The 67789-nt window shown below is 43.3% G+C and overlaps 1 protein-coding gene across 3 annotated transcripts; it reads left to right on the forward strand.

Moving 5' to 3' along the window:
* The first annotated feature begins 4187 nt into the window (after positions 1 to 4187).
* Positions 4188 to 42143, forward strand: UBQLN1 (ubiquilin 1). 3 transcript variants are annotated; one of them, XM_063455001.1, is made up of 12 exons: positions 4188 to 4406; positions 5360 to 5504; positions 17929 to 18080; positions 18176 to 18291; positions 18671 to 18933; positions 19694 to 19852; positions 29237 to 29474; positions 29948 to 30090; positions 36789 to 36872; positions 38149 to 38264; positions 38896 to 39064; positions 40925 to 42143. In XM_063455001.1, the coding sequence occupies exons 2-12, from the start codon at positions 5379 to 5381 to the stop codon at positions 41075 to 41077; spliced, it is 1719 nt and encodes a 572-aa protein (XP_063311071.1). In that variant the 5' UTR covers positions 4188 to 4406; positions 5360 to 5378; the 3' UTR covers positions 41078 to 42143. The 3 variants fall into 3 exon arrangements, with proteins under 3 accessions (XP_063311071.1, XP_063311072.1, XP_063311074.1); XM_063455002.1 differs by having other exon boundaries at positions 4188 to 4348; XM_063455004.1 differs by lacking the exon at positions 4188 to 4406 and adding an exon at positions 4421 to 5023.
* Positions 42144 to 67789: the final 25646 nt, after the last annotated feature.

A 67789-nucleotide genomic window follows, 5' to 3' on the forward strand; every position in this document is an offset into this window, starting at 1 on the left:
TTTCCTGTCACTATAGTGGTCCTTTAACAAATAATATATATATTTTTTAAAAAGACACTATAGTCACTAAAACAACTTTAGCTTTATTAAGTAGGTTTGGTGTACAGATCATGCCCCTGCAGTCTCACAGCTCAATTCTCTACCAATTGGAAGTTGAATCACTCTTATTATTATTATAATTATTGACATTTATATAGCACCAACAGATTCCGTAGCTCTTTACAACATTATAAAAATGGGAGATTTAACAATAAATAAGACAATTACAAAAAACTTACAGGAATGGTAGGTTGAAGACGACACTGCTCAAACAAGCTTACAGTCTATAGGAACCATAGTTTATGCAACCCTAGTCACACCTCCCTGCATGTGACTTACACAGCCTTCCTAAACACATCCTGTAACTATAATCTTCTAATGTTTACACTACCTTTATTGCACCCTGCAGGCGGCTCCTTTGTGTGATTAAAGTTCAATGACAGAGCAGGAGATAAAAACTTGTAAAGTAAGTTAACATCAGATTGAAAATGAAACCATTTTTTTTCCATGCAGGCTGTTTGAGTTACAGCTAGGGATATGTGTGGGTAGGGCTGTATAACCAGAAACAAAAGCAGTTAAACTCCTAAATGGCAGTGAATGGAACGGTGCAACTTTCAAAGCATGATCTATATATCAAAACTGCTTCATTAAATGATCACTATAGTGTCAGAAAAACAAACTAGTTTTCCTGACACTATAGCATCCTTAGGACCCCCCCACCCTTGGCGCTGAAGCAGTTAAAACCCCTTCAGCCACTTACCTTTATCAAGCACCAGGCTCCCTCGGCGCTGGTGACCTCTCCTCCCCCTCTGACGTCAGCTCCCGAGTGGAGCGGAATGCGCATACACGCGCATTCAAACAGTCCATAGAAAAGCATTTCTCAATGCTTTCCTATGGACGTTCTGCGCGCTAGATGCGAATTTCGTATTCCAGCGTCGGGGAAGCGCCTCTAGCAGCTGTCAGGAAGACAGCCACTAGAGGTTGGATTAACCCTGCAATGTAAACATAACAGTTTCAGAGCATCTGAAGGGTTAAAACCTGGGGGACCTGGCACCCAGACCACTTCATGGAGCTGAAGTGGTCTGGGTGACTATAGTGTCCCTTTAGGTTAAAGTTGTGTCCCTTCAAATATTTGAGGAAATGATTATTATATTAAAAAATATAGTTTTGGGGGGGCGGAGCCAACTGAGCAACAGAGCGGACGCATCTTCTCGGAGCTCCGTCTCTGACTTACAGAAAATCGATAATATATGGTGGAAATCGAGCTTAAAACCATCCCACATACCACCCTAACACGGGCTAATAGAACATGGGCAGGAAATCCAAAAAGGCAAAAGCCGAAAAAAGCCCCCACGGGAGGGACATTGGGGAGATGCTTCGGCTCTCGCAACAGGCCGCGTGGCCCAAAATGGCGCAGCACGACGACCTTTCCTCATACTCATCGGAGGATTTTACCTCCGACATCCTAGAAGGGGCATCCTACAGACCCCCGCCAGAGGCCAGACAGGTACCCCCAAAACCCGGAGACCCGGTCACCGCAGAGCAAATCAAAATTATGCTGGCGGAACTCCACAAAGACTTGGCGGCCGATATGGCCCATTATAGGAAGGACGTCGAAGGCGCCACGGAAAAAATTATCCAGTTGGAGGCCAGCTCAAGCTCCCAGGACGCGAGGCTACAGGCACTCGAACAGACAACCACAGGCCTAGTCAAATGGCAAACCGCCACTAACAACAGGCTTGACACCATGGAGGACCAAAGAAGGCGGTGCAATCTGAAGCTGAGGGGGATACCGGAGTCTGTAGGCCTGGATGACTTACCTCACTACATTCGGCGCCTACTCGAAGCACTGCATGTTTCGGCTGCGAAATCACCTCGAGTTCCGACAGCGGCATCGGCAGACCTCATACTGCGGTTCCAAACTCTGGCTGACAAGACCACGCTTGCGACTGCACTGCGGGGCAAAACCCCTCTTAAGTTTGAAGGGACAATGTTGACGGCGTTCCCAGATCTGACCAGAAACACAATTGCCTGGCGAAAAGACCCACAACCCCTCTTGCACCTTCTTCGTGCTAAGGACATCCCATATAAGTGGGGCACTCCTCGTGCTGTATCTTTCACTCTCAACAGGAACATATACAAGGCGCAAGACAAGCTGGAGCTGGAAACCCACCTACGAGCAACAGGTATTTTTCAAGAAGCACCGGAGCCCAGACGGAGTATGGCCCACCTGAACCCAGACACCATCCGGGACTTTACCCCACGGAACCCCGCCAGGGCCTCCCCAGGCGGATCCCCCACCTGAGGTACCTCCGACAAGCCACCCAACAGGGACTTTTCTTCCCTTTCCATTCCACCATTTACACAGATGGACCACCTCATACAGTCAGAGACTAAACACCCAGGAGAACTACCAACTTCATTTAATGGTTTTTATATTGTTTATTCTAAGTTTATCTCGACTGGTTCCTCTTATTATTTTCTTTAATGTTTCGTTTCTTTTGTGCTATCACAAGGAGACCCAACAATGCTACTACTGTATAACCCGCAGCGCCTAGTGTCTAACAAACATAGAATAGACAAACCGTCATGAACACACCAAGAATATCCAAACAGGGCTGCAGCAGCCTACCCAGCAGCACCATCATTTAACCCGCATTACACTAGACATCCCTACCCCCCCCACCCCCCCGCCGACACACTGCGGACCACTAAGAGAACGAACCCCTTGAATAAAGGCAAGGGGGATGCCCTACAGGGCAGACACATAGAGAGCAACATCGTGCACACCTCACCCTCATTAAGGGCATTAATGTTACCTACATAGGCCTTCTCCTAGATAGAGTTAACTCTACATTATAAAAATTGTGCTATGATATGTAAGCCATACAAGTTTTCAATGTTGACATGTTGAATATGTGCCGTCGTGGCCAAGAATGCATCACTGTTACTTTATTGCACGCAAAAATAAAGAATTAAAAAAAAAAAAAATATATAGTTTTTTAGTGACCGTTACCTTTAATTCTGCATTTTTCTTTTTTTGTATATATAAAAACAGCTTTCAAAAACCACGAAACCTGCCATTTGCAGCTTTTGCAAAATCTCCCCTTTTTCCCCAGCACAGACTTTGAGTCTTTGCAGAGGAATACTCCAATCACAGGCTTCTCATTGCATGGGCTGGGACTTTCCTGTGACTTTCAATGAACTGTAGTACATGTGTTGAGATGGCAGATGCGCTTACATTTTAAAAAAAAAACATACTTGTTTTTAACTTAAAGGAACACCCAGGCATAATCAGAATGAAGTTGCTATGGTACCAGGAGGTTTAACGCAAAAAAAAAGTCTACTGTGCAGAATTTTCAGTTCAACCTCCGCCATATCTGTTTCAGTCCCAGGCTTGAAAAGGAAAGCCTCAACATGGGCGCCCGCTGATCAGAGCTACTGATCAGTTGACGCTTTCAGCGGCGTAAAGTCTGAGGCTTACGGTTTCAAGCCCCAGACTTAAACGCATGTGGAGGGGACAAAGCTGAATGAACCCTGACACCAGACTTTGTGGTAACATTTAAAAAAAAAAAAAAAAAAAGGTTTAATCCCTGCAGGAAAGTTGCTGCCAAGAACTTCTTGACACCATAAGAACATTCCAATTAAGTTGTTATGGTTCCTGGAGTGTTTAAGACCACACAAAAAATAACAATTGCTGTCCAGAGAACTTAACATAAGGGAGACTTCATTGTTTTAGTTTCAAGTTATACTGTATATTATATTATTTCCTGCTGAACTGATCTGTGTTTTACTTCCTGGTTGCTAGAATATCCTTATATCTAAAAGATTTATATTCACTGAATTCTGCATTTAGGTTATCTTGACAAAAAAATCTTCAAGCTGTCACTTTCACTTTCTTCAGACAGAGCTTCATGTCACTTTGTTGTATATCTCTGACCCAATGAAAACTGTGTTTTGTTTTATTTCGGGTGGGGGGTGTCTAGCTACCATCAGACAATGCTCTGTCATCCTGGCAGCTCCCAACCACAAACATGGCGGCCGAGCCCTGCTATGGCGACATTTATGGTCAGGCGCTCTCTGCTGGCAAGGCGCAGCTCGGCGCTCATAGAACTTTGTCCATCGTTCTAGCAGGTTCTATGACACGTTCTCACGTCATCAGAAGGCGCCATTGTCGGGGCAATCATCCCAGGGCTCGGCACGCAGAAGACGTTCCTTTGACCTCACGTTGTGATACCGAGTCCAGTGAACCCCGCTCAGCCCGCTGTGACTGAGAGCGCGAGGCAGCCGAGACCGCCCGGAGCGTCAGGTTAGCTGTCCCAGGGAGCTGCACGGCGGCCGGTACCTGTGACGTCAGAGACGCTGCGGTATGAGGAAGCGCCGTTAGTGCGGCCCGAGCTGCGCCAGCACCGCCCGATAACATAGAGCATTACACCCCGCTATAGAGCATTACACCCCATTATACAGAGACCCTGCCAATAACACAGCATTATACAGAGACCTGTAATGACAGCCCAGCATTAGACCTGTTATAGAGATCCAGACCACTATCACAGCATTACACCCATTATACAGAGACCCTGACTGGCATTATATCCAGAGATTCTGACTTAGTGGCTGATAGCCTAGCATTATATGGAAACTCTGACAATAGCACAGCATTACACCATTATATAGCAACCACTGCCAATATCACAGCAGAACACCCATTATACAGAAACTCATAACAACAACCAAGCATTTTATCAAGAGATTCTAGCTGACAGGGTGGTATTATACAGGGATCCGGACAAGACAGCCTAGCATTAGACATATACAGGGTCCCTGACCAATATCCCAGACTTTACAGCATTACGTGTTTTATATAGACTTTGGCTGGCCAATAGCACTGCATTACACCAGTTACAAAGAATCTGACCAACATTCAGAGACCCTAACCAACCTTTATTACCGTTCTTTTACAGAGACCCTGATCGACAGCCAGGTATTACACCCATGACCAACCATGACAAACAGTCCTGCGTAGCATCCATCATGTGGTGGTCCTGCCTAGCATCCATCGTGAAGTGGCCCTGACCAACAGACCAGCATCACATCTATCATACAGAGACACTGACAGGCAACTTTGTATTATACAAAGACCCTAATAGACAGCCCTGCATTATACAAAGACGCTGCCAGACAGCCCTGCATTATACAGACAAATTGGTTGACTCTTGGCACCCATTAAACTGTCCTACTCACTGATGGCGCTGTAAGAGAGCGCAGCCTCACACACCGGGTATCTGTATACAACTTGCTCTCTTTTCTCCCGCTCTAGAGATCCTATCACTGAAGCCATGTCGGATCCCCCCTCTTCCACCTCAGCTAGCACATCAGATCAAGCTGGGATCATCAAAGTCACAGTGAAAACCCCAAAGGAGAAAGAAGAGTTTGCTGTGCCTGAAAATAGCAGCATCAGAGAGGTGAGTCGAGAAAGAGAGGCCTTTGAAGCTTACTCACATCTAGAGCACTAGAGATGCATTGGCTAACTGATCTAACGTCCATGATACTGGTGGACTAAGGCGGATCGCCAGCTGTTGTAGAACTACACCTCCTTTGATGATTTTCCCCTCATAATGGGAGGTGTAGTTCCAAAAAATCTGGAACTTGCCTTTCCCTGTTCTGTGGCATTCCAGTTAAGCCATCACGGCTCAAGGGAACTGTGTCCCTACAGTTTGCAGGCTGACCATCATGGGGAATGTGATCCAGAACATATGGAAATCCAAAAGTTGGCTGTTTTTGCATTGGTGTCTCTATAGGCACCCAGACCACTTCAGCTCATTGAAGTGGCCTCGGTACAGTGCCCCTGTTAGTTTAACCCTCCAATTCGAAATATTGCAGCTATTAATAAACTGCAATAATTGCAGGATTAACTCTACCACTAGAGGTGCTTCTGGATCGTTGTGTGAACTTTGGTTGCCTAACTGACACTGGATGTCCACACACTTTGCATGAGGACATCCAGCATTAGCTAATTCTCCACAGGACAGCATTGATTCAATGCTTTCCTATGGGGTAGTCCTAATGCGATAGTGGTGCTCGCTGTGCATGCGCATTAGGTCCCACAATGTCTGGGTAGGAGGAGCAAAGGCAGTGCCTGACCCAGCGCCAAGGGTCATTGGTACTGGGATCAGGTAAGGGACAAAAGGGTTTTTAACCCTTTCTTTGCTGCAGGGGGTGGGGAGAGCAGAGGGTATTATAGTTCTAGAAAAACAACTTTGTATTCCTAGCACTATTGTCTCCCTTTAAAGTGAAGGCCACAAATGTGGTTGTTATAGGAGTAATAGTAGTCCACAACACCAAGCGGGAGCAAAGCTCCTGAAGCTAACCTGCATATACAGCATTGACATGTATTTTATGGCAGGACACCAGTAGATCCCTAGCGCAATGTATTTGTGAATATAAAAAAAACAAAAAACTGTTGGTCTAACAAGTCACAAATGAGGTATATCTTTATTTAATGTTTTGGTTGGGATATTGACAGATGAGTGCAATTTGTGTAAACCTTAAAATTTTATATTCTTAAAATGTTATATGATTAATTTAACTGAGCTCAGACTCGAATATATCATCCTTTACATGATGAGTTGTTTACTTTTCACTGTCTAAAAATTTCTGGAGAACTTCTTCTTATAGTTTTTTAGTGATTTTAGATTGCAAGACTTATAGGTAGGACTAACAGAATCTTTTGTATTGAGAAGTTTTTTTTGTCATTATATAAATGGTAGAGTTGATTATAATGGTTTTGTAACATTTACACCAAATGGATTGATATTCAAGGGGCTGTAATCAACCCCTCAGCTACGTTTATATGTTTTTACCAGTGGACTCACCTGGGCATAAATGAGTATTTATTTAAAAACAAACAAACCTGTTTCTGCTATGATGGTGTTTTTTTTTTTTTTTTAAAGCGTTAAATTAATTCCCTTGTTTGGTGTGGATGAACAAAACTACACATCCCCAATTCTAAAGGGATAATATAGGCACCAAACAACTTTAGCTTAATTAAGTAGTTTTAGTGTATTAATTATGTCTATAAGGTCTCACTGCTCAATTATCTGCCATTTTATGAGTTAAATCACTTTTGTTTCTGTTTATACAGTCCTAGCCACACCACCCTTGGCTGTGACTAGCACAGCTTGCATGGAAAAATAATGGTTTCATTTTCATTTAGGTATTAAGTTGGTTTAAAATGTTTTTTTTTTTTTGTGTGCAGATAGATACATTTTAGCTTCAAACGCCACAACAACGTACCTATATGTAAACAGGATTTACAGTGGCATGAGAGGTTGTACATTTTTTTTTTATAATTATGTCTACAAGCTTAACGTTACTTTTGATGCTCCGAGATGAAGTTTTATATTTTAGAGATAACAGACTGGAAACATAGGCATACATCTTAGGACCTGCTTGATAATAGTAAGTTAGATCTATGATTAAGGAGGTCATAGGCAAAATAATAATAATAATAATAATGGTCGTATGAGAAATAAGACAAAACAGTAGACTGGTCTCATCATTAACGTGAAAATGAAAAACTAGAATAACCCAAGTACTGTTATGTGAGTAGCATAAGAAAAATAATAAAGATTGACATGTTTAATGCAAACTTGTGTAGTGTAGCTAATCCCTAGGAGGCCTCCCAGGCAAGGCAAACATGAGTTCCAATGGGAGAACTTCAAAGTCATCCAGTGCCCCTCTGGGGGATAGCAGTAGTTCCGTGTTCAGGCTCTTGAACTTGTCTGGTACAAGACAAGTGGTCACCGCTAAGTGCAAGGGCTGGTTCCGTGCCTTTGTCAGGGATCGCCATACAGATTTCCGAGCCACAGATGATTCACAGCATATGCTTCCGTGTAGCTGCAATTCCAGCCTCTGCAAGTGAGTGAAGTCAGAGCGGGACAGTAGTTGCCGGTGCTGGTGCTTGGTGCCATCCGGCCCAAGCCGTGTGGACTTGCATTCAGGCTTGAGTCATCGCTTCGGGCGCCGCCATTTTTGGGCCCTGCACTTTTTGGGCCCTGAAGAAGTCCAACATTTGACCGGACGAAACGCGTTGGATTAACCCCTTGTGGACATTCTTTTATTTATATGTGTTTATTTTACATTTTGCTGTAATTTACTGCTGCTCCTAACTCCTACTGTGGTGACTTTGAAGGAAACATCCATCCAGGAGTGTACATCAACTTGGAGATACGCTGTTTTTATACTTCTTAAGTGTAAGTGCGACCAATAAATTTGTTATACATTATTTTATACGTACTTCACTATATTTAATCTTCTTATTTTATATATCTGGTTGGAAGACATTACATCTCATCTCATACTCATCAAATACCCCTGAGTGGGTGAAAGGCCTGATTACCTCATCCGTTTGTGAGTGCATTCATATCACATTTATTTCACATCCTTATTATATACTATTTTACGCTATGTTAGCTATTTGATTTATCCACACAGAGCATATGCCTGGAGAGTCTACCTAAATACAGGTCATTCCATTATATATTGTATCTATACGTATTCTGGGTGATTTCCACTGATTAGCTTATGGCTGATGGAGGTGCTGTACTGTACTAAGTGAAAATATGTGACACAGCATGACTCGTCTCTGGTGACCAATATCATGATGCCACTAGTTGCCATTATAGAACTCGCAAAAGATATCGCTGGTTGCCAATGTAAGACATTTGCAATATATCACTAGTTGTCAACCTAGCACATAGAAAGGGTGTCACTAGATGCTATTATAAACATATGAAATACTTAGTTGGTTGCCAATATAAAACACACGGAGAGATGTCCTGAGAAAGAGGGGCACCAAAGCAAGTGAGAATAGTAGGCTTTACATTGGTGGCAGTAGGGTGGCCTCGGCTCGGGAGTCCAGTCCCAGCCTGTCCCCTTACATGGGGCTGCGTGTGTGATCTGGGTGAGTCTGCCTATCCAATGCCCCTACGTGAGGCCGAGTCCAGCGGGTCCGTCGATGGTGCCGATGGGAACTGCTTCCAGGCTTCCTGAGGATGCAGCATACGGGAGGCACGTGCGGGCGATTGTGTGCAGGTATAGAGCGTCTGTGATACTGTCCCTGTGGTGGGTAAGTGGCTCAGCTGCGGCATTGTAGTGGCATCTGTCGGTTCAGGCTCGACAGTTCTCCATCTTCTCCTTCTGTCTGACTGGGCTTTACCCTGCTTGAGTCTGCGTTGGGTCGCTGCGCCACAAGGATCCTCTTGGGTTTTTGAGCTTTGTGTAGGCTGTGTCCAGTGGTAGCATTGCGCCGTTTGGGCGTTGTTGGGTTGGACCCTTTCTTGTGAGTGTCCGTAGTAAGAGTGGGGTTTGTCCCGCTTGTCGCCTTGCTCTTGCGCTGCCGACCTTGCAGCACACCGCCGGGTGAGGATCCGGCTTTCTGGGGGCATCAGTAGTGCCTTTAGCTTCTCCCAGATTGCCTGGAATATGCGGTCGTACCTGAGCTTTGTTTCCCTCTGGATCGTAAGCGCAGCATTGGAGAACTGGCCGCCCGCCATTTTGTGGGCTCCGTCCCCCGTCTCTCTGGACTTCGTGGTTTTGTCGCTTGGGCCTTGCGTGGCCGGTTAGTCTCATGTGGCAGGACCGGGATATCCCCCGCCGGTCCAGAGGGGGGGGAACGGGGGCTCCGAGTCTGCGTTCCCTTCGTTCTCGGCGGCAGGAGGGCAGCTGCCTCTCCCGCGCCTGCCATGCCAGTAGGCCTCACCGGCTCGTGGGGCATATGTCGGGTCGGTCGTCGCTTGTAAGGTATCATATTGTGTCCCGATTTCCCCTCACGCTTGGTGGCCCTAGTCTGGCTCTCAGGTGCCGTTTCAGTAGGGTTTTCACGCTTTTTTAGGCGCTGGTCACAGGAGCTGACAAGGATAGCTGCTGTTCAGCTCTGCGGTTCAGCCCCGCCCCACTTTAATTACTTTTTATTGCAGGGCTTGACAAAATTGCTTTGAATCTTGGAGCCAGCTAAAAAAGTTAGGTGGCAGGATTTTTTTTGTAAACTGACAAAGCTTTATTTTCAACAACAAAACTAACATCTTAAAGGAACTCTATAGTCACCAGAACCACTTCAGCTTGATATAGTTGTCCTGGTGTCTATAGCCTGTCTTTGGAAAGGCAGTGTTTACATTGCTTCCTAGTAACACCTCTAGTGAAAGTCACTCAAAGGGCCACTAGAGGTGCTACTTTATCCAATGCTGCATAGTGTGTGGTACCTACATTCATAAGGCTTCAATGCATCTCTATGAGGAGATGCTGATTGGTGTAGGGTGGCTTATTGGCACAGCACAATGTTTTGCCCCACATATGCAATAGCCTCCAAATGTTTTCCTATAGGATAGCATTGTATTGCCTGAGATCATCAAGATTGATGATCTCAGCCCTGGAGGCAAGGCCAGCTGGGGTGAGACCGGCATGGCATGGGAATAAACATGAGTAAAAACAGCTTTCCAATGTGATCAGAGGGGGCAGTCACCTAAATAGTTAAACTATAGTGTCACTATAGTGTTCCTTTAAATTTGCACATAAAGAAAACTAGAACCAAACTTCATGGGCATTTAACTTCTGTATATAATGAATGTAGTTTGGAATTAAAGTACCTATACTCACACTTACTGACACACACACACATTGCCACCCAAACCCTTACCTTTGGGATAGCTAAAATTAATCATTTTTCTGGGGTCCAGTGCAGCTGCCATGATCCTGTTATCTTCTTGCTCTGCTTACTCGTACGCTGTTTAGTGATGCCGGGGCAAGCGTGACGTCATATCCTGACATCACAGAAGGGGCCAATAGAGAAGAGCAGGGAGATTGCAGCTCCGTCGCCACCCGCCTCATTGCTCACAAGGGGCTCTATGGTGGCTGTTGCAGAACAGACTGACAAACAACCAGGTGCCAGTACAAAATTCCTAGTCGCCATGGCGACCGGGTTCCTGTGATTTGTGGAGCCCTGCTTTACTCTATAAATGTAATTGTTTCTAGATGATGTTCAAAGAGATCTATTTAAAAAGGAAGTTTTAACTGTGCCATTTGATTAATAAAAATGTTTAAATATTTTGCACTAATGCAGTCTTGTGACGTGTAAATAAGTCATGCTATGTAGTGTAGAATATATTATTGATATTCAAGACAATATCAATAATTTTATCAGTATGAGAAATCTTCCAGTAGCAAATTTTAAACCTCATTTCTCCTTTAAACTTCTGGCACTAAATAAATATTGTTAATTGAACGTACAGTGCAACATTCAATTTTTTTCAGTTCAATACTACAGTTGAGGTACTATTCATCCTTGTATAAAGCTGATCACACTGGTTACAGTAAACTTGGTTAACCACTAGTTTTCTAGATTCCCATGGTGCTCAGCCAACTTATTCTAGACCATGTGTCAGTTAAGGATAATTACAGATGTAGTTCTGCAACATCTAGAGAGCTTCCTGTTCGTAACATATGGGTTACAGGGCTCCTGCCAGCGGAAAGAAGGTATGAGGCTCGATCCTCATTTTCCTACAGGGCACCGCAATTATGGAATAACATCAGGAACACAGTCAAATCTTCATTCAATCTAAAATCTTTTAAGAGATCTACGGCAATATTCCTCCGTACAAAATGCACCTGTCATAGTTGACTATATTACCCATTGCTGGGGAATAGCAGGGGTTAAGAAAAAAAAAAAAAGGCTGCAAACAAATGATCTGCAGGTTTGGTGAGCATTATTTTTAGATATACCCACAAATAAAAAATGCTTAATTAAATGCATGATTTCATTTTGGGTATATATACTAAATAGTGGTTTTGTTTTCACAAGAATACAAATGAATAACAGTGTGATTACTTGACAAAATATCCTGTTGCAGGTGAAGGTATGTATTTACTGCCACTGTGTGATTAAAGAACAATGCTGTCTTGTTGTCTGCATGTTCACTGGGGTTTGCCTTTCTATACCCTGCAGTTAGTTTTAATTGTAAATATTAACATCTAGAATTGTATAGATTACTACTCCAAACAGAATGTTGTCACCTTTACTTTAACAACTGAAGGGGTGTCATTAGTCACTCCATTCCTATATCCCTTTCAGCCCTCACAGGTAGCGTGGGCTAGGGGGTAATTTTGGTTGCTGTGCCAAAGAGCTAAAGAATAACCTACAGGGAAGGCGTATGGCAAATGTCTGCCAAAAATGTGTTTTTGACAGTAGAGGGAGGGACCTATTTTGTAATGGGTTTTCTTCCAATCTATACCTGCGTTAAGAATTACAATGTATTCATGGAATCTAATGGACTATTACAATGAAAGGAAAAAAGAAATGTGTGTACCGTGAGAGGTACACTTTAAGAGTTATTCACTGACCAGAAAGTATAGTTGTTGAAAAATAAGTAAAATTAATGAAAGTATGTATGAAAGTTTATCATCAATACTATTTACGTATATAAATTTTCATTTATTAGAGTTGTGCTGCCGTGCCTTGAGTAATAGTCAATTGTTCACAAGCTGGAATTATGTGGATGGTTATGCCATTTACATAGACAGATGTTATATAATTGGCAGATGACTCCACATTCTTCATTTGTTTTGTTCAATGTTAACTAAACATTGTGACTATATGGTTTGCTATTCTTATTTCTCACTCTATTTTTGTAACATACATTGTATTAGAATATCACAATACAAAACAGCAGTAACCAGTACAAATGTAAATGCTGTGAAAGTAGTTGAGAAGTACCGGTACTCACAATTTGTTTAGAAATAGTTTTCATGATGAATACATGTTTTTTTTTAGACTAAATATTTAGATTAAGCAACATAAAGTAGAACTGAGTTAACTAGAAGGTAGTTTTTTGACTGCCCCTGACTCGGCAACTATCTTTAAACAGGATTTGTTGTTTGCTGCAGTTCCACAGTTGACCTCTTCCTTATAAACCATGAATGAGAAAACCCCTGCTACAAGGTTACATTTAAAACAGTATGACTGTATATACAGAGAAACAGATGTTTCCAGAGTTGTTAAAGGAACACTATAGGTTCAGGAACACAAACATTTATTCCTGGGGGCAGGGCGAAACACAGTTTAGGGCAATCAGTACTGTAACGGAGCTCCGTGTACTCCGACCGAGTACCCTCCGTTGATGGATGCTCCTAGCGCTCTCAGAGGACTCCAAGCACTGCAGACGACACCACAACCACCGCAGGCTCCACAACCGCCGTAGCTTAACTGGAGCCGTGCCGTCTTCCTTCCACCCTGGATCGGCTTCTGTCCTCCAGGACCGTGTGGGGAAGACCTCTCCTCCAGGAGAGCGTATCTGGAACAAGCTCTTAAAAGAGCTAAGTGATTAAGAGCTCAGGGGAATATGCAGAGCATAGCAATCCCCAGTGTGATATAGCAGTTCCCTCCAATAACGAGACACGGCTACGTATTGAGGGTCAGAAGAGGTCTGAGGACTGGAACACCCAGCCTGCTTTTTATTAGGATCAGGTACATACAGGACACTCCCAGGGGGAGGATGAAATTGACCAATCACATGCATGGTAACACCCCCACGTCTCCTCCCCTCAGATAAGCACATAACCCAATTAAAACATACATTATTTTACCCAGTTTCTGGATGTACCCCAAAAACAGGGGGTACAGCTTTAAATCTGGTATCCCCAAATAGCCCTTGTTCAGGGGAACAGTCTGTCCAAAAATCAGCCCATTCGGATGGATGGTTCGGGAGATACAGGGCTCCAAAGTTTTGACCGACCGCACAGACCAACTAGCCGAAAATAGTTCCATGAGTTTTGGCCTTGCGGTCGGTCTCCGTTCGCACGGTAAAATAGACGAAATTCTTGCCATCCATTCGCATCTTTGTGGTCGCTAGAATCCCCATACTAAGTTAAGTATAACTACCGAACGGCCGGTCGTTCGGTAGTTTCCGTGCGAAGTTCTGGATGTCTGGAGGTCTTAGCGGTATTCGCCTGTTTGCGCTGCCGATTTCAGTTCCATGCGTTCACAGGCAAACACCGCTGTTCGCACGCAAGATGGCCGCGAACACGTGGAAAAGTCCCGAAATGGCGGCCACCTATTCAGAGCACAAAGAATTCGCATGAAATCATGCGAACGGCTGTATCCTCCAGTAATGTGATTCTTATGCAATATATTCGCCTAAATCTCCTGGCTGTTAGGTTATATTAGTAGTTCAAACCTACAGCATAGATAAAGGGAAAAGGACAGTCTAATACAAGTCCATATGCCTGAATACAGGGTTTACAGTGCAATATAGTACAGGACCATAGTCGCAGGGGAGGAGGCAGGCAAGCAGGCCTCTCCAGGACAAAGTGGCGAAGGGCACTTCGTCACACATCTCCCCTTTGGGGGGAAGACTAACCAGGCACCTGACCTTCTGTCGGTCAGTGCCTCCGTTAGTCGATCCACCAACCCACAATAAACAGATGTCCGAGTGGCCCCCCCACAACATCAAAGTACAGGAACAGCCCACCCACAACACACAGTCACTGCACCTGGGTATTTGGCTGTGGTAATGAGGCCACATGCCGAGGGTACTTGAAGGGCAGAGGCCAACTGCACTCTGCCCAGATGCCAGCTCTTCTGCTGGGGTAGCCTGCAGGACATCAGGCTCTGGACCAGGGACAAAGGTAGGGCAGAGGCCGACTGCACTCTGCCCAGCTGCCAGCTCTTCTGCTGGGGTAGCCTGCAGGACATCAGGCTCTGGACCAGGGAAAAAGGTAGGGCAGAGGCCGACTGCACTCTGCCCAGCTGCCAGCTCTTCTACTGGGGTAGCCTGCAGGTCATCAGGCTCTGGACCAGGGACAAAGGTAGGGCAGAGGCCGACTGCGCTCTGTCCAGCTGCCAGCTCTTCCGCTGGGGTACTGAGACCATAATCCGGCTCAGTAGTTAAGGGAACCTGGACGTCAGGAGGGGTTAGCATCGCCTCCGTTAACCCTGGTGCCACGCTAGGAGTTAGCTGGGGAGGGGAATTTGTACTTACCCCCTCCTCTGGGTGTCCCGGTGAGGGTAGTTGGGGATCTGGAAAGGCTGTCCAGCATCCCTGTAGGTCAGGCACAGAGACCACGGTCCCATCTGCGCCGTCTGGAGGATTGGTGTCTCCCCTTGTTGGGGAAAGCTGCCGCTGGGGAGAGGGGGGGCTGTGCTCCTTTCCTGGAAACACAGGCTGCCGCTGGAGAGGGAGACCGCCTGTCTCCACTCCCTTACCATGGTCCTGTTGCTGTAGAGAGGGACCAACTGTCTCTGCTCTCTGTAGGACACACGGCTGCTGGGGGGGAAGGACGGCACCTTCGGCCCCCTGGGGTACACACTGCCGCTGGAGAGGGAGACCGCCTGTCTCCACTCCCTTACCATGGTCCTGTTGCTGTAGAGAGGGACCAACTGTCTCTGCTCTCTGTAGGACACACTGCTGCTGGGGGGGAAGGACGGCACCTTCGGCCCCCTGTAACTCACGCTGTTGTTGGGGCGCAGGGACGGAATACTTTGCCCTCACTGCCCGATATTCTGCTTCCATCTGCAGATACTCCGCCAGTTCTCTCCTCACTATCGGTACAATTTCCTCTGTTAGGAGGGGCCCGTAGATAGCCAACCGCCGCTTCAGCATAGCGTCAAACTGTACGTGACTATACCAATAGTCCAGTTTTGCTTGGTGTTCCCAGGATGCTGTTCCTCGCACTAGGGAAGCCATCCTGTTGTAGCCAGGGGCGCTGCCCAATGGCTAGCGTTGCCCTCAATTGTAACTCCAAACGTTACCCGTGTCTCTGAGCTGCTTCTCCTCGCACTAGGACGCCATCCCACCGCTGCCACCAATGTAACGGAGCTCCGTGTACTCCGACCGAGTACCCTCCGTTGATGGATGCTCCTAGCGCTCTCAGAGGACTCCAAGCACTGCAGACGACACCACAACCACCGCAGGCTCCACAACCGCCGTAGCTTAACTGGAGCCGTGCCGTCTTCCTTCCACCCTGGATCGGCTTCTGTCCTCCAGGACCGTGTGGGGAAGACCTCTCCTCCAGGAGAGCGTATCTGGAACAAGCTCTTAAAAGAGCTAAGTGATTAAGAGCTCAGGGGAATATGCAGAGCATAGCAATCCCCAGTGTGATATAGCAGTTCCCTCCAATAACGAGACACGGCTACGTATTGAGGGTCAGAAGAGGTCTGAGGACTGGAACACCCAGCCTGCTTTTTATTAGGATCAGGTACATACAGGACACTCCCAGGGGGAGGATGAAATTGACCAATCACATGCATGGTAACACCCCCACGTCTCCTCCCCTCAGATAAGCACATAACCCAATTAAAACATACATTATTTTACCCAGTTTCTGGATGTACCCCAAAAACAGGGGGTACAGCTTTAAATCTGGTATCCCCAAATAGCCCTTGTTCAGGGGAACAGTCTGTCCAAAAATCAGCCCATTCGGATGGATGGTTCGGGAGATACAGGGCTCCAAAGTTTTGACCGACCGCACAGACCAACTAGCCGAAAATAGTTCCATGAGTTTTGGCCTTGCGGTCGGTCTCCGTTCGCACGGTAAAATAGACGAAATTCTTGCCATCCATTCGCATCTTTGTGGTCGCTAGAATCCCCATACTAAGTTAAGTATAACTACCGAACGGCCGGTCGTTCGGTAGTTTCCGTGCGAAGTTCTGGATGTCTGGAGGTCTTAGCGGTATTCGCCTGTTTGCGCTGCCGATTTCAGTTCCATGCGTTCACAGGCAAACACCGCTGTTCGCACGCAAGATGGCCGCGAACACGTGGAAAAGTCCCGAAATGGCGGCCACCTATTCAGAGCACAAAGAATTCGCATGAAATCATGCGAACGGCTGTATCCTCCAGTAATGTGATTCTTATGCAATATATTCGCCTAAATCTCCTGGCTGTTAGGTTATATTAGTAGTTCAAACCTACAGCATAGATAAAGGGAAAAGGACAGTCTAATACAAGTCCATATGCCTGAATACAGGGTTTACAGTGCAATATAGTACAGGACCATAGTCGCAGGGGAGGAGGCAGGCAAGCAGGCCTCTCCAGGACAAAGTGGCGAAGGGCACTTCGTCACAAGTACCTACTCATAGAGATGCATTGAATCAGTGCATCTCTATGAGGAAATTTCCGTGTCCCCATGCAGAGTGTTGAGACGCTGAACGGCAGAGCTACCTACTGTGCAGCATTGAGCCAGGAACCTCTAGTGGCTGTCTGAGGAGTGACACTTGGAGGTGTCCCTAGGGGCAATGCAAACACACTGCCTTTTCTCTGAAAAGGCAGTGTTTACATGAAAATGCCTGAAGGCAATGATTATACTCACCAGAACAACTACATTAAGCTGTAGTTGTTCTGGTGACTATAGTGTCCCTTTAGAGGAACCATGACCCTGTGGCAGCATTTCTCTATTTTATTCACCCCTGTAAATGCTATTGAAGCATTTACATGGTGAGTGAGGTGTACAGAGGAGGTAAATATAAAAGTGTCACTTTCTGGTACTGGCTTTGACATCGGCCTATGAAGGCTACTGAACAAGAGTTTGTGGGAAATGTGCAGAGCCGCATGCTGCGGGTATTAATGACCTTTCATTCAAACACTGAATGAAAGCCCCTCACATAAAATAATGGACCAATTGGTAGGCTCCTTTGCCCTGTACAAATGTTTAGGTTTTTTTTGTTTTTCTTTTCTTTTGTTTGTTATTTTTCCCTTCTAAATTAATAAAACCATGTTTGCAGGTTTATTTTTCTGCTTCGTGTTAACCTAGATTTTGGTGTTTTCTTTGTAGTGTTCCTTTAAATAATAGATGTTGCGTGTTTCATTTGCATCTGTCTTACAACAACTTTTTGTTTCTCAGTTCAAAGAAGACATATCAAAGCGCTTTAAGACAAACACAGACCAGCTTGTGTTGATATTTGCTGGGAAGATTTTAAAAGATCAGGACACTCTCAGTCAGCATGGAATCCATGATGGGCTTACAGTTCATCTTGTTATTAAAACACAGAACAGGTATTTAAAAATATTTTTTTTTTTTCTTCTGTTCAAAATATACGTATACATAGGGAACACTGTTGTTCATTAAATCTTTTTGTACTTTACTCTAGGTCTACAGCTGCAGCAGCTTCACAGTCAAACAGCCCCAGCAGCCCAGAAACCACATCTACTACACCAAGTAGCACTGCCACTACAACATCTACCACGAGTGCTCCATTTGGTTTAGGTAATACCCTGACCAGGCATACACTATGAGTCCTCACTTTTGGATAGAACTCTCAAAAATAACTTTTGCACAGTGTTTGTGTAGCCACCTAAACAAGTCTTCTGCTATTGCTTTTCACGTGGCGTTTCTTATAAGCACTAAAGAACTTAAATGTCAGAAATAATACAGCATTCCTAGTAATTCCTAGTAGTAATAATGCTGCAATGTCACAAAGATAGCAAGAGTTCTTTAGGAGACATTTAAACCATATTTTAGTAGACAATCCTTTTTATTAATATTCATTTGAGGTGTCCAGTGCAAGTGGTTTCATGACTGCATGCCATTAATTATTGACTGCATTGTAAAACAAGTTTTTGTGTGTGTATTTTATCCACCATAGGAGGCCTCGGAGGACTGGCAGGCCTCAGCAGCATGGGCATGAATGCTTCAAACTTCTCGGAGCTGCAAAGTCAAATGCAAAGGCAACTCATGTCCAACCCAGAGATGATGGTTCAGATCATGGAGAACCCGTTTGTTCAGAGCATGCTCTCTAATCCTGACTTAATGAGGCAATTAATTATGGCAAATCCTCAAATGCAACAATTAATCCAAAGAAATCCTGAAATCAGTCACATGCTTAATAATCCAGATATAATGAGACAGGTACGTTTATATTCACATTCTATTCAACTAACTTTATATTCAACGAAGCTCTTTCAATATGTGCCCTATGTCTGTGTAAACATTTATACTGTTGTAATGTATTCAGGCTTAAAGGTTCTGGATCTCATTAAAATACAAACAAAAATCCATTCAGTTGGAAGAACAGCAATGGTTAACATGAAGAAATTACTTTAGATATTTTATTTAAAGACATGCTTATGTGTAATCAAAATTAAATTTGCTCAACCCTTGGTTTAATTTACCCAGGTCTGATTTAAAAAAACTTGCTAGTTTGCTCTAGTTATTTTTTACAGGGTTATTCACGAAGCGACCGGATTTTCTCCGGATCGACAAATTCCAAACGGAATGGCAATACCAATTGGGTCGAGTATGTTTGCAGTAATCGCCTGCATGTATTCGGTTTCTCGATAAAAATCATTGCTTCTGTATCCAAACCCTATACAAAGTATAGGATTTGGAAGATTTACAAATCACAATTTTTACTAAAGTTCAAGACAAAATGGATATTAGTCACTTGCAAGTGAATTGAGATTTTTTTTTTTTTTCTTTCTTACACTTTGCTATTTTGTCTATAATTTTAGAAGCATTTATCAATGGCTTGTGCATATCTACCTCACAGTAATTTAACTTTACTGGCATTTTTGTGTGTAAAACACAGAACTCTGTGTTTGTGAAATGCAATAGCAATTGAACTTGTCACCTTTAAGTATTTCTCCCCCCCCCCCCTATTTTTTTTTAGACCTTAGAACTTGCTCGTAATCCAGCGATGATGCAAGAAATGATGAGAAACCAAGATAGAGCATTGAGCAATCTTGAAAGTATTCCTGGAGGCTACAATGCATTACGGAGAATGTATACGGACATCCAGGAGCCAATGCTGAATGCTGCCCAAGAGCAGGTGTTGTACTTCTCTAGTCTCTTGCTTTACAGGAATATGGAGTATTGCTGGTGTTGTTGAAATTTAAATGGAGGCTGTCTGCAGGGCCACCTTTTTTCCTCTGAACTAGCAATCACAGGGAAAGAAGGTCTAGACATGTATACAAACCGTAAATAAATAGAACCTCTTCTGGATAATCCGGAACTTCCATAATGTCTTCGGTGTCATACTTTTATATTTACAGATGGAAATGAAGGAAAGGTGCCTCAGTTAGGAAAAAGAACAAATGGGTCATTTGTTACTTGTGAGTTTATAGAGGAAGAGGTTCTATTTTAACTGTCATTATTGATTTTTTTGATTGGGTAACTAAAATTATAGATCAGGGTGGTGCAGTAGACATTGCTTACCTAGATTTCATTAAGGCTTTTGACACTGTTGCACATAGAAGGCTTATCAATAAACTACAATCTTTGAGTTTGGATTCGAATATTGTTGAATGGGTAAGGCAGTGGCTGAGTGACAGGCAACAGAGGGTTGTAGTCAATGGAGTATATTCGAAGCTTGGGCTTGTCACCAGTGGGGTACCTCAGGGATCTGTACTTGGACCCATTCTCTTTAATATTTTTATTAGTGATATTGCAGAAGGTCTTGATGGTAAGGTGTGTCTTTTTGCGGATGATACTAAGATATGTAACAGGGTTGATGTTCCAGGAGGGATAAGCCAAATGGAAAATGATTTAGGTAAACTAGAAAAATGGTCAGAGTTGTGGCAACTGACATTTAATGTGGATAAGTGCAAGATAATGCATCTTGGACGTAAAATCCCAAGGGCAGAGTACAGTATATTTGATAGTCCTAACCTCAACATCCGAGGAAAGGGATTTAGGGGTGATTATTTCTGATGACTTAAAGGTAGGCAGACAATGTAATAGAGTAGCAGAAATGCTAGCAGAATGCTTGGTTGTATAGGGAGAGGTATTAGCAGTAGAAAGAGGGAAGTGCTCATGCCATTGTACAGAACACTGAGACCTCACTTGGAGTATTGTACTGATACTTTAGAGTAAACTGGTGCATGGATTGCATGATAAAACCTACAAGGGAAGGTTAAAGGATATTAACATGTATAGCTTGGAAAGAAGAGACGGGGGGATGTGATATAAACATTTAAATACATAAAGGGAATCAACACAGTAAAGGAGACTATATTTAACCCCTTAAGGACCGGACTGTTTTTGCGATGTTGTACATTTGCGACCAGGCATCTTTTTACACTTTTGTGGTGTTTGTGTTTAGCTGTAATTTTCCGCTCTCTCATTTACTGTTCCCATGCAAATTATATATTGTTTTTTTCAGGACAAAAGGGGCTTTCTTTACATACCATTATTTATATAATCTCATGTAATTTAATTTAAAAAAAATGAAAAAATATGATGAAAAATTGAAAAAAATACATGTTTTTTGACTTTTATGTGAAAAATCTTTTACTCATCTACAAAAGCGAATGAAAAAAACTGCTAAATAGATTCAAAATTTTGTCCTGAGTTTAAAAATACCCAGTGTTTACATGCTTTTTGCTATTTTTTTGCATGTTATAGGGCTATAAGTACAAGTAGGATATTGCGGTTTCAAAACATACATTTTTAAAATGTATCAATAGTGACATTGTAACACTATTATCTGTCATAAATCGCTGAATAACACCCCACATGTACATATTTTTTTTTAAAGCAGACAACCCAGGGTATGTCCAGACTTTTTTAGTAGCCACTTAGTCGCAAACACTGGCCAAAGTTAGCGTTCATATTTGTTTGTGTGTGAAAAAAGTAAAAAACTAAATTGAACGCTAATTTTGGCCAGTGTTTGTGACTAAGTGGTTACTAAAAAAGACTGGACATACCCCATTTGCAATACCTTGGGTTGTCTTCTTTTGCAAATGGTATGCCATCATGGGGGTAATTCTCATTCCTGGGCTACCATACTCTCTCAAAGGCAACGTAACCAGCCTGGCCATTTTCAATGTAAAAATATTTGACCCATATATTTGACCCTGTAACTTTCAAAAACGCTATAAAACCTGTACATGGGGGGTACTTTTATACTCAGGAGACTTTGCTGAACACAAACATTAGTGTTTCAAAACTGGAAAATGTATCACAACAATTATATCATCAGTAAAAGTGCTGTTTGTGTGTGAAAAATGCAAAAAAAGTCACTTTCACTGACAATATCATCGCTGTGATATGTTTTACTGTTTTGAATCACTAATATTTGTGTTCAGCAAAGTCTCCCGAGTAAAACAGTACCCCCCATGTACAGGTTTTAGGGTGTCGTAGAACGTTACAGGGTAAAATACAGTGCTAGCAAATTAAATTCTCTGCAATTTCGGCGTGGGTTGGCAGGCAGGTCCCTCAAATTGCAATTAATAAAATTACTTAATTATGTAAAAATATTACATAAATACGCACGTAGAATTTAAATATATATGCATATTTATATATTTGAAGTCTACATGTATATTTATATAATTATTTATGTAATTTTGTATATGGACATATGAATAGTTCGTATTCTTTTTATTTATTTATATATACATAGATATATATACAATTTCATTCTAAGTGTATTTTGATATAAATATATATATATTAATATCAAAATACAGTTAGAATAAAATTTCGTATAGATATATATATATTTTTTTAATTTTTATTATTTTTATTTTTTTAATTGAATTTAATTTACTTATTATTTGTATTTTTTAATAATATATATATATATATATATATATACAATATATATAGTTATTATATATATTATATATATATGTGTGTGTAATTTAATAATACGTGTATTTTTATATTAATATATGTACATATTAATATAAAAATAAACTTAGCATGACATTATATATATGATATATAGACATATATTATATAGGTATAATATATGTCTATATATCATATATATATATATATATATATATATATATATATATATATATATATATATATATATATATATATATATATATATACACATATATAATAAGATTTTTTTTTTTATTCACTATAACTTTAATTTTTTTTTGATTTTACACTGGCAGGGAGACTGCCTGTCAGCACAGACAGTCCCCCTGCAGGCAGATACTTGGACACCTATTGTGACCATGTGGTCGCCCTGTTAGGCGATCACATGGCCACAGGGGTCCTAATCCACCATGGGGAGACTGTCTGGGCTGCAGGCAGTCTCCCCACAACGGGAGCAACGCCGATCGCCGCCGGGGGAACGACGGCGATCGGGTAAGTACCTCTTAAATTTAGGACGGTTCAGGACCGTCGTCGGTCGGCAACGCAAAAATGCCGATGACGGTCCTGAACCGTCTAGCGTCGTTAAGGGGTTAAAAGAAGAAAACTACCACAACAAGAGGACATAGTCTTAAAGGGGCAAAGGTTTAAAAATATCAGGACATTTTACTTGACTGAGAAGATGCATGGAATAGCCTTCCAGCTGAAGTGGTTGAGGTTAACACAGTGAGGGAGTTTAAGCATGCGTGGGATAGACATAAGGTCCCCCATTCAGTTGTCCAAGTGCCTGTACTATGTGAGCTTTCCTCACAAGTCAGTTCAGCATGTTTCACGTGCATTGCTCCTGCATACAAGTATTTAAAGCGGCACTGTCATGCCGAACTTACCTTTCCTCAATCTCTTCCTCTTCTCACCCTCTCTCGGGATCTGTTATTCATTTCTTCCATTCTTCTTTAGTTTTCTTTAAAATCATAAGACAAAGTAGGGACTCTGTCTTATGGAGGATTCCTCCGCTTGACCAGCTCTGACCAGCGGAGGAGCAAAGTGTGCTTCATTTCCGCTGGTCAGAGCAATTTTCCCATGATCCCTAGCTTTCCTCCCAGTTCCCACAATGCTTCCTGTCAGTATTGCCGAAAGTCCTGTCACTTAGACAGAACGTCGGCAAAACTGCCGAATTGCATCCTAACAGAATGAGCACTGTTTCTCCATTGGTGTTAGGATGCAATTCGGTACTTTGTTCGTATCGGAATTTCATTCTAATGAATGAAACTCCGATCCTATTCATTGCTGTGGCTGCATCTTGCAGCCGCTTAGTAGATAACTCCCTAATTCCCACGGTATCAGGGAGCTATCTACTAAAAGGCTGAAAGACCTAAATTGGTCTTTCAGCCAAATTTACTAACACCAAGTAAAAATGACTTGGTATTAGTAAATAATATGCCCCTACTCGCTATACCGCGAGTAGGGGCATGTCTAGTAAGCAGTGAGCAGCCTGTGGCTGCTCACTGTAGAAAAAAAAAAAAAAATATTGCCCCCCACCCCTAAATGACGGGTGGGGGCCGTTAAGTAAAATAAGGGAGGGAGACCTATTGTCTCCCCCCCCCCCCCCGGCCCCCACCCCTGAGCGGTGGGTGGGGGCCATAAAGATAATGAGGGGGGGGGACCTACTGTCCTCCCCCCCCGGCCCCCACCCCTGGGTGGGGGCAATAATGTTAATAAAGGGGGGGGGACCAACTGTCCTCCCCCCCGACCCCCACCCCTGGGCGGCGGGTGGGGGCCATAAGAGTAGTAGGGGGGGGGGACCTACTGTCCTCCCCCCCCGGCCCCCACCCCTGGGCGGCGGGTGGGGGCCATAATAGTAGTAGGGGGGGGGGACCTACTGTCCTCCCCCCCGGCCCCCACCCCTGGCCGGCAGGTGGGGGCCATAATAGTAATAGGGGGGGGGGGGACCTACTGTCCTCCCCCCCCCCCAGGCCCCCACCCCTGGGCGGCGGGTGGGTGCCATAATAGTAGTAGGGGGGGGGACCTACTGTCCTCCCCCCCGGCCCCCACCCCTGGCCGGCGGGTGGGGGCCATAATAGTAATAGGGGGGGGGGAACCTACTGTCCTCCCCCCCCGGCCCCCACCCCTTGGCGGCGGGTGGGGGCCATCATAGTAATAAGGGGGGAGGGACCTACTGCCCCCCCCCGGCCCCCACCCCTGGGCGGCGGGTGGGGGCACTAAGTAAATCCCCCCCCATCAAGGTGACTAGGGGTGCCCAAGCCCCTAGTCACCCACCCCCCACCCAAATAAAAAATGCCCCTACCTACCCCCCTCACCCTAAAAAATAGTGAGGGGGGAATAAAATTGCTAACCTGTAAAGTAAAATTAAACTTACCATTCGACGTCTTCTTTTTTCTAAAATCTTCATTTTTCAGCCCCAAAAAAGGCCAAATAAAAAACCATCATAGCCGTCGAACTAAAAATAAAATAAAAAACCCGAGCGCAAAAAAAAAAACCCGACGAAAAAGAAAAAACCCGAGCGCACAAAAAATAATCCATCTTCACCCATGGAGGGCTCCGCGCAGACTGAGCTCCGCAGGGCGGGGCAAGGCTTATAAAGCCTTTCCCCGCCCTGCAATTAGCCTAAGAACACTCTGATTGGTGGGTTTAAGCCAATCAGAGTGCTCTTTGTCATTTTACAAGCGTGGGAAAGTTCTTTGGAATTTTCCCACGCTTGTAAAATGACACAGAGCACTGTGATTGGATGGCTTGAAATCCATCCAATCACAGTGCTCTGTGTCATTTTACAAGCGTGGGAAAATTCTTTGGAACTTTCCCACGCTTGTAAAATGACACAGAGCACTGTGATTGGATGGCTTGAAATCCATCCAATCACAGTGCTCTGTGTCATTTTACAAGCGTGGGAAAGTTCCAAAGAATTTTCCCACGCTTGTAAAAATGACACAGAGCACTGTGATTGGATGGCTTGAAATCCATCCAATCACAGTGCTCTGTGTCATTTTACAAGCGTGGGAAAGCTCCAAAGAATTTTCCCACGCTTGTAAAATGACACAGGGCACTGTGATTGGATGGATTTCAAGCCATCCAATCACAGTGCTCTGTGTCATTTTACAAGCGTGGGAAAGTTCCAAAGAACTTTCCCACGCTTGTAAAATGACACAGAGCACTGTGATTGGATGGATTTCAAGCCATCCAATCACTGTGCTCTGTGTCATTTTACAAGCGTGGGAAAATTCCAAAGAACTTTCCCACGCTTGTAAAATGACAAAGAGCACTCTGATTGGCTTAAACCCACCAATCAGAGTGTTCTTAGGCTAATTGCAGGGCGGGGCAAGGCTTTATAAGCCTTGCCCAGCCCTGCGGAGCTCAGTCTGCGTGGAGCCCTCCATGGGTGAAGATGGATTATTTTTTTTGTGCGCTCGGGTTTTTTCTTTTTCGTCGGGTTTTTTTTTTGCGCTCGGGTTTTTTTTTTTTTTTTTAGTTCGACGGCTATGATGGTTTTTTATTTGGCCTTTTTTGGGGCTGAAAAATGAAGATTTTAGAAAAAAGAAGACGTCGAATGGTAAGTTTAATTTTACTTTACAGGTTAGCAATTTTATTCCCCCCTCACTATTTTTTAGGGTGAGGGGGGTAGGTAGGGGCATTTTTTATTTGGGTGGGGGGTGGGTGACTAGGGGCTTGGGCACCCCTAGTCACCTTGAGGGGGGGGGGGGGAATTTACTTAGTGCCCCCACCCGCCGCCCAGGGGTGGGGGCGGGGGGAGGACAGTAGGTCCCCCCCATTATCGTTATGGCCCCCACCCGCCGCCCAGGGGTGGGGGCCGGGGGGGGGGGAGGACAGTAGATCCCCCCCCCTTATTACTATTATGGCCCCCACCCGCCGCCCAGGGGTGGGGGCCGGGGGGGAGGACAGTAGGTCCCCCCCCCTTGTTACTGTTATGGCCCCCACCCGCCGCCCAGGGGTGGGGGCCGGGGGTGGGGAGGACAGTAGGTCCCGTCCCCCCCCCCTATTACTATTATGGCCCCCACCCGCCGCCCAGGGGTGGGGGCCGGGGGGTGGAGGACAGTAGGTCCCCCCCCCCCCCCCCCTTATTACTATTATGGCCCCCACCCGCCGCCCAGGGGTGGGGGCCTGAGGGGAGGACAGTAGGTCCCCCCCTCATTCCCATTATGGCCCCCACCCGCCGTCCAGGGGTGGGGGCCGGCGGGGGAGGACAGTAGGTCCCCCGTCCCCCCCTTATTACCCTTTTTTTTTTTTTTTTTTTTTACAGTGAGCAGCCACAGGCTATAGCGAGGTGGTGGCATTGGGGAGATTTGAATCTCCCTTGTGCTATTATGGGGGTCATATTGACCCCCATAGAGTGAGGGGAGGACCTGGGGGGCTAATGAAGTGGTGGGGAGCTTCTGTCTTTACATAATGCAAGGAGGGAGCTGCACGCCGGTAGCTCCCTCCTTGTAATAAACTGAACGAACAAACTAACACTGATACACAGTGTTAGTTTGTTCGTCTGATTTTTTCTATTCATTCATTCGTCTGTCTGATGAATGAATGAATAGGTGAAATTCCCGTTCGCATGTCCAGATGTTTCACTGGGCATGTGCGGGAATCTCAGTCTGTCTAGTGTGGGTAGATGACGTGTCCCACAGGGACTTCACCTACCCACACAAAGATGGCGGCGCCCTGAATATAGATCGGGGCAGAAAATAAAGAATAAAAAATAGGTAATGTGGGGGGCTTAGGGGCATTTGGGGGTGACTAGGGGGTCAATTGGATGTAGTTGAGGCGGGAGGGGGGTTAAAAAAAAAACGGAATTCGGCATGACAGTGCCGCTTTAAGTGACTGGATATGGAAGAGATGCTTTCCAATGTTTGGAGTCAGGGTGCTATGTAAATATTCAAACTTCCCTTCTAAATACATTGTGTGTACTACAGAGAGAGACCCAGGATGATGTATTTCCCAAGTAAATAGGTTAGTCTCATAAAAGCAGGCATTGGGCTACTAGAAAATGACCTGCCAAAATGGGGTATAGTGGAGTTGTGGCAGGCTTATGCAATGCGTGACTATATACTGTAACTAAATGTCCTTTTTTTTTTTTTTTTAAATCAGGTAATTTTATAATACTACATTTTGTGAACCTTGAATCTGGTGCATAGTGAGTGCACTGGATAAATATATATCTTAATAATTGAAGTCCTAGTTTACTAGCCATGCCAGGCAATTTCTTTTTGTTCTTAATTAGGCTACATTTTCAGTCGCTGGTGGAAAGTAGAAATTATGAGCTAGGCCTAATGTGTGTGTTCACATATTAGTGGTCATAATTTATGAAGATTGGTGTGCCTATTTAGTAAGGTTTGACTACTTACTTGGGTGCCTTAATTTGGTTAGCTCTTCAGGGTTAAGCTGTGCCTAGGTAAGATGCAAAGATGCAAAACTACAACAGTTTGCTTATGGACAGCATATATCTGCTTTAATTACAAATTTATATTGCCAATTGAAAACCTCAAGTGTTTACTTAGCACTAGTATGTAAAGAAACATTTATTTTGTAAATGCAGGAAGGAAAGTTTCAGAACCTCTGTACGAGTTTATTTCTCAGAGAATTTTACCCATTACATTAACCCCCAAAGGACCAAACTTCTGGAATAAAAGGGAATCATGACATGTCACACATGTCATGTGTCCTTAAGGGGTTAAGTATTTATTTTTGTAAATTGCCAGTAAATCTTGTAACAGTGTTGCAATCAGGTTAGTGTACAGTGTATAAATAAACAAGGTAACACACTGGAGGGACCCAGCTTGTACAATGTATGTTTTACTGAATAAGCTTGTTGCATTGACGCTGCATACATTTTGCAGCAGTGATACAACTGCTGGATTTTGTCAGGGTATCACCTGCATGTAGCATCATACTCGATGTTAAACTGCTAGAAATAAAGTTTGCTATATATAGGATTCATAACTGTGATTCAACTTTATTACCTGAAGTTTACAAAAAGGGAGCATTGGATTTCATTCCTTTTTAGCACCAAGGACAAATAGAAAGCCGTACATGCTACATAGATCAACTTGGGAACATAGGATTCAAATTAACAAGAATAAGTTGCAAGGCACCAGTAAAATAAGGAAATAGTATGTGTACTCTGCTGCCCTTTCAATGCCTTTTATTTTTTATTTTTTTTATTTTTTTGTGTGTGTGTGTTTAAAAGTTTTGAAAGAAAGATTACACTTTCAGAACAAAGGTCATCTGTTGGGACCTGTTATCTAGCTAGTGTTGGAAAATAAGTGTTTGATGCATTCTTTTATATTTAGTTGATTTACTCCAATTTCAGTAATGTCAAATATGCAAAGATTTCTGAAGGAGCTTATCAGATCACTCACTGTTTCTATGAATTTTTGGAACAATCTTTTTTTTTTATTTTTTTTTATTAAATGGTTCTAGTTAACATTCAGAAACAAAAACATTGAGTCAGAAATGGTTTCACAGATGGAACAATATGTTACTAGACAAGGATGTGCATACATGTAAACAGGACTGCAAAAAGTAGATATCAATATTGTTCTAAAAAAGAGCAAAACACATTGTTTATTTTTCATTCCAGTTTGGAGGCAATCCCTTTGCTTCTCTTGTGAGCAATGCAGCGCCAAATGCCGGAAACCAGCCTTCACGTACAGAAAACAGAGATCCACTACCTAACCCATGGGCACCTCAATCCAATGCTGCAGGTTCTCCGTCCACTGCAGGTGGAGGAAATAGTCCTTCCACAAATACTGGCACTAACAGTGGCACCGCCTCTACACCTAGTTCAACAATGCCAAATTTGGCCTCAGGCGTTGGAGGTATGATGAAAATAAAGAACAGTTTGAAATGCAATTGCGTGCAGAGTATAAACATTTTTTAATACTGTTACTTTTGTAAAACCATATACAATATGTACAGAGCCATTTTTGTTCTGCTTGCTGCATATGACACTAAGCTAGGGTACAATGCCAGCTTAATCATCAATTATTCTCATCATTATCCACCGGTTGTTGTTTTTTTGTTGGCATCTAAAGCCAAACACAGTCAAACATTATACTCCTGATTCAGGGAGCACAAGTCTTTTTACAGTATTTTTTGAAACAGACAATACTTTAAAAGCTTCAACTACTAGATGTTTAGTTTATTTAAAAAAATTGGGAGGGGGAAATTACGGTTTAGGGGCAGTCAGTCAATGTTTTGGATAAAAGATTTTTTTTAATATATATATATATATATATATATATATATCTCTTTTGTAAAAACACTGCATCTTCACCTTTTTGTTTTGAAGGCGGTATGTTCAATTCTCCAGGTATGCAGAGCTTGATGCAACAAATCACTGAAAATCCTCAACTAATGCAGAATATGTTGTCCGCTCCATACATGAGAAGCATGATGCAGTCTCTTAGTCAGAACCCCGAACTAGCAGCACAGGTATGTTTTTTTTAATTTGTTTTCAGTAACAGGCACTTTTAGGAATACAGTAAGTCAATATTTTCCCTCCAGATTAGATGCCGTACAAACAACAGGGATATCCACCAGCACTTGACATAAAGTCTTGGGCAACTTGATAGATTTAAAAGTTAAACTCCTTATATCCCTCCCCAGATACTATAAAATCTTACTAAAATCCCAGTTCTTTGGCAGGTAAGGAATGAACTCATTGTTTTTAGTTTTTCGGGTTTTTTTCTCTGGGCAGCTGCTCTGACCGTGGATCCAGTTCTTCCCTTGCTGCATAGTGTTGGAATGCATGTCGAGCATCTGTGTTCCACAATCTTATTCTGCCCAAGTCCCGGAAATGGTGATGTGCGTCGGAACGCACTTGCTGACATTTTCTGGTGGTGGAACACACGTACCAGTTGCGATACATTCGATCAGGAAATCCCAGCAGCTACTATCTGGCAGGTTTGTCATGGTTTCAGAACAGTTGAAAGCTGACCTTTTTGGATACTAGGTCCGCTGCTATTCAATTAGCCCAGTCCTCTATGCCTTTTGAGCTGGTATTTAAATCTCCATGAATGAGCAAAAAAAAGAAACGCTGGGAACAGACAGAATCCTATTCAGACTCCTTTTACATGCTCTTAATTGGAGGATATTTCAGTTTCTTAGGATTAAGAATATTTTCTTGACAATAGTCAACATAAGCTTAAAGAATAATAAAGAGCTTGAAGGGGTAAGTTAAATAAACAGACCCACTAGCAGACCTAGTACCCTTGAAAGAACTGCTCTATTCTTGATAGGTTAAAATGCCTTAATTGAGAGCAAAAAAGAAACTATAATTTTATTAATCTCTAATGAGGCAAAAAAAAAAGTTAATAAACTAGTGAAGTGAAAAAAAAGAAAATAACCAGTGGTTAAAATAGGACCAACCATTGTATCAATGATATCCAAGTAATTTCAATGCAGTCTAGGACTGCTATTTTGTATAATGTTGCATATGTACGGTATGTAATATAATATTACATGCTTGTTTGTGTCTAGCATTGAATTGGATCTTAATCAGTGGGGTATATTGGTTAATGCTTGGTTATGGGAAGGAAGAGTATCATATTAGCTAGAGTCATAAGTGACTTAAAGTAGAGATATCTCTAATTGCCCGTATAAAAGACAAATCCTATATATACCCCATGGGGATGATAGATGGGTATTTACAAACAAAGGGAAAAGTGAGTAGCAGTAAGCCCCAGATTGAATGTTAAATCTACCGGGAAGCTAGCAATGATAAATTCAAAGTTGATAGATTCTTCCCTAATTATAATACCCCAGTAAGTAATGATACCGTAAGCTGGTATCTACATGTAGCAATATATAGTAAGCTAAAAAGGATAACTCACTCAGTGATATGTACCGCTGTGGAGATTTTTATACATAATAAGGGAGACAAAATATGGGCAGGGGTCGATTGGTATGATAACAAGTTGCCAAATTCGTCAGGAGCCTAAAGCAATGACTGCAGTGTCAGAATCCATCTAGGCGACTAGAACAACCAAAAAAAGAACACCCTTTCCCCCAAATGAAAAGCTAGTGCTCTATAGTTCAGCGGATATTTGTGAGAGTGGATAAAGCTTACATTCAAACGCTAACTAGTAAGGGTGAGTAAGCCTCAGATCAATCCTTACTATTATAGTGCTAGAGTAGATTTGGGGTATAGGATTTCCCTAGATTGATCGTAAAAGAAATGTCCAAACTGACTGTAATCCATATTGATAAGATACTCCGTGAAAATAATATTCCCCAGTATAACCCCCCTGAAAGGGAGGAAAAAATAAATAACGGTGGTTCTAATAAAAACGTCCGCAGTAACGGGAAACTAACCTCAACGCACTTTTCGGCGATGCCATACACCTTTGTCAAGCTCAGATTGCACAGTTGGGGAAAAAGACCACCTTTCCCATTGGAGATTCCAGTGAACTGCAGAATGCAATAGATAAGAAGGCTGGATCAACTTTACGTAAATTATATGCCACTTTTTCTGCTCAAAGTAAAGCTTTTATTGCATGAACTTCAGATCCTAAAGCTCAACGTATTTGTCTAGATTCCCTAGAAAAGGTGTATATGGAAGATTGCAAGGAAAGATCCTTTGAATCAAAATGGCTTCAGATTTTCTTTCTTCGAATTCTTATTTAGACGCTCTCAAAATGTCAACTAAATCTATGGGCCACTCCTAGATTTACTATAATATCTGTTACCTGTGATGCCCACCAAGATAGGTGAAGGTACAAATATCAGAAACAGAAAATGTGCGTTTGTCTCTCCTTGGCGCTTTATCAACATAAAATAGTGAACCCCTCCACCACATTTAAAAAGGCTGGAGGGAGAAAAGCCGTCCCCTCCCAGCTTTATTGAACGAATATTGTGAAACACCCTTTCTGTGCCTTAAAAAAAATTTCTACAAGGGAAATTGAATTACATTTCCAAAGATGGATGACAATACAAATCATTTATAGGGAAACAAATGGTAACATCCATAAATAAAATAAATAAGAACATTGCAAGTTCTAAATGTTTTAATTTAAATGGCATTCGCTACACTGGGGATATACTACCACAGGCAGTTGGGTCCTTTCTATTATAAGAGGATACCAAGTAGGGTTGAACATCCTTTCTCCGCGAAAATGTCTCTGTTTGACTGTTCATTCTCTCGGCTACAGCCCTGTTTACAGAAGTACACATTCTTTTGAGGACAAAAGTCATAGAAAATGTTCCTTCCACTGAATATTTGTCAGTAACCTGTTCAAAACATTTTGGTTCAAAAACCAGACAGGTCTTTCAGGCCTATCCTAGACCTAAAAGAAGTAAATTGTTTCATCAAGAGGAGCAAATTCCTTCATGGAAACCATCCAATCAGCCACTCATATGATTCAGAAAGGAAATTGGCTGAGTTCATTAAGGACAAGAAAGACATTCTCCTGCATTACCAGTTCAGTTCCATTTTTTTCCAATTACTAGTGGTCATCAGTTTTGTTTTTTTTAAGGGAACGAAGGTCTCAATTTTGTTCCACACTTAGATACTCGTCACAACTTCCTCAAGAGAAAAAAAACTACAAGATCTAGAAGCCGCCTCGATTTGCCTAAAATTACACAGATGAATTTTTTTTTTTTTTTAAATTCTTTATTTTTGCAGTGCGCTTAAACAATACAGGTAGGCCTGAGGTGCACCGAAAGCAATCTTCTGGCTGCTCCCACGTGTAACATGCGGGGTAAATGATTAGCAGGCACAATTTTTATATTTAAACATGTTTAAGTAGTACAACATTGATGCTACGCTTGCAAATGTAAATATAGCCTGCAAGCAGACTTGGGTTGTGCGTGAGCTAGGTTCACTAGTGAGGAATGACACAAATGTTGCAGTGTGAAAATGCTAGGTACAGCTCTCAGCTAGAGCCTATGTGTCTGATAAGTGCGTAACAGGTTGCTATTGGCGTTAAAGGTTAGAAATGTGTAATCAGGAAGCAATATAGCTGAAAGGCCTCGAGGGCCTAACGTGAGGCTTGATGGTTGATATTCTAGGGGAGGTAACATTATATGGCTATCAGTGTGCCGATGAGACAAATACATGTCTATGTAGCAGTTAAGACTAAAGTAGACAAATAAATAAACCATTGCCCTGTCTTCTCAAAGTGAGTGACTGTAGAGTTAGTACAGCTTTGGTGCAGCTGAAACCCAGTGGCTGACATGGAAGCATTTACACAGTACAATGACTATATTCTAGTCCAGATAAAGGTAAGGCACACCAGGAAGATATGTCTCCGCGAGGTTCCGATTTCTGTCTAAGAAATAATAAGTACAACATAACAAACGCCCTCCTAGATCTTAGTACGCTCAGTCGGAATTTGAAACGGCAGGTAGGTTAAGCAAATTATCGCAATTAAACCAGCTGCCACAGCCAGGACATATACAACATACATTGAATGTGTCATGGGGGTACGTAAGTGATATACTTTAGGCTCGGTCAGATGAGCAAGACCTCTACTGGGCAGAGGCATCTGACTGGACTGTGTTACAGATCTCGGCTCGTAGTTGGTGAAGTCGGGTGGTCGGTCCTAAGGTGATGGATCCAGGGGGGTGATGTGCGGAGGCCAGTGTCAGGGGTTAGTGATTTGGGTACGGCCTGGGCTGTGTGGGTGGTAAATTAGCTTAATGCGGTGTTGGCGCGCTGTTATCGCCTGGGCAGTATTCTGGGCTTGGTTAGTTTAACGCCCCTGTGTACAGGTTAAATGGCATAAGGATCCACTAAGGGTTCAGAGGCTGGGGGGGGGGGGTGAAATAGCTTGCGTTTTGGGTCCTATTGACCTTTGTCGGTGGCTTGAGGGCTTTGGCAGGTGTCAACTAAGTAATAAACATAAACAGGTGGTAATATTTACAACAAGCAATTTAGCGTAAATAAGTGTTCTCTCAGGTTGCGGCCATGGCACGCCTGTCAGCCGGGACAAATGTGGTAACCCTGAGGTGCTTCGTGCGGCTGGCCTGGTCAGAGCGTCCGGCGGGAGGCCGAGAGTTGCTAGCAGTGCGTTGGCCTCCTCCAGGTCTCGCACCTCATGAGGAATATTGTCCTGCGTGACTAGTAGTTTCCAAGGCGAACGCCATCGATAGGGGATGTCCCTATTTTGGAGTGCTGATGTGAGAGGTTGCAGGGAGTTTCTCCATTTAAGTGTCTCCTTGGAGAAGTCGTTGTAAAATGTCAGCGCCGTATTTTCAAATTGGTATGGCGACCTCCCCCTCAGTGCCGCCATGACTGTCGCCTTGTCTCAACACTATGTTGCCTGAGGCCGATTCTGGTGCTCTCCGGGGTTTTGGGATACGGAAGGTCCCCTCCACTTGGATGGCCTTGGCCTGTTTGGGGGTCAGTATAGCGCAGAGCAGTCTCCGTGCCATGTGCGGGAGTTCTGCCTCTGCTAGGTCGTCGGGTACTCCCCTTATCTTGATATTATTGCGGCGTCGTGCATCCTCCAGTAAAGCAAAGCGCTGCTCAAAAGATAGTTGTTGCTTCTTAAGACATCTAACTTCTTCTTCCAATGCGCCGAGCTGTGTGAGTTGCTGCTTAGTTGTCGTTTCAACAGACTCAATGCAGCCTACAAGGCCCACTAGGTCGGAGCGCAATGCGGCGACATCCGCCTGAAGCGTTTTCTGGAGGCCTGACAGAAGGTCTTTTAAGGTGGCCGTGGTCACAGGCTGGGTGTCAGCACTTTGAGGTATCGCCTGGGCACGATGTGGAAGCGGTGAGAGGGGTGTACTCCCGTCTAGGAGTGAGTCTCCTGATGTGTCTGAGAAGTCATCATAATCGGCGGCCATTTAAGGTCCAGTAGCGCCATGCGCTTGTCTTAAAAGATCCGCGATGTTCATGCTGATCTTGGGTTTTTCCGGTTTGAGCATCTTGCTCTTTCGACCCATGGTGAGTGTGGGAGACTCTGCCACCGTTTTTGGGTCACAGTGAGAATTTTAGTGCGGGTATATTCCCTGGTTAGTACGGAGCCCATGCGATGGGCGTCCGTCTAGCTCGGCTGCTCAGCTCCGCCCCCCACACAGATGAATTTTAAACCTAGAAGAATCAGAGCTGGTTTAAACCAGATGTATTACATGTTTGGGTTAATCATAGACTGTATGAAATTATGCTTCTGCAGCATCTTGCCTATGTCCCGACTCGGCCATTGCACCGGGTTGGGGATTTTGAGAATTTCGCCCATGCTTGGTAAGTTTTCTGTAGGGACAGGGCGGATATATCAGTGTCTTCATTCGGATATTATGGCATCGATAGATGCAGGAACATCTGCAGCGGGAAATGTGAAGTCAAGTAGAGTTGGATGGCCCCTGTATCTGGCTGAATTTAGCAATGCCGTGCTAGCATTTGTTCAAGCTCGCTGGCAAAGTTCACCCCGTGTAAGGTTTTATACTTTGTCAGGAGGAGGAGCTTAACTTTTTAATTTATCTAGTTGCCTGCCTTCCTGTCCAGTTGGTGGATATCTCTGTTGTTGTTTGCACTGCCTCTAATACTAAGGAAAAATAAATTTACAATAAGTAAAATTTGGCCTTTCTGTGGTCCCTTGTGCCGTGGGTGAATGGAAATTGACCCCTTACAAAGTTACCTGGATGGGAAGGTCAAACATCCATCACTACTTTTCACATGCAGCTACCAGAGTAAAGCAGACAACTGTTTCTTAGTGGACCAGAGCTACTGCTGGTGGTAAAAAGCTATGTCACATGGAGCTTTATTAACAATTACTAGTCAACACTGTTCATTAATGCTTGCAATCTGATGTAATGTAACATCATATCCCTGGTGCATAGGCTATCACTGATTAGTATTAATGCATAGTAGCTTATAGTGAGGGGGGATAGTGGATATAACTAGTACAGTGACGGGGAAGGGTTTGTTTAATGTGATAGGATGAGAAATGGTGTATATGTAGCTTTGAAAAGGTTTACAAGGATTTAACGGAGATGTCAATTTTATTTAAGTATTCAGTATAGTAACAGTTTTACAGTTACTAGTCTGAGACGCACCCGTAGTAAAATACAACTAAGATTTATTTTTCTCCTGTGGTGATGGTGTAAATCTGCATAAAACTGGCAAGTAAGATTTTCTGCTATGGTTTTCTGCTATTTCTGTTGAAAACGAAATAATGTATTTTCAGATGATGCAAAATAATCCCCTTTTTGCTGGAAATCCTCAACTGCAAGACCAAATGAGACAGCAGCTACCAACTTTCCTACAGCAAGTAAGTGTGGTATTAACTGGACAAAAGTTGACTAAATATCTGTATTTAGATATTCCTGTATCTGATATATCTGTATGTTAATTTCACTGATTACTTTAGCAGTTTCTATTAAGCATATTCATTAAGCTCCAAATTGCAGAATTTAGAAAATGACCTTTAATTGACCATTAAAAGGAACGTTCCTTTTAGAACGTTTGACTTCTTTCCTAGGGTTTGCCAGGCTCTCTTCTCAAATTTTCTCTTCATCTTTCAGAGCCAGAAACTCCTGCTTGGAGCTTCCAGAAGGTCTCCTGAGCGAAGACCTGCTGTGCAGGGTCAGCTCATTGGCTGGATCGTTAGCCAACAAGCTAAGCTAAAGCAGAGAACTTCCATCTTTTACTCAAGAAGGCAGGGCACTCCTGGCACCATAACACCTATGGCACTCTGTAGTTGTTATATTGCTTGGAGTGTTCCTTTAAATTGCTGTTTTCAGATTTATTTATTTCTCTCTTAATGTGCTAATTCTAGACATAGCAAATCAGTGTTAACTAACCTCTCTTTGTATTCCATACAAAGTATACAATTAAGACTCAATTCAAGGAAATAATTGATCTCAAATTGGTGCATTCATAGGCACATATTGGAGTTCTGGCAATCTGCTTTTTGCATATAGTGACAAAAAAGCAAAATATATACCCAATTAAAAAGCATCCTTGGTTAAAATCACAAATATAAATTACACCATAGGTGGCAGTTTGACGGTTAAATGAGCATTTTTGGTGCATTTTTCTACCTTCACAGATTCAGTAAAATATACAAATATTTATTGTTTGGTAATGGTGTCAGAGAATTGTGTGGGAATTTGTCAGTAAACAATTTTCATATATTGTAAGGTCATTATCAACCTATTGGTCATGTAACATTTTGTAATAGTCTCATTTATTATTAATTTCTCCCCCTTTATAATATGTGTAAATCATTGCGGAATCGGTTGGTGCTATATAAATGGCTATAAATAATATTGTCTTGAATGATTCAGTTGCATTTCTGGTCCGAAATGGAGACATTCATATAGATTCTAATTTGAGCCAGTTCAGAAATGGTCTGGCACTGTTTCTCGGTTTATTGAATTTGTCTGGTACTTACAAATGGGAATGTTTAACTTGCCTCTACCAATTTTGGATTTGTGAAGCTAGTAATGCAGAATGAGTTTAGCTCGTAATTTAGTTTTCTGTTTACTTTACTGTTCCGACTTCTTCCCCTATGAAGATAATCTACAGTGTGCTTGATCTTGCAGATGCAGAATCCTGACACATTATCAGCAATGTCAAACCCACGAGCAATGCAGGCTTTGCTGCAGATTCAGCAGGGGTTGCAGACTTTGGCAACAGAGGCTCCGTCACTTATACCAGGGTAAACTGAATAGTTAAGCCATGTTTTTCACTCAAGCTTTTTTTTTTTTTTTTAGTGTACTTGTCTATCTTTTAAATAAGAGGCTGTCGTCTACCTATCATCTGGTAATCTCTCCGCACACACTTTAATTCTGACCGCTACCTACGCTTATTCTCAGCTTTTTATTACATATGTGCACGCAGACACATAAGGCATCTAATCGCATATATGTTATAAAATTATCTTAACAGAACAGGCAGACTTAAGCACGTAATTTTCCTAGCAAGCAGACATCTTTGTTATAATATTAACCTACTTTCACATCTACTTTACAGGATAAGTGAACAACATGGATTCCAGTGTCCATGTCGCAATATAATTTTGGATATTAATGATTAACGGTTCTTGTTTGATATTGTCCGTATGCCCGACCAGCGTGTGTGACGGAGGTTTTTTTATTTATTTCTTTTAAATCATGACATGGTGTAATATGTTGTGGTGTTGTTCATCCGTGGTTGTATTTACCTAATTGTAAGACCTGCTAAGGAAAAGATGATGATTGTTATGTCATAATATGTAACCATATAGTTCAAAAAGGGTGTACTTTTTTGTTTAATGTTAACATAATGCTGAGTTTTCTTTGTGCTTGTAGTGTTAATCCTGGGTTTGGAGGTTTGGGGAACACAGTCCCAGCAGCGCCAACAGCTGTTCCAAATCCAGTGCCCCCTGAAAACACAAGTCCTCTGTCTGGATTATCTGAACCAGGGCACCAACAGTTTATCCAGCAAATGCTACAGGCCCTTTCTGGTGCTAACTCTCAGGTATGAAAAGATAAATGCCTTTTCTGTTCAATATTTCAAATATACTCACATAAAAATAAAATGATAAATGATCGGGAAACTTTTATTGCTGTTTCTGTCCTTATATTTGCCGTTTAAATACAGAATCCAGTAAAACAGAATAGTGTAGTTGCAAAGTATCATTCTTGCATTTCCGTTTGTACTTTCATATTGAAACTAAAACTATATCGGTAAGCAAACCCCTATTGTATTAATGTATTCTACAGATAGTGCATTAATAATTCAAAAATATGTAACTTTAAAATTTAGTGATTCTGCTTGTATCTACAAACGAATGACCCACCCCTCCCCATCCAACATCAGGTTTTTTTTTATTCTTGTCTATTGGGGGTCTGTTCGTATCCCATAAATTATTGTTTAGCAGGTTGTTAATATTATTTATACAGTGCCATCTAAATCTGCAGCTCTTTACATTAGAGCAAGTAGTTTATCCCCCAGCAGCTCCTCTCTCCAAACTTATCGCAAACATATCACATTTGTTATCAGTTTACACACAGCCCAGAGCACTATTTTAGTGGACCAGACCTTGTGCTCTGATCCAGAAGACCAATATTAATATAAAGCATATGGAAGTGAGCATTTTTACAACTTGCAACTTTCAGAGTGCCATTAGCAGTATTACTTATGCAATTTTTCAAAGTTTTGATGGTGCTTAGTGACTTTTTAAAGGCACCAAGACCACTTCATCCCAATGAAGTGGTCTGGGAGCAGTGCCCCTGTCATTTTAACCAAACCGTGTAAGACATTGCTGTAAAGTACATACAGCAATTTTTCCATTGCAGGACTAAATACACCTCTTGTGGCTGTCTTCTTAACAGCCATTTGAGGTGCTTCCCCTGTGGAGTCATTCAGCATGTTCTCACACCTCACTTCCTCTAAATGCTTCTCAATGAGAGCATTCAGTTGGAGGGGCACAGCACTCGCCAAGCATGTACTTTTCCTTCACCAGTGCTCCTCTATGAGGAGCACTGGATTGGACAAGAAGATAAAGAATTGATGCATAACTGGAATAAGGTAAGGTAAAACCTTTATTTATTTTTTTTTATTTAATTATTTTTAATTGGAGGAGGGGTGAATCTTTATTGTGAGGAGTACATGGTGGCATTAGGAAGAAATGTTTGTATTCCTAATGCTATAGCTTTTCTGGAAATTCTCCCAAAATAAATAAGATTATTCTGTTAAAGAAGCAAGAGTCAGAATTCCAGCCCAGGTGTGTACTTGGGTTACATTGTACAGCGCTACGGAATCTGATGGCGCTATATAAATAATACAATGATAATAATAATAACTTAGGATGGAAATGCATTTAGGCACCTCCGGACCCATCTTTTTAGATTAGCATGAACTCTTTACTGCCACTGTCCCTAGATGTAAAACTGCATAAGTTAATTCAATGCTTTCTTTCGGGGGCTTCTGCGGTAGCGCCTCTTTTGACTGTCAGGAACGCAGTCACTAAGACTTGGGCTTATCCTTGCAGTGTAACATCGCAGTTTCTTAAAAATTGCAATGTTTTACATTGCAGGATTAAAACCAAAGTACCACTGCACCCAGACCACTTCATGGTCTTTTAATAATATGGGGCTTATCCTTAAAATGTTGAGGTGGTTCTTCATAGTGAACATTTTAACAACCCTTTCTTAATGTCAAACAAACATCTGAGTAGTAGGTTTGCCAGAGTCCAACACTAAAATATTGACCATACCTAATGTAAATTGTGTTCAGTTTTTTTAATCTCACAAGTGCATTCTGTTTTCTCATTTTTTTGTATGCTACAACATATGATTTTATGTTATGTTCTTTTTATTATTTAATTCTGCCCAGATTCAGAATCCAGAAGTAAGATTTCAACCGCAATTGGATCAGCTCAGTGCAATGGGATTCCTAAACCGGGAAGCTAACTTACAGGCTTTAATAGCAACTGGAGGAGACATCAATGCTGCTATCGAACGACTACTGGGCTCTCAACCATCATAGCAATCCTTTCCAGAAACAAAATGTAATTTATTTTTGATAATGGCTCTTAAGTCTCAATAATACACCTGCTTTATTTCAGTTTGACTCAAGGAATTCCTTCTCATAACAAACTTAAGCCCCATAAAATTACGTTGGGATGAAGTGCCGTAGTTTATCTGAAACAGTGGGAATCAAAGCTTTTCATTTGACAGTGTTGCATGCATCAGACACCACTTTCTCCCCATTCCCTGCTGCATTGCTTGTGATTTTAAAATAGATGCTGCAATTGGGTTAACCAATCTTATTTAACCTTTCAGATGCCTAACAGGATTCTTTTTAAATCAATAGCCTCTCTGTAGTAATTTATGTAGATACCAAACTACACAGGAAAAAACATAAGGTTATAATTAGTGATACATTATCGCTTTTTGTGACTTTGGCATGTATTTTTGCTAGCGCAATGCTGTAATATTCATTCTGCTTATCTTTTTTTTTCTTTTTCCTTTTTGTCAGTTCAGAAGGCCCTTTATCTCCCTGCCCTGCCAGGTAAATTTAAAAAGATAGTAAATTAAAATGATTCACTAATTTTGCAGCAGTATATTGAAAGTAGTCTTGAGAGCACACCCTGCATACAAACGTTCATTTAGAAAAATATTGTGTAACCGCAAGACTTTGTAAGAGAAATATAGTCACACAGACAAATGTAACAGCGTCTTTTACTAAAAGTCCATCAGTTCATGTAGATTTTACATTAATCTAGCGGCGTCGGTTGACGAGAATGTTCTGTTCTTCATTGATGGATTTTAATCAGCCCTTTCAGTGTGACTTGCGTGTTTATTTTGGCATAATACTAAGTTACACTTTGCACTGTCCCGCAACCTTCCTGCTTCTGAAGTAACTGAAACCTCTTTGTGTTCGACCAGAGGTGACGCTCTGTGTGGCCTAACTTTCACCATAACTTCAGGGTTTGAAAGTGTCATGTAATATTCTAATAATTTTTAACCACATTGTAAAAACCAATTTATCTTGAGTTTTTATCAATAGTTCTTTCTCCTGTGCACAGGTAATAAATGCCAATAATTCTTTCGTTCTTTGTACGGTGTTTTTATTTTCAATCACATTTTTCAAGATCATGTGGGTTTTTTTTGGGGTTTGATTTAAGGAGCCACAGGATTTTCGTAAGCCCTGCTTTATCACAAAATGATGAATAATTACAGTATAATGTTGAACGAGGAAATCTGTTAAGTTAATAAAGTTATGGATTATTTAAAGTGTGCCTGTCGTAATATATTAAGCTCCCATTAAGATCAGAAGTCATCTTCCTAACTGTCAATTTTCAGATCATATTTCTGCAAACACATACCAGTGTAATTAAAATTATAAAGTTGCACAGTAAATTCCAACCCATAAAATACACCGTGTGCATATGTATCATGCATACAATTACATGGTGTAATACTTTTGTTCTTATCAAGATCAGAGGGACTTCAAAGTTATAGTGGAGTGAAAATAGTCCTCCCCTCCAAAAAATAAAAAAATAAAACCTTTCTTGTGGAAGCCCTTACATAGCATGAGCCTGCATCATGGTGCAAGTCCCAAAAGTGTCTCAAAGTGCCAAAATATCTCTTCCTTTAGTGAATACCCAAAACATCGATTTTTGTGAGGTGCTGCCTTAGGCCTGAATACTTTTTCAAACTCTATCACAGAAGCAGGGAAATACAATGCACCATTACTGCTATTATTTGTGTATATGTATGTGTATATACACAATATATATGTGTGTGTGTGTGTATACATATACACAAATAATAGCAGGTTTACAATCCACTCAGTAATGGTGCATATATATGACAAATAGCCGGTGCTGGAGGCATAATGCATCTTCTTTTGCATATGGTGGTCTTGGCCAAAGATGACTGGAAGCTGGAGGGCAGTAAAACAGATGATTGGAAAAGTTATGACATCCTGGACCTTATACCAGCCACCATATAATCTATACACCACTTTTTAAATTTTTCCCCCCAGAAAACCTTATGCTATAACATACTTACATTGGAGAGATACCTCCTTTCTAACTGTGCTGGTGGTTTGACTATGCTGGTGACCTCAGATCCATGAAACTCCTGGTTCGTTCCATACATGGAACTGATTGTAAAGGGGACACCCTTCATAACACCCACTGGCACTATAGACGCTTTACCATTCTTTTACCTGACCGTTTATGTCTAGGTAGGACAGGTAGACTAGGTGCATGTATAGGACACCACTGCAGACAAAACCCAGTAACATGATGAATGTGTTTGTATTAGTTCATGTGTCATGCTAGAAATCATAGCTGTTGTTAGGGAGGGGCTTTGGGGCTGAAGTTTTGGGGGTCTCCAGGTTGTAAAGGGTTCAGGAAGATGGTAGTTTATTTTTGTTTTAATCAAACCAGATGCCTGATATAAAAAAGAAAGAAATAGTTCCACAAGGCTTCTAAGGGGGATGCTGGGAAACGTAACTGCACACTCCTCTATTAGGTAGCATGACAGAATCACATGTACTACCTGGCTGTGCAGCATGTGTTTTTTTGTTTTTCTCTCTTTTTTTTTTTTCTAGGATAAGTAGCATGCTGTTTATGGTGAGAGAGCACTTACACTGATCAACTATAACATTAAAACCACCTGCCTAATATCATGTAGGTTACTCTTGTGCTGTCAAAACCGCTCTGATTCATTGAGCCGTTTACTCCATAAGACCTCTGTATGTGTCCTGTGGTATCTGGCATCAAGACACTAGCAGCAGATCCTTGAAGTACTGCAGTTTAACCTAAGGTGAAAGGGATATGCAACAACATTAAAACTACTGACAGGTGAAGTAAATAACATTGATTGTTTTGTTACAGTGGCACATGTCAATTGGTGGCATATATTAGGCAGCAAGTGAAAAGATCTGAGTGATCTTGACAAGGGTCAAATAGTTATGGCTAGAGGACTAAGCGTATCTCCAAAAAGGTAAGTCTTTTCAGGTGATCCCAGTATGCAGCGGTTAGTACCTACCAAAAGTGGTGCAAGGAAGAGGTGAACTGGTGTCCGTCTCACTGGCACCCAAGTCTCATTGATGCATGTGGTAAGAAAAGTCTAGCTCGTCTAATTTGATCCCACAGAAGAGCTACTGTAGCTCCAATTGCTTAAAAACATAATGCTGGCCATGATAGAAAGGTGTCAGGACACACAGTGCATCGAAGTTTGCTGAATATGGGGTTGCATAGTCGCAGAACAGAGTGCCCATGATTACCCCTGTTCACTGCCAAAAGCGCCTTCAATGGAGACGTGAACATCGGAACTGGACCATGGAGCAATGAAAGAAGGTTGTCCAGTCTGATGAATCACATTGTGTTTTAGATCAGGTTAATAGCCAGAAATGTGTGTGCCATTTAACTGGGGAGGAGATGGCAGCAGGATGCACTATACCAGTTGAGGCACTAATGTATAGAGGGCTCTGGTGCTAAATATTTTTTGGGCCCCCTTCTAGCACAAGAGTGGTGAAAAGATAGATGCCAGTCTATCATAGAACTCCCACAATGCTAAGCCAGCTTGGAATCTACCATTTACCCATCCTTGCAGGGTTTTATTTGTGAGTAGTGTTTGAATGTAAGAATGTTTTTGTATTGAGTATGTGTGTGCATATAAGGGTGTATTTGTACATACTGTTGTCATTGTAATGCAGTGGTGTACTTTCGTGTAGTGTTTGCATGGAATGCAGGGGTGTGTTTGTAGTGTTGGCTTTTAAATGCAAGTGTGCTTTTCTGTATAGTGTTGGTGTTGTATCTATCTTTTTTATTATATATTTCTCTTTATTAACAATTTTGTATAAAAAAGCAATACATATAAAATTGTATAGATAACAATGTTTGCCATGCATACAACTACATAGTTACTTACAATTTATATGATCAAGAAATACAGGAATAAAAAAAAAAAAAATTCTCCCCTCTATCTCTCCGTTCTATTGGTATATTCTTTCTACTGCGGACAGAATGTGCCACAATATATGTAATATAAGCTTTTATATTCTATATCTGAGAAGAGATGCAAAGAGGGGGAAACAATAAATAAATTAATATACAGTCATTCAGTATCTTACATCCATTTATATATATTTTTTTAAATTATTGTCTCTGGTGTCTCGGTACCGATTATTCCAAATTTTTAGAGGTCTCTGGAGTAGTTACACTTCTGTTTAACTATTATTCTCACAGGTAACAAGGATCATGATTTAGTTTGTATTGCAGACCATTTTGACCAAATCTTATCATATAACGATATCGTTGAGACAACTCTATTATAAAAGTATTTCTCTGCAGATGCTTGGAATTTAATTTGAGTTTCAATCTCAGGCCATGATGGGACAGTTTGTGTTCTCCAGAGTCTAGCTTCACATATCCTACAGGCCAATAATATATTTATTATAAGAAATATAGTATGTTTATTTGTAGTAGGAAAGTTTAAGTGCAAGAGAAATGTCTGAGGAGTTATTATATATGACAATTCTAATATTTCTGAAATAATTTCTGATCTTTTATTTTTGATATTGACCAAATAAGAACATTCCCACCAGATTTGTAATTGTGATCCCATCTTTTGTTGACATTGCCAACATAAATCATTAGTTTGTTTGAAATTTGACGATACGAGTAGGAACCAAATAACATCTGTGAGTCAACTTATAAAACTGTTCATGGAGATTGATACAATAGACTGCTTTTCTAGTCCTATTCCAAGCTTGATGCCATTTATGTGTTGAAAATATTCTCATAATATCAGGGAATAGCATCAGTTGATTTCATAACCACACTCTCCCGCGAACCCAAATGACTATTTCACACATTTAGCTCTCTTCTTCACCCTATTGTTCATCCTCCATCTACTAACTTAACTGCCTCAGGCTTTGCAACTGACTTCACTGACAATATCTCTACAATCAGGGAAGAGATCTCCCATCTTTCTTCTTCCCTTTACAATACCTAACCGCACTCCCTCTGCTGTTCTATGTTCATTCGCACCCGCTACTGGTTTCTGCTCTGCTCCAGTCCTCCAGCCTTACCACCTGCTCCCTAGATCCAATTCCCTTGCATCTCATCCTTACTCTGTCTTCTTCTCTTTCTCTACCTCTCACTAAAATTCATCGCACTTCAAACATGCAACAATAACCCCAATTCTAAAGAAGCCCAACCTTGACCCTAACTCCCCATCCAACTACCGTCCTTTTGCATCCAAGATCCTTGAAAGAGTAGTGTATGTGAGATTGACAGACTTCCTCAGGTCCAACTCTCTGCTAGTCTGGTTTCCACGCTAAGCACTCTGTGGAAACGGCACTGACCAAAGTATCCAATTATCAACTCGCTGCAAAATCTCGTGGTCACTACTTTATCCTAATTCTCCTTGACCTTTCTGCAGCTTTTGACACTGCAGCTTTTGACACTGCAGCTTTTGACACTGTTGATCATCAACAGCTTCTTCTCATCCTCCGCATTATCGGTCTACAAGATATTGCTCTCTCCTGGTGCTCCTCCTACCTCTCCCAGCGCTCTTTCAGTGTTTCTTTCTCTGGCTCTGCTTCTTCTCCCCAATTCCTCTCTGTTGGTGTCCTCCAAGGTTCAGTCCTTGGTCCCCTACTGTTCTCCATCTATACTGCCTCCCTTGGTAAACTCATTGCTCCTTTGGCTTCCAATATAATTTCTATGCAGATGACATGCAAATTTCTCTGTCCTCTCCTGATCTCTCCCTCTCCCTCTTGACTTGTGTCTCTGACTGCCTCTCTGCTATTTCTAACTGGATGGCTACCCACTTCCTTAAACTCAACCTGACCAAAACTGAAATTCTGGTCTTTCCTCCCTCAAGTGTTGCTACTCCTGTGTCTGTCTCTCTTCAAGTCAATGGTGCTACCATCAGCTCCACCAAGCAGGCTCGCTGCCTAGGTGTTCTCTTTGACTCCGACCTCTCCTTCACGCCTCATGTTCAGTCTATTGCCAAATCCTGTCGCTTCTATCTCAAAAACATTGCGCGCATCCGACCCTACTTCACGCCAGATGCGACTAAGGTGCTGGTCCATTCCACTGTCCTTTCTCACCTTGACTACTATAATCCGCTTCTCAGTGGTCTTACAGGCTCCCAACTTGTGCCGTTACAGTCCATGATGAATGCGGCGTCGAGGCTCATCTTCCTGTTCGCTCACACCTCCCACGCCTTACCCTTCTGTCAGTCCCTACATTGGCTTCCTGTACGATATAGGGCTAAATTTAAAATTCTGGTTCTTGCTTTCAAATCTCTACATAATGCTGCTCACACCTGTGACGAAGTGCCCTTCGCCACTTGGTCCTGGAGAGGCCTGTTTGCCAGCCTCCTCCCCTGTGACTATGACTCTTTGATGTATTTGGCTTTAAAGCCCCTATTCTACCTTCAGACAGACTATTTATGTAGGTTGCTTTATTTCTCTTATGTTTTAGTCACCCTGTACCCATTATAGGTGCAGGGTGTGTGTAATATAATTGTTTATAGTGTGTGTGTGTACTGTGAAATGTATTGCCTGCTCTCCTGTACTGCTGAGGTTTGCTACCAACTAGGTGGATTTGGCTATGGAGCTTGTCTAGTGCCCTCTGTTGGTAGCAACAGCAATATGCACTACCTGAATAGCAAGACTGGTTCATTTGCATATTCGGGTAGATTTGCATATTGCTAATTCTGCAGGCACGTAGTAAATATTGTCTCCCCCACCCCTTTAAAAATATGCCATTGTGTTAAAATAAGTCACTGTGTTTCCTGCTATGATTTGACTGTTTATAATGTTGAGTTTTCACAGCAATGTTAATGTAATGACCATATGGGCTAGTCCCAAGTAAAATAATGTTTTAGACAATTCTCCTTGATCCCTCAAAACGTTGCATTGTCTCGTTATTGGAGGGAGCTGCTATAATCACACTGGGGATTGCTATGCTCTGCATACTCCCCTGAGTTTGAATCACTTAGAGTTTGTTCCTGATACGCTCTCCTTGGAGGAGATGTCTTCCCCACACAGTTCTGGATGCTGGAGGTTCATACAGGGTCGAAGGAAGACGGCGAAACTCCAGTCAAGCTACGGCGGTTGCGGAGTCTGCGGTGGTTGTGGTGTCCGGTGCGGTGCTTGTGGTCCTCGGCGCAAGCTAGGCAACGTCCATTAACAGAAGGTTCCGTTACACCACCTATCTATCCTCCCTAATACACAAGTATGTCCTGTCTAGGCCCTTACGCTCTGCTGAAGACTTACGTCTATCTTCTGTCAGCACTCCCACCTCTGCTCGCCTTCAAGACTTCTCGTGGGCTGCACCGTTCCTGTGGAACTCACTTCCCTCCTCCGTTCGATGCTCACCCAGTCTCAACTCATTCAAAAAAATAATTAAAAACCCACTTCTTCATAAAAGTGTATCAAACTGTTAATAGCTCACAACTGATTCCTCTCTTGCAACTGTCATTAGTCTAATACTATCCTTACCTTTTGTGTCACTTTACCCTACTCCCTCTAGCATGTAAGCTCATTGAGCAGGGCCCTCAACCCCTCTGTTCCTGTGTGTCCAACTTGTCTGGTTACAACTACATGTTTGTTCGTCCACCCACTGTAAAGCGCTGCGGAAATTGTTGGCGCTATATAAATAATAATAATCTAAATGAAATAGGTCTCCCAACCAACCTAACTATAAGATAATGCCAGGGACTAATGAAAGTATTTAGAAAACTGGGCAGACTAGATGGGCCGAATGGTTCTTATCTGCCGTCACATTCTATGTTTCTGTTAACACCAGCTACTTTCCATGGTCCAAAATCTCAGTCTATAATATCTAAAAATAAAAGTTCAATGGAAGTATATTTAGTAAGAATGTTGTTGCAATTATATCTCTTTCTAATCTTATGTGCGGATGATAATGCTCTTTATTAGATAACCCTCTATCTGCATTTTTTTTTTTTTAGTAGGTTGGGGTGGGCCATAATAAATATGGCTCACAGATTCCTATTCTATATTTTTCAATATTGTACCATCCTAAATTAATCTCCTTCCTTCTCTTCCACGCTAACATATGGAAGAGTTGGAATGAGTCATGATAACGATATTTATCTGGATATCACTAACCATCTTGTAACATACTTCTCTGAAGGATTCTATTAGGAATCCTAGGTTTTCTAGATGCCCAGGAAAATCTTGAAGTTGCCAGATCGAATAAAAAAAAAAAAATAGGATTTGAAACCTGATATGGTATAGTTCTAAACAAGTAGAGAAGTTTTGGAAGTAGGCATGAGACAAGTGGAGAGAGATCTGATAAGGTGAGATGGGACAGGATCGAGCAGGCAAGTGGTGGGGCGAGAGGAAAAGAGAAGAGCAGCCACCTCTTGGTCAGTAGCCAGGGAGAATGTCTGAAGGGTAGGAAAGGCATGATCTATGTGTGGGAGAGAAAGAGAATGGCAGGGTCCCTTCTGCCGGAGCTGTGGAAGCATGCATCCTCTCTGCCCCGCCCCCCCATAAAGGTTATTTTTAAAAAGAGAATTTGGAAAAAATGTCAGCTTTAGTTCTAATAATGTTTTGATATTGACGATCGGTGTTGTATCTATTTTTAGTACAGGAGTGTGTTTGTAATGTTTGAGTGCAGGTGTGTGGATGTAGTGTTGGCTTTTAAATGCGGTTACACATTTGTGGTAGTGTAGTATTGGTGTTTTGAGTGAAGGGGTGTGTTTGTATTTCATCTTTGTTTTAATGCATTGGTGTGTTTGCATGTAATGTTTGTGTTTGACTGCAGGGGTGTGTTTGCATGTTGGTGTTTGATTGCTGTGCTGTATGCACAAACACTGCTATATATATATATATATATATATATATATATATAGATACAAACACTGACACACACATACATGTCATAATTTATATATTTGCAGCCACCCACCTGTTAGCATACCTATTGTCTACAGGAGGGTGGCTTGCTTAGGGAGCTGCTGACAAAAGCTCACTCCTTGCTTCTCTCCCCCTTGCTGCATGTGCCTTTTTCCTACTGCACAAAGTTCTATATCTGGGAGGAAGTGGCCTGCTCTCATTTCCTTCCAAGCTGCCAATACTACATCGGCCCTTGTTGTCAAACACCCATTCGGTGGCCCTAAGTGCATGGACAACGCAATGGGCCCCTCAGCACTAGTGAAAGAAGGCAGTCCAGCAGAGACAATATTATGCTCTGGGTAATGTTCTGCTGGGAAACCTTGGGTCCTGGCAATCATGTGGATGTTACTTTGATCTGTATCAACTGCCTAGAGATTGTTGTAGACCACATACAGTCCTTAATGGCAATGGTGTTCTCTGGTGGCAGTAGTCCTGTCACACTGCAAAAATATTTAGAAATAGTTTGAACAACGTGACAAAGAGTTAAAGATGTTGTCTTGACCGCAATTGAGCATCTGTGGGATGTGCTGGAACAACAAATCCCATCCATGGGGGACCCACCTTGCAACTTGCAGGATCTGCTGCTAATGCCAGATACCACAGGACACTTCAGAGATCTTGTGGAGTCCATGCGTGGATACATCAGTATTTTGGCAGAACGAGGGGATCCTACTCGATGTTGTGGGTGGCTTTAATGTTGTGGCTAATCAGTGTATACTTCTTTGCTTGGTCCTATATGTGGTCCTACAACATCTGTGTACATTGTTGTAAAGGATACAAATGTTTGTTTAATTTTACTAGTACTATCTATCTATCTACACTGAACAAAATTATAAACGCAACACTTGTTTTTGCCCCCATTTTTCATGAGCTGAACTCAAAGATCTAAGATTTTTTCTATGTCCACAAAAGGCTTATTTCTCTCAAATATTGTTCACAAATCTGTCTAAATCTGTGTTAGTAAGCACTTCTCCTTTGTCAAATTAATCCATCCACCTCACAGGTGTGGCATATCAAGATGCTGATTAGACAGCATGATTATTGCACAGGTGTTCCTTAGGCTGGCCACAATAAAAGGCCACTCTAAAATAGACAGATTTGTGAACTATATTTGAGAGAAATAGGCCTTTTGTGTACATAGAAAAAGTCTTAGATCTTTGAGTTCAGCTCAAAAATGGGGCAAAAATAAGTGTTGCCTTTATAATTTTGTTTTCTAACCTGAGGGTGCAGTACATAGGCATGTTATCTCCTCTGTGTCTCCAAGGAGACCAGATCATAAGCTCAACACACTCAATACAGCAGGAGGAGCTTGTGCTCTGAACCTTGTGTGGTCATTCAGGAGTGGTGGATTAGAAGAAGCCGCAATCTGCACCTGTCTGAGATGAAAACCACAAGTTCTACTCAACAGACCACCAGAGAGCAAAATATGACAGCCCCTGCCAGACAAGGATTACAAGAGTGGGACAAGAAAGTACTACACACAAACAAAGTTCACACACATTTAAAAAAAAAAAAAAAAAAAGAACTAAATCTGTTTAGTTGAACAAAGACAACAAAAATACCAAATTGCTCTAGGTTTCTTTTTTTTTTTTTAAAGTCACTGTAAATCTAGCAAACCTAGCAATATTGGATCTCTGTAAAGAAAAGTATTCAATATGACCAACGCAGCCACAAGAGGGTGCTGTAAACATGCAGTGAGAACCCAGGAACCAGTCTGGATTAATAATGGAATTTTTTATTGCGGCTTAACTGGTTAGATTATGGTGTGGTGTTATGTAAATACTATTGTCATGAATCTACTCTATGCTAATTTTGACATAGATGCTTGCATGGGCTGTGAATAATTATATAATCTTATATCTTTTGCATTGATTTATTTCATATATAAATATATAGGAGTTACTATATAGCATCAAAAATATATTTTTTGTGCTCTGGGCAGCTGTTTTCAATAAAGACTGCACATATGTCTCTGAGATTAATTATACTGGCAACCAAACGTCACCTTTAAGATGAGGAAGGTGAAAGGAATTTTTTTTAAAGGGACAAAATAGTAACCAGAACAACTTCAGCTTAATGAAACGGTTATAATGTTTAGATCAGGGGTTGTCAACCTGGTCCCTAACGCCCACCAGTGGGCGTTTTAGGATTCCAAAGAAGGAGCAGAGTACTTGTAAAAAAGGAGAAAGAAGGAAAATAAAAAATATAAAAAGGAAAAATAGAGAATTGTTGTTGGCTAATAATAGTAAGTGGGCTACCTAGCTCAGCCTTTCTACTGGGCATTGCTATAAGGAAGGTAAAAAAATAGAAAAAATGGGTGGGGATTTGAGGAGGGAGAGGAGGGGAGTTGATGCACGGATGGGAAATCATATTATGAGCAAACAGAGAAATCATCTGAATATCACCGAAAGAGGAGACCTTTGTTTGTTCCTTATGAAAATTTAACCAGATATCAAATATTTAGTCTCACAGCATCAGTTTCAAGGATCTCATTAATCACTAGTTAAAAGTAATTTCAATTTACTTTATTGTTTTCTCATTAAACTTTATAAAGTTAAAAACATTATAAACATGCATAAAATAGAAATAAAAAGATAAATGTACGTACATTTATTATTTTTTTTTTAAACACCCTCCTTTCTAAAAAATATTCCGCACTTGCACTAAAAAAAGAAATCAACATTTTTCCATCAAGAAAGATGCATTAGTGAGCGGTAGGTAGAAAAAGGTTGACTACCCCTGGTTTAGATCATGTCCCTCCAGTCTCTAAATCGTTCAATTCTCTGCCAAATATGAGTTAGATCACATTTGTTTCTGTTTATGCAGCCCTAGCCACACCTCCCCTGGCTGTGACTCACACATGCTGCATGAAAAAATATGGTTTCACTATCAGATGTTAGTTACTTTAAAAATTTCCATCTCCTGTTGTGTAAATTCAACTTTAATCACACACAGGAGGCTCCTGCAGGGTATAGCAAGCTATTAACTGAGCAGGATATAGACATGTGCAATTCGTTTCGGTCCGAATGTGAATTCAGACTAATTTCGGGCAATTCGGACATTCGGGTACTTCAGAATGTCCGATTTGATGAATTGCCGAATTGTCGAAGTTCCGAAATTACCGAATTTCAGAAGTGTCGAAGTGCCGAAATTTCGAAGTGCTGAAGTTCCAAAGCACAGTATTGCCTAAGAACTAATATACTTACCCAGTGGAAGAATGAAGAATGTTACACTGTATACAATTTTAAATAAAAAGTATACAAACATAGCCAGGATTCAGCTGTAAGCATTTGCAACACTTACAACAATCAAGTAACACACATTCATAATAAAATATCAGTTACTTGGCCAGTCTTACTTGTAATGACAGGAATGAATAAGTAGATAACTCCCTAATTCCCACGGTATTAGAGAGCTATCTACTAAAAGGCTGAAAGACCTGAATTGGTCTTTCAACCAAATTTACTAATACTAAGTAAAGATTACTTAGTATTAGTAAATTATGCCCCTACTCGCTATACCACAAATAGGAGCATGTCTATTAAGGTCCATCAACCCGAGCCCCCACCCACGACGCACGAGTGGGGGCTTTTAAATTAAAGGGGGGACCTATTGCCCCCCCAGCCCCCACCCCTAATGGGGGAGGACCTAATGTCCTCCCCCCTGGCCCCCACCCCTGAGCGGTGGGTGGGGGGCCCTAAATTATAATAAGGAGGGGGACCTAATGTCCTCCCCCCTGGCCCGCACCCCTGAGCGGTGGGTGGTGGCCCTAAATACTAATAAGGGGGGCCTAATGTCCTCCCCCCTGGCCCCAACCCCTGAGTGGTGGGTGGGGGCCCTAATAAATAATAAAAAAGAAGATTTTAGAAGAAAGAAAACATCAAATCGTAAGTTTTTTTTTGTTTCGTTACAGGTACTTAGTTAATGGTCCCCCCTCATTATTTTTAGGGTGAGGGGGGTAGGTAGGGGTCAGTTTTTTGGGGGAGGGGGTGACTAGGGGTTTGGGACCCCTAGTCACCTAGGGAGGGAAGGTTAATTTTTTATTTAGAGCCCCCACTGCCGCTCAGGGGTGGGGGCCAGGGGGGAGGACAATAGGTCCCCCCTATTAGTATTTAGGGCCCCCACCCACCGCTCAGGCGTGGGGGTCGGGGGGAGGACATTAGGTCCCCCCCTAATTGGTATTTAGGGCCCCCACCCACCGCTCAGGGGTGGGGGCCTGGGGGTGGACAATAGCCCCCCCCTTATTCTGGTTTAGGGCTCCCACCTGCCGCTCAGGGGTGGGGGCAATAGGTCCCTTTTTTTTTGTTAGAGAACACTGTCCTAAAGAATGAAAACACAATAGTGAATATTGGTATCACAAGGGACGTTCCCAACGTCAAGTGTCACAATTATTCAAAATAATGTGCTCTAGAATGTAAAACGTTTAAAAATCAATATTTTAATAAGTAACAGAAAAACGTTCCTAAGGTAAACTGTCCCCAGTGTATTTAATCCAGTGTATCGTGGCTAACTAGTAGCTGGTAGCCTTGTGATACCAATATTCACTATTGTGTTTTCATTCTTTAGGACAGTGTTCTCTCTCTTTGTTCTTGTTCAAACTTTTGAGGGTTACCCCCTCTCTGTCCAGTTACATTATAATTATCGTATGGGCCAACCCATTTTCCTATCACCTTTTTTTTTGTTTGTTTGTTTTTTAACAGTGAGCAGCCACAGGCTATTAGTAAATTTGGCTGAAAGACCAATTTAGGTCTTTCAGCCTTTTGGTAGATTAGTCCCTAATACCGTGGGAATTAGGGAGTTATCTGCTAAGCGGCTGCAAGAGAAGTCCCGAAGACCCGAAATGCCGAAATTCCGAAGTGTTGAAGTGCTAAAGTGCCGAAGTTCTGAAGTGCTGAAGTGCCAAACTTCCGAAGTGTTGAAGTGCCAAATTGTCGAAGTCACGAATTGCGGAAGTCACGAATTTCGGAATGCCGAACCGAAAATTTTCCCCATGCAAATGCCTAGCAGGATATAAGAGATGTTAAATTAAACAGAATTTGCTATAAAAGAAATATACACATTAGATCAGTATTTCCCAACCCAGTCCTCAAGGCACACCTACCAGTCCAGCATTTAAGGATTACCCAGTTTTGTCTAAGGTATTTTTTCTTTTTTTTTTTCTAAAAACACCTTAGACAAAACTGGGTAATCCTTAAATCCTGGACTGGTAGGTGTGCCTTGAGGACTGGGTTGGGAAACACTGCATTAGATGACCCTTTACAGGAAGTGTTTAGGAAGGCTGTGTAAGTCACATGCAGGGAGAAAACATAGTTACATAGCTGAAAAGAGACTTGCATCCAAGGCCGGCCTTAGGCCATTAGGAGCCCTGTGCAAAAAAACTTCACAGATAACTTTCCAGATAATGGTTTGTACTGGCCTGAATATATTTGTATAATGTTATCATATCCCCTCTGAGGCGTCATTTTTCCAAACTAAATTTTTTAATCTCTCTTCATAACTCTCCTTTGATCAATTTTGTAGCTCGTCTCTGCACTTTATTTATTTATTTTTTTAAATACTTTATTTTTGAGCATTTGACATAAACATTGTATATAACAGATTATGCCAGAATCATATGATGTTACATAGGTTTTTCAGTGCTATTATATCTCGTTTTTCACATAACTCCCTTTTTGCTTGGCTTTACGTATCGTCAAAATGCATTCATTATTATGTTAGACTTCGTAACGTTTATCTGATAATATAATTAAAAAAATGAATTAACAAAAATTTAATAATCGAACTTGCAAACGTTATCTAATGTATCTTTTGTTTCTGACCACCTGTTCGGCCGGGTCCTTGTTACCCGTTTCCCATTGAATGGTCTTTAGACATTGACAGTTGGCTGCTTGTGTTTATGTATAATGCTTTCACTGACGATCCTGTCACATACCGGTCGGGTGTGAGTCAGGGGTAAAGAGAAGTGATAGAATAGAGAGAGACAGAGGTGGGAAAAAAGCTAAGAGTTGAGAGAGAAGTAAGTAAGTAAGTATGTAAGGAAGTGCACCAGGCTGGGGGGTGACTGTGTTTTGTAGTGTCAAGTAGCTCGGTCCAAGGTTATGTGGGGTATATTAGGAAGTGTTCCTCGTGTGGGAGAAAGCTGGGGTGGTCTCCATCCGTTTCTGCTAGTGAGGTCTCAGGCTAAGTCGCTGGAGGTCCATGGTTCCCACAATTTTTCGAAGCGCACCATAGACCCTCACACCTTAGCTGTCAGATTGTCCATAAGTTATACCTCTTTTATGTTTCTGAGAACAGCCCTCATGGGAGGTGTCTCCACCTTTAACCATGCCTGGGCCAGTGTTCTTCGAGCTGCTAGGGTTACTTTGTGAATTAGCTTTTGCTCTCTTTTTGTCCAGTCATCTAGGGCCTATTTAGTAGATATGTCCAAGGGCTTAAGTCTGGTGCTCTATGGAAGATATGTGTGATTAGGTTTTGTGTCGCCTTCCAGTAGGTCTGTACCCGGGGGCATTCCCACCACATGTGGAGGTACGTGCCTCTGAGGCCGCATCCCCTCCAGCAATCGTCGGTAGGTGTTTTTCCCATGCGGTGTAGTTTCACTGGAGTGGTGTACCACCTGAACATTGTTTTGTATGCCTGTTATTGGAGAGACACACATATGGATGCTGAGTTGTTTGCTTCCCAGATTTCTCTCCATTCCACTCTTTCTAGCACTTCTCCTAGTTCCCTTTCCCATGTGTCTGCATATGTGAGTGTGCCCCATTCTACGGTTTCTGAGCTATGTGAGCATATAATGTTGAGATAAGACCTGGTTGTGTGGATTCATTTGCGCACATCTTCTCAAAAAAGGACATGCGGCTTGTGGCTGCTCTTTGTATGTGTGGGTGTTTCATAAAGTCTCTGTAGGAAACGGAAGAAGTCCGCTGGGGTGAGGTGTGTCGTCTGTTTTAGGTGTTCGAATGTGATTAGTGTGTTATCGTTAGACATGTGGCATAGTCGCTGTAGCCCTGCCTTTTCTAAGTTGGTAAAATCTCTTGGTGTCATCCCTGGGGGAAAGGCTCTGTTTCTCAACAGCGGGGTTAATGGTGACGGGTTGGATGCTAGATTGTATTTGTGGGCCGTGACGTCCCATATTCTTAGTGAATTTAGTATCATCAGGCAGTTTGTGCGCAGGAAAGGTCTGTTCCCTTTTGGCACCCATATGTGGTATTGGGGTAAGTCTGCTCCTGTTAACAAAGATTCGAGGTCCACCCTCCTCCTTTCCTCTAGTGGGGCATGCCACATTGCCACTTGCGCGAGTTGGGCCGCTAAGTAGTAAAAGTATAGATGAGGTAGGCCTAGACCACCTCTTTGTTTCTGTCTGAATAGGATGTTTCTTGATATTCGATGCCTTCTGTTTTGCCATATAAAGTTTCCTATTGCTTGTTGTAGTGGCGCTAGGGTGGATTTGGTGATTTTGATGGGCACCGCCTGAAAGAGGAACAGTATGCGGGGTAGAATATTCATTTTTACCGCGTGGATATGCCCTATCCATGAGATAGGCTTATTTATCCATTTTTCCAGGTCTGAGGTAAGTTGTGTCAGTAGTGGGGCATAATTTAGGTGATATAGTTTAGTTGGATCATCAATAGGATTCCCAGGTACTTGATGTGTCCCTGCGTTATGGGTATGCTATAGTTCTCTCTTATCGCTGCCGTGTCCGCCGTAGACATGTTTATTGGGAGAGCACTGGACTTTTCTAAATTCGCTTTGTAACCTGAGAAGGCACTGTAATGGGAAAGGACCTCTGTAAGAGCTTGCATCGATTCCTTCGGTTGCGTGACGGTCAGGAGTATATCATCCGCTTATGCAGACACCAGGAAGTCATGATCTCCTATGTTGACTCCATGGATGCGCGGGTGTTTTCGTATAGCCTGCAACAGAGGTTCCAAGGTTAATGGAAACAGTAAAGGGGAGAGGGGGCATCCTTGGCGTGTACCGTTGTTTAGGTTGAAAGGTCGGGGCCAAGTACCAGCTATCTTTACTTGCGCAGTGACATTGCTGTAGAGTGCTTTTATTGAGGCAATGTATTTGTTCGGGAAGCCTATGTGTTCAAGGAGATTAAATTGGTAGGGCCATCCTTTACTGCTAAGGCGCCCCAGTGTTCTTTTGGGGTCTCTGGGTCATTCATCCCTTGTCTGTCGTAAGCGTCTGTCGGGTCACAGGGAGCAGTGGGCGGGGGGGGGGGGGGGGCGGCACTGTTGCTTTAGAGTCGCGTGCTTGGTATGAGACTGCTTTTCATGGGGTGGAGGTCTGGCCCTATGTGCACATTTGTGGGGTTCACGGTGGGCAGTATGTATGAGTGTCACCCCTGTCCTCCCGTCCAGTCTCCTACCATAGTGATCTACCTCCCCTGTCAATGCCAGCGTATCTCCCTCCCCCACCCCCCCGCAAGAACATACCCCAACCTTTCATCCTTTAAGCCATTATTTCCCTGCGAGTATTACAGAGTCATAGATTGATTTTCTTTGGTGGGTGTTTGGCCATTAGCCTCCCGGGTCGTCCCCTGACCTCCATAGTCTGCTTTATTATTAAATTTGAAGAGGGATCTCTGGGGTGTACGCTTGAGGATCTGAGGGGTGCTGCAGTGGAGCGTGTTGCTCGCTGTACTGGCAGGTGTCGCCTTTCCTCCTTTTTGCGGGGGCCTCGGTGTGAGTGTCCCAGAAAGCCAATATAACTGATGAGCTAGCTGCCAGGGAAAAGGGGGCCCTCGCGTGTAATTTATTGTGGTGGGCTAACATGCTGGCACGTAGCTAGGCTTATGTGAGCCGGTGCGTGCGGCCTGCAGTGTAGAGTCCCGGACCCATTCTACGCCCCTCACCCATTGCCTCCCTTACCCCGACAATGATGCGGTGCACTATTAGGCAGTCCCCAGATCTCTGGCAACCGGACATTTTAATGAATGGGAGTCTGAGGCCCCGGTCTCTCACCTCGGCCCCCCATATCCCCCTCCCCAAGTGTCCGGTGGCCCTTGCAGACGCCTGGGGTCAGTGGGCCTCAAAAGCCTCTGTTGTGGTTATACAGGTACCTTGCCTGGGTGTGGTGCAGGAACAGGCAGCCCTCAGCTCGTTGGTTAACGGTGCCCCCTCCGGGTGGGAATCCCCTTTGCCCCCCTCCCCAATCGTCCGGTGGCCCTCCCTACTGTGAAGGGTGAGCCGGTCCCAAAGACCCCTATTACGGTGTCCCCGGTACCTTATTCGTCTGCAAATATCCATTCTCGTGGTAAGCATGGCAGTGTTCCCCTGCTTGTCGTCGTGGGGGGGAGATTTGCCGGTGCTTGAATCCCCATGTTTGAGAGGAAGGTGGCTGCATCTTCTCCCGGTTGGAGGACGTGTGTTCTGCCGTTTTGAAATGCTAGCAATTTGAAGGGATATCCCCACGCGTATCGAATCCCCTGTTCTCTCAGGGCCTCTGTAAGGGGTTTCCACTCCTGCCTCCGTTGCAGGGTAGTCGGGGCCAAATCTTGATATAGGGGCCCTGGAATGATATCAGGCTGTCTCTTCCTTTTTTCAGCAGGGCCTCCTTGGTTTGGAAGTGCAGAAAGCGGATCACTATATCTCGCGGGGTATTCGTGTCCGTTCTCCATGTGCGGAGGGCCCTATGGGCACGTTCAATGTGCCAAAGGTGCTCTGGCAGGTCTGGCAGCAGGGGTCGAAATATTTGTGTCACCAAGTGTTCCACCGGGCCTTCACCTGATTTTTCTGGTAGGCCTCTTAATCTTAGATTGTTGCGGCGGGACCTGTTCGCCATATCTTCTATGGCTAGTTCCGCGGTAGATAACCTCTCTGTCAGGGAGTTCACGTGTGTGATGGCAGTATTATGAGCCATCGTCGTGTTTTCTAGGCGTTGTTCCAGCCTTGTGATGCGGTCACCGATCGATTGAATTTTGCCGCGTAGGACGTGGGTGGATCGTTCAATCTCCCCTGCCAGGTAAGTTTTCACCTCTGTGAGCCTTGTGAGAATTTGCGCTGTGTCCGGGGCTTGTGCCGCCATGTCAGGTCTCAGTGCGGAGTTCGTTGGATAGGTTGAGACCTCTAAGCCTGTGTCGCCGCCATCTTGCGGGCCTGTAGTTCCTTGGCGGGGTGCGGCAAACTATTCCGCCACAGAGGCCCCTGTATCGGACGGCTTCTTCGGGGGTTTCTTTGCAGGACGTTTGGCCATTTTAGTGGGTATTTTCGTGGGTTCAGTGGGCTATTGTAAGCTGTAAACGGTGTGGTTGGAGCGAAGCTCTACTCAAACGCGTCCAGCTCGCTCTGTGTCCTGGCCACGCCCCCCTCTGCACTTTATCTAATGCCATGATATTCTTCTTTAGAACAGGTGCAAAATTGCACAGCATATTCAAGGTGTGGTCTTACCAGCGATTTATAAAGAGGCAAAATTATATTTTCATCCTGAGAATGTATGCCCCTATTTATACATGACAAAACTTTACTGGCCTTAGCAACTGCAGATTAACTTTGCATATTGCTGCCTAATTTGTTGTCTATAACAATTTCCAAATCCATGGTTAATCCTTGTGTGTTGTGATCCCTAATTCACTACCATTTAGGGTGTAAGTTGCTTGTGCATTCTTTACCTCGAAGTGCATAACTTTGCATTTCTCCACATTAAATTTCACCTGCCATTTTAGTGCCTAGTCCCTATCTAAATCCCTTTGCAGCAAAGCAATATTCTGCTCACATTTTACGACTTAACATAGTGTCATCTGCAGACGAACATATCGGGCAATTAATCTGTGAATTTCTTATAATTATCCGATCGCCAAGTTTCAGTTTTGAAAATAAAATTCCACTATTTCTACTCATTCGTTCATGACATTACCCATTAATGCATCTACCAAGGCTTTTTTATAATATGAAAAAAGGTAACTACTAACGGCAACTACTAATGGCAAAAAACATTTTTAAGGGCATGGCAGGGACTAACTGAAGAGCAAACTATTGAGGTTTCTCTATGCTGTCGCCCATTCTCATAGTTAACATATACAGTAGTTTATTTTCTTGTGGCTTCTTAAAGCAGAACTGTCATCTCTGACTTCCTGATTCGTCCCTTCTCCCCTCACCCCTGCAAATGCTGCTGAGAAATTAGAAGAACAGTGACGGGCATATGCTACATGTAACCACTCAATACACTGTTATATGCACTTGTGTAACACCAGAGGCCTGATACAGTGGCGTAACTACTATAGCCATATTGAACGCAGCTGCGACAGGAAGCCTGGTCATCCTGTCAACCCCTGCGAGGGTGGGTCAGAATAATTTTAGGGCCAATGCACGGCTCTTCCGACTCGGGGCGTGCAGTTTTTTGGTCATGGGCAGGAAGGCAACACTGTGCTGCTCCACTCCTGCTGCTGTGTGTAGTGTGGCCGAGCCGACTGCAGTCTGACAGGAAGTGCTCACTGAGAGAGCACCTTCTGTTAGACCGGATACTGTGGTGAGCAGGTACAATAGGCTGGGGGGGAGGGAGGGGGGAGAAATGAGACACATGGAGGGGCTGAGGGTGAAATGAGACACAAAGAGAGGTTGGGGGGAATAAGACACATGGAGGGGCTGAGGGGGAAATGAGATGCAAAGAGAGGTTGGGAGGAATAAGACACATGGAGGGGCTGAGGGGGAAATGAGATGCAAAGAGAGGTTGGGGGAATAAGACACATGGAGGGGCTGAGGGGGGAAATGAGATGCAAAGAGAGGTTGGGGGGATAAGACACATGGAGGGGCTGAGGGGGAAATGAGATGCAAAGAGAGGTTGGGAGGAATAAGACACATGGAGGGGCTGAGGGGGAAATGAGATGCAAAGAGAGGTTGGGGGAATAAGACACATGGAGGGACTGAGGGGGGAAATGAGACGCAAAGAGAGATTGGGGGGATAAGACACATGGAGGGACTGGCGACGCATGAGACACTTGGAGGGGTGGGGGGAGTAAACATTTTTCTTTCACATATAATGCAGTCTATAGCTAAATTTTAATTGTATTGTGAAGAAATCTCAGTGGTGACAGTTGCTCTTTAAAATGTTATTTATGTATCTTGTGTTTATAAATAATATTAATTTGTAGAGAAAAGTTTAATCAGTTTATCTGATGAAGCAGCATTTATTGTGCGTTGTATTCTCCAGGGAAGTGATTATTGTTTTAGAAACTTTGCATTCAGAAATTTTCTTGCTCTATGAAGAGTAGCAGCATGTCATAGAGAAATAATTATACCATGACAATTTGCTACTTAATAATGCAAAATATTAGGCATTACTGGGGTCCCACAGCTGTAATTGAAGATGGGGATGTAAACACACTAATAAAATGAAGTGGTAGGTGTATTTACCATCGGCAGGGTCGGATTAATATAGGGGCTAAAGGAGCTGAAGCACTACTCTTCACATGGTCTTGCTTTGTGCAGAGGGAATTAAGTATGGACTGTCTGACTATAAATTAGTTAAGATAAAGCTGACTTTGACCAATAGGCAAATGCTGTTGCTCCTTCATTCTCTCTAATTCTCCACTCACTACCTTTTTCTATGTGCTAGCATGCATACAGGAGTGGGCAAGTGAATGCAGGGTAACATAAGGGAGCTTCCCCTAAATGCGTAGAGCAAGTGCATCATTAGATGCATTCTTGCCAAGCTCAGGGTGCTGTAACAATGTTGTCTGCATTCGTCCGCCCTTAGTTGGCCTGCTTATGTGATTGGCAGGCAGCCTGGCATGCATTCACTCCAAACTGAACTTCCAATTCTTCGGGTAGATCTGCATCCTTTCTGGATGTGCTCACCCCTTTGGGAGGTGTCAGTGATTTAATTTGTGTGTCACTCTGTCACCTCCTTTTACCCTGCTCGCGGGTGCCCAGCTTAACAGGATGCCGATTTTGAGGAATATGGGTTTAGTTGAGAGATGAAAGCATGAGATTAGAATAGGGTATGTTTATTCTCATAAATGCATTCTGTGAGTTTCCACAGACACTCTTTCCACCATGCTCCATTGATAAAGGCTATTTCGCCTACCTTGGTTATTCCCCTTCTCTCACTTTTTGTGGTATGTATTTTGCTGTTATTTTGGTTTTTCATGTTTTACTAGACTTGGCTTGATAATATTTACATTATATTACAGTTTTTTTCTGCTTCATCTTGCATGGATATGGTTATTTATGTACATATTGTTTTCTGTGATGTACAGAATATTACCTTTACATTGTCATTATTGCTTTTGATGTTTTTATGGACACCATACATATTTGGTTTATAAAATTACGTTTATTTGTTCTTAACGGTTGTGCTCCTCATTCTGTACTGCGATAAAAAAGATTAAAACAAATATCGACCATTTAGGTGGATATGCCTCAGAAAAGCATGCATTCAAAATTGCAATTTTCAATTTAATATTGTTGGATATGCTTTCCAAATGATTTCATGTTTTTGGATATACTTTTAAAATTAGCTAATATACTGAAACATATAATTTACTAATATTTTTATGATTATTTTTAATAAAATGTTATTTATATATATGTTTTATATTTTTAATATGGTGAGAGAAAAAAAAAAGAGTATAAAAGGTAATCCAACGCAGTCCTCACAACGCAAGCTAGCTCCGATTGCCAGACTACTGAGAGACCGATCAGTCCGGTACCAATAGTGCACAGATGGAGCCTTACTGATCCCACACATGGATAAAACCCTCTCTCTCACATCGGACCAAGACCCAGAGACACTCTGGAAAGACCTGCAACCACACAGTGATGACCTGAACAGAAGACCACCTAAGGGGGACCCAGGAGAAGGCACCTCGAAGATACAATTAAAACACCAAGCATCCATGAAAGCGAGAAAGTGATAGAGTGATAGCCAGGGGCGGACTGAGAACCCTCAGGGCCCCCGGGCAAAATAAATCAAGGGCCCCCTTACAGGCCCCACCCATACTCCGCAGCAAGCGCCACCCATGTCCCGCCTCCATGCACCGCCTCCAGCCACACCCTACACAATCTTTAGACACAAGGAACAAAAGTGCAATAATCCCTTCAAGGCCCCAGTAGAGACTACAATTGAGGGCTAATGGGCCATGGAGGGGGGTCTTTCTAGCAGAGGCTATCTCAGTGTCCTTTAGAGAGTGTGTTAGAAAGAATCCCCTCCAGGCCCTATTAGAGACTACAATGGAGTCTAATAGGCTTGGAAGGGGGTCTTTCTAACAGAGGCCATCTCAGTGTCCCTGCTGGAAACAGTCGCCTCCAGGCCCCAGTAGAGACTACAATTGAGGGCTAATGGGCCATGGAGGGGGGGGAGCATTCTAGCAGAGGCTATCTCAGTGTCCTTTAGAGAGTGTGTTAGAAAGAATTTCCTCCAGGTCCCATTAGAGACTACAATGGAGTCTAATGGGGCCTGGAGGGGGGTCTCTCCAACACTCTGGTTCCTATTCACAATATAGCAACACAACATAGCTGATACCTAGGCCAAGTTGGCTCCTCTTACCTTAATTACTGTTGCTGGCTGGCAGTCTGTGGGCTTGCTGGAAGGCTGTGGGCTTACTGGCTGCGGCTGGCAGGCTGTGGGCTTGCTGGCAGGCTGTGGGCTTGCTGGCTACTGCCGGCAGGCTGTGGGCTTGCTGGCTACTGCCGGCAGGCTGTGGGCTTGCTGGCTACTGCCGGCAGGCTGTGGGCTTGCTGGAAGGCTGTGGGCTTACTGGCTGCGGCTGGCAGGCTGTGGGCTTGCTGGTAGGCTGTGGGCTTGCTGGCTACTGCCGGCAGGCTGTGGGCTTGCTGGCTGCGGCTGGCAGGCTGTGGCTTGCTGGCTGTGGCTTGCTGGCTGGCAGGCTGTGGCTTGCTGGCTGCGGTTGGCAGGCTGTGGGTTTGCTGGCTTTAAGCCTAACTGGTGGCCTGTAGGCTGGCTGGCTGTCTACTGGCCAGCCTGTGGGCTGGCTGGCCTGTGGGTTGGCTGGCTTGCTGGCTACTGGGGTACTCGTAGATTATTTAAAGAAATAATCCATGCACAATAACCACTACTACTCTGTGTAGTCGTTATGGTGCCAGGAGGGCCGGGCCCCCCTCCCAGAGTAAGTAGTCAAACCGTTTAAGAACAGTTTGACAACTTACCTGGGGTCTGCTGGGATATGAGGCTGTAGTAGGGTATAGGAGCAGTGGTGCAATGTTTAAGGGGTGTAGTGTGTGTGAAAGGTTCAGTGTGTGTGAGGGGGTGTAGTGTGTGAATGTGTAGGGTGTGTGGGGCAATGTGTGTACGAGGGGGCTGTGTATGTGTGTGGCAATGTTAGTATGGGGGGCTGTGTGTGTATGGGTGGGCAGTGTATGTGTGTGTGTGGCAATGTGTGTAAATGTGTATGGTGTGTGTGGGGGCAGTGTGTGTGTATGGGGGGCAGTGTGTGAATGTGTATGGTGTGTGGGGGCAGTGTGTTTATGGGGCTAAAGTTCATTCTCACCACTGCGACCACCAGGAATACCTGGTGGTCACAGTGTTGAGAGTGAACTCTAGCCCGTAGCTCCAGGGCTAGAGTTTACTCTCGCAAGAGCCGTAACGTTGCCGTGGTAACCGCGGCAACGATCTGTGCTCGCGCAAGAAGGACCCAGAGGAGCTGCAGGCTGAGCTCCCGGGTCCTCTCTTCCTCCCTCCCCTGCCGGCTGCCCGCACAGTGCCTGCGGACAGGGGAGGGGGCAATTGCCCTCCTCTTACTCCCCCCTCCCCCTCTTCTTACCCCCCTCCCCCTCTTCTTACCCCCTTCTTACTCCCACTCTCTTCTTACCCCCCTTCTTACTCCCCCCTCTCCTTACTCCCCCTTCTTACTCTCCCCCTCTTCTTACTCCCCCCTCCCCCTCTTCTTACTCCCCCCTCCCCCTCTTCTTACTCCTCCCTCTTCTTACTCCCCCCTCTTCTTACCCCCTCCCCCCTCTTCTTACTCCCCCTTCCTCTTTTTACTCCCCCCTCCCCTCTTCTTACCCCCTTTACTCCCCCCTCTCTTCTTCCCCCCCTTCCCCCTCTTCTTACTTTCCCCTCCCCCTCTTCTTACTCCCCCTTCCTCTTTTACTCCCCCCTCCCCCTCTTCTTACCCCCTTCTTACTCCCCCTCCTCTCTTCTTACCCCCTCTCTCTCTTCTTAACCCCTCCCTCTTCTTACCCCCCTCTCTTCTTACCCCCTCCCTCCTCTTACCCCCCTCCCTCTCTCTTCTTACCCCCTCTCTTCTTACCCCCCTCCCTCTCTCTTTTTACCCCCCCTACTCCCCTCTCTCTTTTAACCCCCCTCTCTCTTTTAACCTCCCCTCCCTCTCTCTTTTACCCCCTCCCTCTTTTAACCCCCCTCCCTCTTTTAACCCCCCCTCCCTCTCTCTTTTAACCCCCCTCTCTCTTTTAAACCCCCCTCCCTCTCTCTTTTAACCCATCTCTTTTAACAACCCCCCCTCCCTTTTAACCCCCCTCCCTCTCTCTTAACCCCCCTCCCTCCCTCTCTCTTTTAACCCCCCTCCCTCTCTCTTTTAACCCCCCCTCTCTGTTTTAACCCCCCCTCTCTCTTTTAACAACCCCCCCCTCTCTCTTTTTACCCCCTCCCCGTAGCGTGGCCGAGCTGCTCTGCGTCTGCGGTGCCGGCCGGAATGATAGGAAGGTGCACACACACTGAGTGTGCACCTTCCTGTCAGTCCGGACGGGTACAGGAAACAGAAACTCCTGTTCCGCGCGGAACAGGAGTTTCTGTTTCCTGTACCCGGCCGGACTGACAGGAAGGTGCACACTCAGTGTGTGTGCACCTTCCTATCACTCCGGCCGGCACCGCGGACGCAGAGCAGCTCGGCCACGCTACGGGGAGGGGAGGTGAGAAGCTGCAGCCGCCTGAGCGCTCTTAAGTGAGCGCTCAGGCGGCTGCAGCATTTAAAGGGGCGGCCGGGCCCCCTGATGGCAGGCCCCCCTCCCGGCCGGGCCCTCGGACCATGTCCGAAGTGCCCGACCGGTCAGTCCGCCCCTGGTGATAGCACAGCTGAGCCACAGTGGACTGTCCTTCCTGCTAATGGACATGGTGTGCTCCATAAACTGGGAAAAAAAGTTAATCCAAAAATATTTAATCATTTTGAAATCTTATTCAACAATATTAAATTGAGGCCTTAAAAAACGACTGCAGCAACCACCAGATTGTCAGCCTTTGAACAAATGTGTGTAGAAACACCTGCACACAAAGGCCAAATCTCTGCCAATTACACTTAGTTACAAGTTTTCCCTTAGGGGCTTTGGCCTGTGTGTCACCTTGGAAGAGGGACCTGGGAACCCCCGGACAAACCCTCTGCCTGCTTCGACCACAAGGAGCAGGCATACAAAAACCCTGCTCCGGTGGTGCTTGATGCCGGCTATTCCATATTGGCCAAAACGACTCAGACCTTTGCTAGAAGCAATGTGGTCAGAGAGGAACATACATCCACTTGTGGTGACTCTGCCCTATACTGATCCCACTATGGAGAGAGGTTGCTGGACTGACGTGGTGGAGGTTCCACTGGATCTGTGGATCTGGCTACTCTGCAAAAATAAAATTAATAATAGGATAGTGATAGCAACAAGACGAGCCTAAGCCGAACTTTGGTGTTCCCTAACTGTACCGACACTCAACAAAGTAATTCATGAAATAAAGGGAGACCTTACAGGATACATGTATAGGTTAACAGCTAAGATCCATGAAACCTCCAAACATTTCCAAAGGTTTGGGACCTGTTGCTGCAGGACCCAGAGCTTACAGAATGAGAAGCTATAGATCACAAATAACACGTGACAGTAATGCCAACCAACCCCCAGACAG

The sequence above is a fragment of the Pelobates fuscus genome, chromosome 5, assembly GCF_036172605.1.
Source record: "Pelobates fuscus isolate aPelFus1 chromosome 5, aPelFus1.pri, whole genome shotgun sequence".
NCBI classification, from domain to species: Eukaryota; Metazoa; Chordata; class Amphibia; order Anura; family Pelobatidae; genus Pelobates; species Pelobates fuscus.

Bases quoted from the DNA above. Each gene is read 5' to 3' on its own strand.
- UBQLN1 (XM_063455001.1), top strand. From the start codon at position 5,379: ATGTCGGATCCCCCCTCTTCCACCTCAGCTAGCACATCAGATCAAGCT. The intron at 18,081-18,175 runs GTATTTAAAAAT...ACTTTACTCTAG, and splicing joins GTTATTAAAACACAGAACAG to GTCTACAGCTGCAGCAGCTT. The intron at 18,934-19,693 runs GTACGTTTATAT...ATTTTTTTTTAG, and splicing joins ATCCAGATATAATGAGACAG to ACCTTAGAACTTGCTCGTAA.